This window comes from Elaeis guineensis, chromosome 2 (assembly GCF_000442705.2).
Source record: "Elaeis guineensis isolate ETL-2024a chromosome 2, EG11, whole genome shotgun sequence".
NCBI classification, from domain to species: domain Eukaryota; kingdom Viridiplantae; phylum Streptophyta; class Magnoliopsida; order Arecales; family Arecaceae; genus Elaeis; species Elaeis guineensis.
The window spans coordinates 127,837,598-127,909,686 of record NC_025994.2 but is presented as its reverse complement, the minus strand read 5'-3'; the positions used below and the strand labels follow the sequence as shown (position 1 = coordinate 127,909,686).

The 72,089-nt window shown below is 40.8% G+C and overlaps 2 protein-coding genes across 3 annotated transcripts; both read left to right on the top strand.

The window, feature by feature from the left end:
- The first annotated feature begins 25,227 nt into the window (after nt 1-25,227).
- On the top strand, nt 25,228-57,608 carry LOC105045485 (uncharacterized). 2 transcript variants are annotated; one of them, XM_010923819.4, is made up of 20 exons: nt 25,229-26,445; nt 32,952-33,441; nt 37,798-37,885; nt 37,969-38,150; nt 39,812-39,948; nt 40,757-40,823; nt 41,799-41,955; nt 42,103-42,217; nt 44,994-45,069; nt 45,187-45,369; nt 46,473-46,633; nt 47,237-47,342; nt 47,602-47,815; nt 47,904-48,187; nt 48,511-48,632; nt 50,343-50,487; nt 51,200-51,292; nt 53,725-53,798; nt 56,622-56,675; nt 56,768-57,608. In XM_010923819.4, the coding sequence occupies exons 1-20, from the start codon at nt 25,415-25,417 to the stop codon at nt 57,069-57,071; spliced, it is 4,083 nt and encodes a 1,360-aa protein (XP_010922121.1). In that variant the 5' UTR covers nt 25,229-25,414; the 3' UTR covers nt 57,072-57,608. The 2 variants fall into 2 exon arrangements, 1 of the variants encoding a protein (XP_010922121.1); XR_832082.4 differs by lacking the exon at nt 56,768-57,608 and having other exon boundaries at nt 25,228-26,445; nt 51,200-51,310.
- Nucleotides 57,609-62,397: 4,789 nt separating this feature from the next.
- Nucleotides 62,398-68,697, top strand: LOC105045406 (peptide deformylase 1A, chloroplastic). Its single transcript, XM_010923711.4, has 4 exons — nt 62,398-62,971; nt 63,823-63,912; nt 63,989-64,056; nt 68,110-68,697. Exons 1-4 carry the CDS (start codon nt 62,585-62,587, stop codon nt 68,348-68,350), a joined length of 786 nt encoding a protein of 261 aa, XP_010922013.1. The 5' UTR covers nt 62,398-62,584; the 3' UTR covers nt 68,351-68,697.
- The last annotated feature ends 3,392 nt before the right edge of the window (nt 68,698-72,089 follow it).

The following is a 72,089-nucleotide window of genomic DNA, read 5'->3' as shown; positions in this document are numbered from 1 at the left end:
CCTTCCCTTCTACTCCTGGCTCTTGGAACCCAGGTGGCTGCTCCATGTAGATGCTCTCCTCTAGATGCCCATAAAGGAATGCCATCTTGATATCCATCTGTTCCAGCTCCAAGTCCTAAGCTGCAATGATGGTCAGCAGCACCTTGATGAAAGTATGCCTGATGATGGGGGAGAAAACCTCATTGAAGTCGATACTTTCTTTTTAAGAGTATCCTTTGGCCACTAGCCTCATCTTGTACCTGATACCTCCCTGCTCTGAAGACCTCTCCTTGCATTGGTAAACCCACTTGCAACTAATGGGATTTTTTCCTTGTGGCAACTGCACCAATCGCCACATCTCGTTCTTATGGAGAGATTGCATCTCCTTGGACATTGCTTGGACCTATCTCTCTCTGTCCTAGCTCTCTATAGCCTCTTCATAGGTGTAGGGGTCTCCATTCACTGTTACCAGGGCATATGACACTATCTCTTCGAAGCCATATCGTTCTGATTGCCTGACATTTCTTTTGGACTTGTGCAATACAACCCCGATATCCATCTTAGGTCCAGTTTGCTCCTGTCGGACCTCCTGGCTTCTTTCATCTATTCGAGCTCTCTCCACCTGTGGAGACACCTTTGGAGAGTGCTCCACCTGAATACCAAATCCTTCCAATGCACCTGCAAGTGGCAAAATAGAATAGAATGTTAGTTGTCCAGCGCTGCCCTGCTGGACCTCCTGCTGCTCCTGCTGCTCCTCCATGCCATCTCATCTTTGGAGAACTGAATTTTCATCAAAGATGACATCCCTACTGATGATAACCTTCTTCTCCAAGGGATCTCATGACCGATATCCCTTAACTCCTCGAGGATATCCCAAGAACACCATCTTCCGTGACCTGGCGTCCAATTTACTCTTCTCACTAGCACCAATGTGCACAAATACCGTGCACCCAAACACCCTTAAATGGCTCAGCCCAATCTTCCTTCTAGACCATTTTTCCTCTGAAATACCACCATCTAACTTAGTATGAGATGACCGATTCATCAAATAACAGGCTGCATCTACTGTATCAACCCAAAATACCTTAAGAAGTCCTGCCTGTAGCCTCATGCACTGTGCCTTTTCCATAAGGATTCTGTTCATCCTCTCGACCACTCCATTTTGCTGAGGAGTCCCTCTCATCGAAAAGTATCTTTTGATGCCACACTCCTCACAAAAAATTTGAAACTCCTTGCTGGTGTACTCCCTGCTATTGTCGGACTGTAGACACTTCAAGCTCCGACCTATCTCCTTCTCCACCTCAGCTTTCCATACCTTGAATTTGGTGAAGACTCCTGATTTCTCCTTCATGAAGTAGACCCATACCTTCCTTGAGAAATCATCTATAAAGGTCAAAAAATATCTTACCCCATTTCAAGCTGAAATCGAGGCCGATCCCCACACATCAGTGTGAACTAGTTCCAGTGGAGCTGCACTGCCGGCTGAATTGCTGGCAAACTGCACTCTCCTATGCTTTTTCATTTGGCATGGCTCACATACCTCTGAAATACCTCCATCCAGATCTGAAATCAGACCATGCTTGCTCAGCTCCTTCATCCCACGATCTCTCATGTGGCCTAGACGGTAGTGTCACAATCGGTGAGTCTCCTGTTGATCCTGTGCTGTTGCTGCTGCATCAGATTCTTCAATCACTACAGATCCTTCCAACCTGTAGAGATTATTCTCCATCCTCCTACCTCTCATCACTACCATGGCTCTATTTGAGATGTTCAACACCCCACTCCTGATATGACTGCTGAAGTTGTAGTTGCTCCGCTCTAGGTAACTAAGTGACACGAGATTTTCTTCAGATCAGGAACGTGCTTCGCATTAGTGAGCATTTGCACCATCCCATCAAACATCCTCACCCAAGCGCTTCCAATACCAACAACTCGACATGGGTGATCATCTCCAAGTATCATGCTCTCGTCACCCATCTTGGTGTATGGAGCGAACCAAGACCGGTTTGAGGTGTAGTAATGCGAACAGACTGAATCCAGGGTCCATACATCTGTGTTTTGCCTGTGACCATCTGATACTACTAAGAGATCATCCTCCACCTCACTATCAACTACTGTACTCAGTGCATCAGATCCTTCCTTATCTCCCTTTTTATTTTTTCACTGCGGGTAATCTCATTTGAAGTGCCCGATCTCATTGCACTTGTAGCACCTAGCTTCCTTCCTGCTCCTGTTCTTTCGAGACTTTGACCGTTCCCTTGACTTGCCTTTTTCCCTTCCTCTTCCTGATCTCTCCCCTATGACAAGCCTTCCTGGAGAGCACCTTCTTTGGTCAACTTCTCCCGTTGTTCATTGGACCGCTGCACCGAGACCATGTCTTCATACTCCAGGATCTTCTTACTGTAGAGCAGCGTCGTCACTAATGGATCATAAGAAGGGGGCAGCGAGCATAGCAGTAGCAACAACTTGTCTTCCTCCTCCATTTTCATCCTGATGTTCCGCAACTTATTGCACACTTGGTCAAATTTCTAGATGTGATCCAAGTGTTGGGTGGATGTCTGGCCAGGACACCACCTCCCAAGATCTTTTTAGTACCACGCGATGCAGCAGGAAGAAAGAAGAAACAAAATAAAAAGAAAAATAATCAAAATACGTGGATCAGCCACAAAAGGGCTCGCCTCCACGGGGCATACAAACTTCACTATGAAAAAAAAAATTTATAAGAGGAGACCTCACCCTCAACCCTTGTACACCCAATTCTCTATCTCTAGAAGTTCCCCTCACAAAAGCTCTCTCTCTCTTGGAAGACCCCCTGAACCCCTGAAGTGCCTGGCGACCGCTGTCCAGGAGCCTCCTGCTCCTCTCTCAGTGCTTCCGCCTCTCTCTCTTCTCGGGTTCGTACGGTGCGAGAAAACCAACCATGCCTTCTGTTCTCTGTGTACAGGACTTTTTATAGATCTTAATCATGACTTAGATCATGATTAGGACTCCTTAATCAACCCAAATCACGTCCCAGACCGTCGGATCAAGATCGGGAGCCACCTGGACCCTCCGATCGTGCTACGGTCCATGAAATAGTATCGTGGACCGCGAGAAACGTGTGGGAAACGCCCATGCGGTCCATAGGCCCAGCCGTGGATCGCCCGATCCACGGTGGACCAGTGCAAAGAGCCAGCAGGGCCGGCTGGGCCGGCCCGCTCCCGCGTGCGGGCCTGCGCGCGCCTGGGCCGCACGCCCGCTTGGGCCGCCCGCTCGCCTGGGCCGCAGGCCTGGATCGCGAGTCCCACGTGGGCCTGGGTTGCACGTCCCGCGCGCCGCCGCCTGCGACCGTGCCGTTGCCGCCCGCCGCCGGTCGCCGGTGGTCCTCCACCACCTCGAATCTCGTGCCAACTTCAAAAGCTCGTATGTCCTCCATCCGAGCTCCGTTTCAGGTGATCTTGATCTCGTTGGATTCTATTTTTCATCACGAACCTTGTTGTGGGCTTAATATAGACTGAATCTTGAGGCATCAAATCATAACAATCTCCATCTCGACTCGATATTCGGTCTCTTCCAAACTCTGAGAGCTTCTGGATCTCCTCGCCCCCATGCCCTAGGGCAATCGCTTGCTGATCATGGATGGGCAAACATGGGAGTCGAGCCAGGCTGCTCGATCCCATCTCCGTCATATGCTGTGCTCCTCCTGACCTGAGACCTACTCGGGGCATCGTCTTGCGGCAATAGGAATCTCACCTTGCGACGTCGTCTCTCGTCCTCCCGAGTCTCCTGTCTCGTGCCCGATCTGCCTCCTGGAGCTCCACCTCACTCTGGACTCCACCTGGCTCCTGAGGCTCCACCTCACACTGGGCTCCCTGTCAGGTAATAATGTCCTCTGCTCCCCTTCTTCCCCTCCAGCACAAACCTATTGCCGCGTAGCACCCTCAGGATTCTTCCACCAGCTACCATCCTGTAGCCTCTCGAATCTAGTCTGCTAAGTGAGATAAGATTCTGCCTGAAATCAGGTATGTATCGGATCTCCCACAATCTCCTCACCGCACCATCATGTGTCCTCTAGCTGACCATCCCAATACCTCTGATGGCACAGCTCGATCCATCCGATAGATATACAGTGCCCTCACTGTTCTCCAGGGAGTCAAACTGCTCCTCTCTGCAACACACATGATAGGGGCAAGCAGAATCTAATATCCACTGCTGGGAAGAAGTAGATACCTTGTCAGATATCTCCAGGACATCTCCATCTGAATCGCTGCTGGCCATCGCTACAGCAGCCACCGTCCGATTTTTAAGTTGAGAGCAATCTCTGGCTAGATGTCCCAACTCCTCACATCGGTAACACCTGATTTTGCTCAAGTCCCTCCTGGACTTGGACCGCCCTCGTTGCGATCTCCTATCGCTCCGTCTACCGCCTTCTGCTCTTCCAGAAGCCACCAAAGCTGAGCTACTGCCACCTGAGCTTGAAGCTGGGTTCTCTCTCCTGAGAACCTCGTTCTGGAGTATCGCCGCGGTGACCTCGTCCATCTTGATAGTGCTCTTTCCTACTAAAAGAGCAGTCACCAAGGACTCATACGAAGGAGAAAGCGACGCCAGCAAAACCAGCACCCTGGTCTTCTCCTCAACATTCTCACCAATGCTGAGGAGGTCGGTGAGGATCTTCTGGAAGTGGCTTAGATACTCCTGCATGTTCTGTCCCTCCGTCATCCATAGTTGGTAAAACTGCCTCCAGAGAAAAAGAGTGTTGGTGAGAGACTTCGCCATGTACAACTCCTCGAGCTTCGACCACAGCACTGTCGGAGAAGTCTCGCTCAGCACATGGATCACCACCTCATCCGTCAGGTACATGCGGATGGTACTCACCGTCTGCATCTGTAGCCGTTTCCAATCCCGCACCTCCATGGTGGTCGGCTTCTCATCGCACAAGAGAGCATCGATCAACCCCTGTTGGATGAGCACGTCCTTCACCCTTGCCTGCCACAAGGAGAAATTGCTCTTACCATCGAACTTGTTGATCTCCATCTTGATTGTTCCTGTCTTCTCCATCTTCAGTCTTGCTCACCACCACTGCAATCTGCGTCCTTGTACAGCCTTGCTCTGATACCACTTGTTGGGTGGATGTCTGGCCAGGACACCACCTCCCAAGATCTTTTCAGTACCATGCGATGCAGCAGGAAGAAAGAAGAAACAAAACAAAAAAAAAATAATCAAAATACGTGGATCAGCCACAAAAGGGCTCGCCTCCACGGGGCATGCAAACTTCACTATGAAAAAGAAATTTTACAAGAGGAGACCTCACCTTCAACCCTTGTACACCCAATTCTCTCTCTAGAAGTTTCCCTCACAAAAGCTCTCTCTCTCTTGGAAGACCCCCTGAACCCCTGAAGTGCCTGGCGATCGCTGTCCAGGAGCCTCCTGCTCCTCTCTCAGTGCTTCTACCTCTCTCTCTCTTCTCGAGTTCGTACGGCGCGAGAAAACCAACCACGCCCTCTGTTCTCTGTGTACAGGGCTTTTTATAGATCTTAATCATGACTTAGATCATGATTAGGACTCCTTAATCAACCCAAATCACGTCCCAGACCGTCGGATCAAGATCGGGAGCCACCTGGACCCTTCGATCGCGCTACGATCCACGGAATAGTGCCGTGGACTGCGAGAAATGCGTAGGAAATGCCCACGCAGTCCACAGGCCCAGCCGTGGACTGCCCGATCCACGGTAGACCGGTGCAAAGAGCCAGCAGGGCCAGCTGGGCCGTCCCGCTCCCGCGCGCGGGCCTGCGCGCACCCACCTGGGCCGCGCGCCCGGCTGGGCCACCCGCCCGGCTGGGCCGCCCGCCTGGGCCGCGAGCCTAGGTCGCACGTCCCGCGCGGGCCTGGGTCGCGCGTCCCGTGCGCCGCCGCCTGTGGCCGCGCCGCTGCCGCCCGCCGCCGGTCGCCGGCGGTCCTCCGCCGCCTCGAATCTCGTGCCAATTTCAAAAGCTCGTATCTCCTCCATCCGAGCTCCGTTTTAGGTGATCTTGATCTCGTTGGACTCCATTTTTTGCCGCGAACCTCGCTGTGGGCTCAATGTGGACTGAACTCTAGGTGTCAAATCATAACACCAAGACATCTCCACCTTCCTGCTCCGAAGGCTATATAGTCTCTTCTTTAACATCAGCTTGTTACACATATTTTTCTCCATATACATGGTGTGCAACTTCGATCACAAATTTTTTAGGATCCTCTCCTCTAATATCGAATAGAGTGCCACATTCGTCAAACATCTTCTAATCACAGAACAAGCCTTCTTCTCTAGGGACATCCACTGATGATTCGCCATCCCTTCAGGCTTCTCCTTCGATGCCTGATCTAGATCTGCTTGAACCAAAAGATCTTCTACCCAAACTTTTCACATGAAAAAAATTTTTTTTCCATCAAACTTCTCAAAATCAACCTTCATGTTGCTTCTCATGGCTGGATCCAAATCAAAAACACAACGAAACTCCAAGGGATTTGAGAAATACCTTGACAGGTCCTTACTAAAATTTCAGCCTTTGAAGATCTTCAACTTCTGGAGTCTCCTTCTTTCTTCACACAATCCGTGCTTTGATACCAAGTGTTGGAGCAGCTTCCTCAGATTGTGGACATCAGGAAATAGCAAGTATCTGATCGTGGAGGTTCTTGAAGGCCAGCAACCAAGCAAAACAAAAACAGCCTTCAGGATTTCAGCAGTCTTATAAATCCTATCGGTAGGATTTCTTTTTGTGATTTAAACCCCTTCTCCATCAGATCTGAAATCTACTTTTTGAGATCTGGAAGTACTCTTGATGAAACCTTCAAAAAATAAAAGATGAGACCTGAAACTCCTTTTGGGCGGCCAAGAGGGGGTGCACAAACAGGGGGGCATGCACAAAAGGGGAGCGCTGGTTTCTAGCACCTCCTTTCTTTCCTTTTTGGGGTGGCAGCCAAGAAACCCTAGATTTCTTGCTTCTAGGATGTGGAGAGGATTAGAGAGAGAGGAAGAAAGAGAGAGAAAGTTAAGAAAAAAATAATTTTGTATTCCTTTCGATTCATCGAGTCCAAATATAATGTATATTTATATACAGGGTCAATGTGATCCAACCCAAAAAACTCTCTTGGCTAACTCAATACAAGATTGTGCTCACCCAAGTCCATATACACCCATGACTTGATCTAATCTCATAATCTTAAACTCAATCTTAGTTCAAATATAAGTTAGCCCCTCAAGGCCCAAAATTTCTAGACCTCAAGACCCGAAAGGCTGACAGCCTTTCATCCTAGGGCCCAAACTAGCCTTAAAAACTTCATGACCACCTTATGAACTTTGGACCTTGACCTTAGCATGGGTTCCTTGAGCCTTGGGAGCATCACATAAGGTCCAACAAAATAAGTCAACTCACCAAGTACTCGAGTCGACCCAACTGAGAATCGAGTCGACTCCACAGGTATGCTAGTCACAGTTTCCTGATTTCATGCAAACAGAACCTAGGATTTTGGTTCTAAGATTTTGCAAAAATTAAGTATTAGATCGTGTGTCAAAATAATATATCATATATAATATTTAGCAATCTGAAACATATAAAAATATATGCAAAATCTAATTTAAATCTAAAATATGTAACATATATAATTTTTTATTCGATATTCATCTTCATAGAAAATATCATAGTCGGCACCCCTACACGTCATAAGAGAAAATCCATCAAATGGATAAGAGAGGGACTTTAATCTCTTCATCTTCTTATGATCAAACGGCCATGGTGATTATCCCAATTCGATTACTAAGTTACTAAGAGATTAATCTAACATATCATATATATAATCAATTAAAAATCAGATCTAACTATCTTTCACATGTCAAATATATGAATAGTAATTTTGAATCTATGCATGTAGAAAAAAATTTCAGCAATCATACTAGATCCAAATTAAATCTTAATTAATATATTCAGATCTAAAACTAATTTCAGATCTGAATAACTCATGATTTATTTTAGATCTAAAATAATTTTAGATCTGAAACAATTCTATAATCATATTACATTATAAAGAAAATTCAGATCTAACATTAATTGATATTTTACATCATTTTAGGACAATCATTCAACATAACAGGTTTATGCAAGGGCAATCTTATTTCAGAACGATGTTGATCATCTTACTAACCTTCAGATCTGATTTTTACAAATCAGATATCAGATCTGAGGGGTTTTCATGTTCGTATCAAAAATCTGACTCTGATACTACTGTTAGAAAGTGCTATGATTTCATACGTGTAGTTTAAAAAAAAAAATTAAATCTTATGCAGTAAAAATAAATAAATAAAAATATTTTTAACTTAAAATATGTTTCAGATCTAATATGAAAATCATGAGTAGGATCTTGACACGAACATGCTACCATGATCTGAAATCTGAAAAGAAAAATAATCATCAAAAAATTAAAATTGAAGATCAGATCTCCATACTTTTAGATCCTGTGGATGTCCGGAGTTTTGATCGTAGCTGTGCATGCGCTCGATCTCTACTGGTATCCACATGAAGATGTCTAATCAGAGCACCGAGATCACTGGTATGCTAGCATCTTGCGAATCTCACTCCTCAGTCTTGGATCTACATCTCTTTTTCTAAATATAGAAGAAGAAGATCGCTGTGCGAACTCTTTCATGCAGATCCGATGGGATTTGAACCAGATCACCAAAAAGGGAAGAAGAATCTTTCTTCTTCTTTTTTTTCTCTCTCTTTTTCTCTTTTAGATCTGATCATCATCAGATCTTGGGCATTGGGGATGAAGGGAAGAAAGAAGAGGAGGCGTTGGGAAGGAGTTGCAGCAAGAAAGAAAACCATCTTACAAATAGCGCATGCCACCCCACACTTTCTTAATTTTTTATCACACAAAAAGAAATCCATCATGCCCCAAAAGGAATAAGATTAAATCTTATCAAAATAAGGAAAGTATGGCATAAAAAAATGGAAGAAAAATAGTTGTGTGCCAAAGAAAAATCGCATGAGATCTCTCACGCAATTCTTTAGTGCATGCCCAACCTTTTCTTATGTTTTTGTCACACAAGAAAAATATTCCATGCTCCATTCTAATTAGATTAAAATATTTTCTTAATAAGACATCTATTCAAATCAAATTTGGATAGATGTCTTAAGGTGAAAGAGTCCCAGAAGGATGGGGCGCCAACTATTAGCATTCCTCTACTCTTCACGCGTGCAAGAAAGAAAAAGGGATGCGTCTCAACGTGTGCCCTCCCCTTCTTTGCATGAAATCTAGAGAGAGTCTCAAGAACCTAGACTCTATGAGTCATAGTTCATCTGATTTAAATTTGATCTCAATCAAATTTAAATCGAGTCCGAATCGAGTCGAATTCGAAAGACTGTCAAGTCTGATCTAATCAAGCTTGAAATCTAAATTCAATTTGGATAATTAAATATAATTAATATTAAATTAAATTAAATCTAGTTAAATTAAATTTAATTTAAATTAATTAAGATTTAATTTATAATTTAATCAGTTTCAATAAAATTATAACTGTTGGGTATAAAGTACCCCCTGGCCGAAGTGTATAAAAGACCGATCCCTCCAGGGCTCTTCCGGCTCCCGACCTTATGTGTGGCGTCTCTCTGAATCCTCTCAACCGTCCAGACTTCTTCGACAATGAACTTCTGCATTCATCCATCGGGCCACCCCAAAGGCCCTCAGGGCCCCACTGTTAACCGACCTTCTACAGCAACTGACTACCCCCGAACATCTTTCGGACTTCATCAGCATCCGAGCTTCCCCGATAATGAGATTTCTACAGTAACCAGACTCCTTCCAAGTTTCTACGATGATCGACCACCTTTTGGATCTCGATCGGACTTCTGCGAGAGCCAAACTTTTACTACGAACGGTCTACTCCGAACTCCTGCAGCGAGCTGTCTGTCCCAGACATCTACTGTAAGCAAATTCTGACTCAAGCCTCTACTATAAATAAATTTCTGTCGAACTTCTACTACAGGTAGACTTCAACTGAGCTACCCCGTAGCGAGTGGGTTCCAAACGAGCTTCTATGACGGACGAGCTCCAGCAACTGGGTCCCTGCGATAGCCGATCACCTCCGCTGTTTGCCGAGCCTCCCCAGCGCTATCCGAAGTCCATCGCCGGCCAACCTCCTACTAGGCTCCCCATAAAATCGGACTTCTCCGATGGACGATCTTCGGATGAGCTTCCGCATCAGATAAATCTCAGACGGACTTCTCCCAACTTCGTCAACAAAAAATCTCCGTCCGAGCTCCTACAGCAGGTGACTCCCGCCTGAAACATCAGCATCCGAAGTGCTCGACAATAGTAGATTCGTCAGCGATCTCGAAACATCCGAGCCTCTCCTAGAATGACGATGTAAAGAGCCATTCTGCTCCATCAGACATCCCAACCGAGCTTCAGCCGACGGATCCAAACTCTCTGGCAAGCCACAACAAGGGCCACTACCTTACTCTACTCACTGCAACAGATTCCATGCGGTTCCACCACTCTCTGACAAGCCACGATAAGAGCCGCCATCCTGCTCCACTCGTTGCAACGGATTCCATGCAGCTCCACCTCTCTCTGGCAAGTCCTGACAATGGACACAACTCCACTCTCCGCAACAAGCTCCACGTGGCCCTGAACGACCCCTGACGCCACTACTCTCCATAACAAACTCCATGTGGCTCTGAGCGATCCACTACCAGACGGTTACAAACGTCGCTGTCGATCAGTTACACCCTCCATCTATAAATAAGGACCCCAGATACGTTCTTCTGGAAGCTGGTAACTCTATCTCGAAACTCTGCCAAAATTTTTGCTCGAGCACTCCATTTCTATTGAAGCTGAGTACTGACTTGAGCGTCGGAGGGTCTTGTCGGAGCACCCCCAACTCCGATTTAGACTTTCTTTGCAGGTCCCGATGGCTGCCACAGTCATTCCAGCTCCAGCTTCTCCGACTTCGATGGAATTCTGCACCAACAGAATTGATGCTAGAGGAAGGGGCTGTATCTTTGCAGTACCCTTGTTCTTAAAGGAGTGCTCAACGGGACTGATTTCGATCATCTTCTCTGACATCCTCTTCTCCTTCTTCTACTAGATCTTCACCCGATGCCTCTCCGCAGAGCATCGACTAGGCGATCCACGGCCTCCGCGGCCAGATCTCAGGCTCTGGCCTCACCTCCGGTTTCACAGGCCCCTCCTCCTTCTCCGGCAACAGTGGTCGACAAATTCATCCAACACCGGCCTGAAGGTAGGGAGAATCGATCGAGGGCCCTGCCATGACCAGAGCCACCGAGGAGAGAAGAACAACCTGAAAATCGGCCTCCAATCGAGATCATCTACACCATCTCTGGAGAGCCCCAGAAGGGAGCGGCCAGCGGATCGATCAGACCGCCCAAGCGGCAAAGAACTGAAGGACCCGTAACCTTTACTGAAGAAGACACCCGAGAGATCTGGTTCCCCCATAATGATGCGGTTGTAGTTTCTTTAAATATTGCTGATTATGATGTACGTCGCATTCTTGTTGATAGTGGGAGCTCGGCTGATATTTTATTTTACGACGTCTTCTCAAAAATATCCATCCCTGACGGTCGTTTGGGGCCGATTAGCTCTCCTTTAGTAGGGTTTACCGACGATGCTATCCCGATGGAGGGAGTAATAACCTTGACTGTAGTTGCAGGTCGATATCCAAAACAATCCAGGGCTCTGGTGGATTTCCTGGTGGTGAAGGCGCCGTCAGCCTACAACGCAATTCTTGGCCGATCTGGCCTCAACGCCCTCCGGGCTGTAGTATCGACCTACCATCTGAAATTGAAATTTCCTACTAACCAGGGGGTCGGAGAAGTCAAGGGAGATCAAGCCCTGGCAAGGCATTGCTATAATATAGCCCTGTAAAGAAGCGATCAGCCTGACCCCTGTCCGGTTGATGGATTGGACACCCGCGATGACCTGACAGAAGAACGGGGCGGGCCAATGGAAGATCTTGTCCCAATTCCTTTGAATGATGGGAATGAGGAACACATGGTAAAGATCAGCTCCAACTTGGGGAAAGAGGTGCGGACGCAGCTTATCAATTTTCTGCAAAAGAATGCGGACGTTTTTGCTTGGGCTCCGACGGACATGCCAGGGATCGACGCTGAAGTTATGCAATACCATCTGGCCGTCGATCCCAAACACCGACCGACGAAGGAGAAAGTTCGAAGTCATGCGCCGGAGAGATAGGTGGCAATAGCCGAGGAGGTTGATAAACTCCTGAAAGTCGAGTTCATCAGAGAGGTCAACTATCCGAGCTGGGTTTTCAATGTGGTCTTGGTTAAGAAGGCGAACGACAAATGGAGGATGTGTATAGACTTCAAAAAATTGAATAAAGCTTGCCCGAAGGACAGTTATCCTCTACCCAGAATCGACCAACTAGTAGATGCAACCTCGGGCCACGAGCTTCTCACCTTCATGGATGCATTCTCTGACTACAATCAGATCAGGATGGCACCTGAGGATGAAGAAAAAACTACTTTTATAACTAACCGTGGCCTTTATTGTTACAGGATCATGCCTTTTGGCCTAAAAAATACAGAGGCGACATATCAGCGGCTAGTGAATAAGATTTTCAAAGAGCAGATCGGCCGCAACATAAAGGTTTACGTGGACGACATGTTCGTAAAGAGCAGATCCTCGGTGAACCACGTCGCCGACCTTGAGGAGACCTTCAGCATCCTTCGAAAATATAAGATGAAGCTGAACCCAGCCAAATACGCTTTTGGAGTAACCTCAAAAAAATTCCTGGGCTTCATGGTATCGGGGTGCGGGATCGAGGCAAATCCGGAAAAGATTCACGTCATCCAGGAGATGACCACTCCGAGGTCAACAAAGGAGGTTCAGTGCCTCACCGGGAAAGTAGCGGCTCTAAATCGCTTCATCTCGAGATCGGTCGAGTGATGCCTACCTTTCTTTCGGACCCTCAAGCAGCCCAAGACTTCTGTTGGACCGTTGGATGTCAGCAGATATTCGAAGAGCTGAAGAACTACCTCGGCTCATCACCATTATTGGCAAAGCCCAAGCCTAGAGAGGAATTGTTCCTATACCTGGCGGTTTCCCCTGTGGCCCTCGCTGCGGTTCTGATTAAGGAAGAAGCGAAAATTCAACGGCCGATCTACTACATAAGCCGAGTATTGAGAGATGCTGAAACCAGGTATACTAAGTTAGAGAAATCAACTTACGCCTTATTGATTGCAGCTCGAAGGCTCCGACCTTACTTTCAAGGACACACCATAACGCTGCTCACCGACCAGCCGATCAAGGCGGTTCTGCATCGAGCGGATGCCTCTGGGAGAATCGCGAAATGGGCAGTCGAGCTCACGAAGTTCGACATCAACTATTGACCTCGGCCAGCGATCAAAGCCCAGATATTAGCAAACTTCATGGTGGAATGCACTATCCCAGAGGAGGTCGAACTTAGACAAGATGAAGCCGATAATTCAGGACTCCGATCGAACTTCCCCGAAGAAAGAACCGATCTCCCTGATGGTTCTTGGACCCTCTACGTGGATGGTTCCTCCAACATGTCAGGTGCAGGTGTAGGCCTGATCTTGGTCAATCCAGATGGAATTGTCGCGGAGTATGCACTGCGCTTTGAGTTCCCCGCAACAAATAACGGAGTAGAATATGAAGCTCTGATTGCAGGACTGAAGGTCGCCAAAGAATTAGAAGTAGATCGGCTTCAAGCCTACAGTGATTCTCAATTAGTAGTGGGACAGGTCAGTGAAAATTATGAAGCTCGGAAGGACAGTATGGCTAGATATCTCGAAAGGGTAAGGGAGATCATCCCTACCTTCGACAGCTTCGACATCAGGCAGATCTCGAGATCGAAAAATGCAAGGGCCAACCTTCTCTCCAAGTTGGCTACACTGGCTCTGGCCGAACTGCCTAAGGAAGTCTTCTTCGAGGTTCTGAAGCGCCCAAGCACAGAAGAATCACAGTCTGTGATGGAGATCAGCTATGAACCCAGTTGGATCGACCCACTAGTTACATACCTCAAGGATGGGGTTCTTACTCCTGATGCAAAAGAGGCTTGGAAGCTTAAGAACCAGGCCTCCCGATATATCCTCTACGAAGGCAAGCTATACAAGAGGTCGTACTCCTTGCCCCTCTTGAAATGTCTCCGGCCTTCCGAAGCCGACTTCGCCTTGAGGGAGGTACATGAGGGAGTATGTGGAAATCACATGGGGGCCAGGTCTTTATCCCATAAGCTGCTCCGACAAGGTTATTATTGGCCTACCATGTACCATGACTCCATCAAATATGTCCGAAGATGTGATCGGTGTCAGAGATATGCCAATATACAAAGGCAACCTGTCTCCAAACTGACACCATTGAGTGCCCCGTGGCCGTTCGCGCAATGGAGAATGAATATCCTCTGACCTTTTTCCATGGCATCAGGGCAGCGAAAGTTCCTCTTGGTGGCAATAGACTATTTCACCAAGTGGGTCGAAGCTGAACCTTTGGCAAAAATCATGGAAGCTAAAGTGCAGGACTTCGTCTGGAAGTCGATTGTCTGTAAGTTCGGCTTACCCAGAACCCTCATCACTGATAATGGGTGACAATTTGCTGGAGCAAAGTTTGCTTAATTTTGTGAGGATCTAAACATCTCCCACAACTTCACTTCAGTGGCCCATCCTCAGGCAAATGGCAAGGCCGAGGTGACCAACAGGACTCTATTGCAGGACATCAAAGCGAGACTTGAAAAGGCAAAAGGAACTTGGGCTGACGAGCTCTATCATGTGTTGTGGGCGTACCGGACTACTCAGAGATTGCCCACGGGGGAGACCCCCTTTGCCTTAGCTTTCGGGACAGAGGCCGTGATCCCAATAGAACTCAAGCTTTCGTCAGCACGAGTCGTGGCGTTCGACGAACGACGCAACCCACAGGATCTCAAGGCCAACCTCGACTTGTTAGAAGAAAAGTGGGAGACGGCTCAAGTTCGGATGGCGGCCTACAAACAGAAAGTAGTCCGCTACTACAACTCCCAGGTCAAAAGCAAAATCTTCCGAGTGGGGGACCTGGTGTTACGGCGAGCCGCTGCCTCACAACCTTAAAATCAAGGAAAACTTGCCCCAAACTGGGAAGGCTCGTATGAAGTCAAGGAGGTAGTCCATCCCGGAACATACTATTTAAAAGAGCTTGGAGGAGCAGAGCTTCCGCGACCATGGAACTCGAAAAATCTACGAATGTATTACCAATAGCTTCGCCTTAAATAAAAGTTTCATATTTGCATAATTTTCTTTTAGCATGAGTTTATAACAACAGGAAATAACTCTCTCATGCAATTGAAATTAAGCATGTTAGGAACAGGAGGAGAACCTCGTCCTAACATGAGCAAAGTCGAAGGCTCAGTTTCCTAAAGATCGGATGGAGGGAGAGGCCCTCACAACAGCCCTTATGTGTCCCCACAGCCTTGTTAGGAACAGAAGGAGAACCTCGTCCTAATATGAGCAAAGTCGAAGGTCCGATTTCCTAAAGATCAGATGGGAGGAGAGGCCCTCACAACGGCCCTTATGTGCCCCCACAGTCTTATTAGGAACAGGAGGAGAACCTCGTCCTAACATGAGCAAAGTCAAAAGCCTGATTTCTTAAAGACCGGATGGGGGGAGAGGCCCTCACAACGGCCCTTATGTGCCCCCACAGCTTTGTTAGGAACAGGAGGAGAATCTCGTCTTAACATGAGCAAAGTCGAAGGTCCGATTTTCTGAAGATCGGATGGGGAGAGAGACCCTTACAACGGCCCTTATGTGCCCCCACAGCCTTGTTAGGAACAGGAGGAGAACCTCGTCCTAACATGAGCAAAGTCGAATGTCCGATTTTTTAAAAGATCGGATGGGGAGAGAGGCCCTCACAACAGCCCTGATGTGCCCCCACAGCTTTGTTAGGAACAGGAGGAGAACCTCGTCCTAACACGAGCTGAATTCGACTGTCGAGAACAAGGGGAACAAAGACTCGGTTGATCGACAAGGAGGAAAGCTTCCTCAACGATACCTCTACGCTTTCACGACTCCGTTAAGAGCAGGGGGAAAACCCTCACTCAAACACGAAAGAGAAACTGGAAGACGAAAAAGAAAAGCCGACGAACTACTTCTACGATAAACAAAAACAAACTACATCTTCATCTCAGTCGCTAAGAGGGAACCTGACATGGGTCGAGGATAAATCGACCTCTTCAAGGTAACGAGAAGTTCGGATCACCAAGCTCGAGCACCGGAAGAAAGCGTCAAACTCAAATGGCCTCGAAAGAACCTACGGTCATAAACCAAAGGGCAAATCGACACTGCAACGATCGAGAATCTCCAAACAGCGTCGACATCGAACACGACGAAAGGCAAAAGGAGTCCAATAAATAACTGGTTAATACCAGAATGGGCGAGGTAATAAACAATTTCATTCTCATTTCATTGGTGAAGTATACATTACAAAGCCTTGAAGGCCCAAAAAAGAGAGGGGGGGACGAGGTAACGAAAAATTTTCTTCTCATTTCATTGACAAAGTGCACGTTACAAAGTCTTAAAAAAAAAACAAAACAAACAGCTCTAAGGAAGCTTGGCTTCATCAGACTTCGAACTCTCAGTTCCAACCATCGTCGAGAATTACTTCAAGTACTTGGCTTCTTCTTCCAGTCCCCCTTTCGAATCAGCAATTACTCCAGCATTATCTTCGAAGTACATGTAGACGCCATCTTCACCGCGCCATGGTTTCCACTGCCTCACGATGACGGCGGGCATGATCAGCAATTACTCCAGCATTATCTTTGAAGTACATGTAGACACCATCTTGGCCGCGCCATGGTTTCCGCTGCCTCACGATGACGGCGAGCATGACCTTCTTTCTGAGGTCAGGTTCTCCCTCACAGTGACGGCGGGCATGACCTTCTTCCTGAGGTCAGATTTTTCTTCACGATGACGCGCATCGGGAAGCCCTCGCAGTCGAAGATGTGACATAAGCGCGGGCTCTGGGCCATCAAGGCGAAACACGACCAGATCTGTCTCTTCTACCCTCACCTTCTTCGCCAATCCGGAAGTTGCAGCGTCTTCCCGCTCGTGGGCTTTCAGGCTCTGGGCTAACATCTGAGCCGCATCCGCACCTATATCTACAACGAAGGAAGACCAACACAGTCTACAAACGGAGCCGCAGAGGCAGAGAAGGTTTTGAGGCTAACCCAAGCTGGTCTGAGAGATGCGGGGGTACAGAGATGAGGGTGACTCAACGGACGCCTAAAGCCAGCAAGGTAGGACTGAAGAAGCTCCCGTACAAAGTGAGATCCCCGAAGGGGGGAGGCAGGTTTAAATAAGCGATGGGGTCCGGTGCAATAATGACTGTAAGACTTCTCTGACCAGTCTGTGACCGTCGCGTGGCCCACTCATCGTGACAAGCAACTAGAGATGGCCGACAATTAGTAAAACCATTATGGCACCATACCTAGGACTGCGCTCCGACGAAAATTCCAAAAAGAAGAAATCTTTTTCGAAAAGGCTCCAGTACCAGCGTATCGAACGTCAAAATATCTGACAACCGTTGAGTATGAAAATCGAGGAGAGCAGCTTCGACCGTGAGAATTTTTTTGTACTTCCTTCATTCGGAATCCGAACTCGAAAGTAGGAGGATTGGTGTTGGGTATAAAGTACCCCCAGACCAAAGTGTATAAAAGACCGATCCTTTCAGGGCTCTTCCGGCTTCCGACCTTATGTGTGGCGTCTCTCCAAACCCCCTCAACCGTCCGGACTTCTTCGATAATGAACTTCTGCATTCATCCACCGGGCCACCCCAAAGGCCCTCAGGGCCCCACTATTAGCCGATCTTCTACAGCAACCGACTACCTCCAAACTTCTTTTGGACTTCATCAGCATCCGAGCTTCTCCGACAATGAGATTTCTACAGTAACCAGACTCCTTCCAAGTTTCTACGACGATTGACCACCTTTTGGATCCCGATCGGACTCCTGCGAGAGCCGAACTTCTACTACGAACGGTCTACTCCGAACTCCTGCAACGGGCTGTCTGTCCCAGACATCTACTGTAAGCAAATTCTGACTCAAACTTCTACTATAAATAAATTTCTGCCGAACTTCTACTACAGGTAGACTTCAACCGAGCTACCCCGTAGCGAGTGGGTTCCGGACGAGCTTCTATGATGGACGAGCTCCAGCAACTGGATCCCTGTGATAGTCGATCGCCTCCGATGTCTGTCGAGCCTCCCCAGCGCTATCCGAAGTCCATCACCGGCCAACCTCCTACCAGGCTCCCCATAAAATCAGACTTCCCCAGTGGACAATCTTCGGATGAGCTTCTGCATCAGATAAATTCCAGACGGACTTCTCCGGACTTCGTCAACAAAAAATTTCCATCCGAGCTCCTACAGCATGTGACTCCCGCCTGAAACGTCAGCATTCGAAGCGCCCGACAATAGTAGATTCGTCAACGACCTCGGAACATCCGAGCCTCTCCTAGAACGATGATGTAAAGAGCCATTCTGCTCCATCAGGCATCCCAGCCGAGCTTCAGCTGACGGATCCAAACTCTCTGGCAAGCCACAACAAGGGCCACTACCTTACTCCACTCGCTGCAATGGATTCCATGCGGTTCCACCACTCTCTGACAAGCCACGACAAGAGCTGCCATCCTGCTCCACTCGCTGCAACGGATTTCATGCAGCTCCACCTCTCTCTGGTAAGTTCCGACAACGGACACCACTCCACTCTCCGCAACAAGCTCCACGTGGCCCTGAACGACCCCTGACGCCACTACTCTCCATAACAAACTCCACGCGGCTCTGAGCAGTCCACTACCAGACGGTTACAGACGTCACTGTCGGTCAGTTACACCCTCCGTCTATAAATAAGGATCCCCAGATACGTTCTTCTGGAAACTGGTAACTCTATCTCGAAACTCTGCCAAAATTTTCGCTCGAGCACTCCATTTCTGTTGAAGCAGAGTACTGACTTGAGCGTCAGAGGATCTTGTCGGAGCACCTCCAACTCCGGTTTAGACTTTCTTTGCAGGTTCCGACGGTGGCTGCGATCATCCCAGCTCCAGCTTCTCCGACTTCGATGGAATTCTGCACCAACAATAACATTTGCAATTAAGTCCCTGCGCTAACAATTAACAGTTGCCAAAATTATAATGATTATAAATTAGTAGTTTCTAAAATTTAAACTATCAATTTGATTGATAATTTGAATATGATCTAAGCCATTGATTAGGTCATACTCTTTTTGTGTGTGACTCCTAAGGTTCTATTTTGTCTAATAATAAGACATACCGTGATCTCCATCAGAGTATCATTGAAACTCTTTTCGATGGGCTGAAATGATTCCAACTTACCTCAACAAGGATCGTTGATTCAAAAATGATCTTAGTAAGTTCTCATGATCTACCAGTGATGTCTAGCAGTATGTAGTGGCAACTCAGCAGAATAAAAAAATGAACTCCTAGGTGCAATTATCATATGATACAATTCCTCTATTGTGAGTTTTGACTAGACGAAGGTCATGAAAAATTTATCAAATCAGATCGTTGGTCATATGCTAGATTGGCTCGACTCGAGTTTATTTGTGAATCCCAAAAAGATTCTTTTTCAGTATTCACTCTTGTTCTGCCAGAGGCTTTCTGAACTCAATCTTGCGAATCGCATAAGACTACTTCTTTCTACCAAGATCGATAGATTCTATCTAAATGTATCCTACTTCAAATAACGAACTTGAACCTACAATAGCCAACATACACAACAAGAACTCGAATGATTAGGAACCAAAGGAACATGCAGTCAAACTAAGTAGCCTCACTGTGAATAGCCAATATACTGTAGGTCAAAGGATCAGTCACACCACTACAGCATCGAGAAAACCACGGATGAGTGAGTACATATTCAAGTGGTTTCTCATGTTGATCATGCTCAGTACAAGTTGTTCTCTAACAACCACCTACATTCTCATCCCAGTATCTCTACACCGCAGACTCGAGACTCATCTGTCTTAAAAGGAAGTAATCCATACATCGATCTTGAATGGATTGGTCACTATCCTCCGTGACGATCCTTTGATCGGAGGCATTTAGAAATTAATCACTAATGATGTATGTCTCAAATTCTCAACACCTTGAGAATATACAAAATCATCTTTGTTAACTTTTAGAATAAATCATTGACACAAATGATATGATTGGTTGTACAGACTGTCCATCAAGTACAAAACTGACCCTAGAGAAAAGTATGTGTCAGTCAAGATTGACTTCTAGGGCACACATCTAACACATCAATCCCTCTGTAAGTAGAGGTAAAAAGGGAACCCTCAGATATCCGCGTGTGTGCCCTCATGTGATTTTCTCTTCTTCTCATCTATTGCACCAGATTCCTAACTTGATCATCGGAGGGTCTTTATCAGAGCCAATTTTGATCGAAATTTATTTTGCAGGAACGCTGCTCTGACAGTTTCCAGTTTACTCTAGCTGTATCCATATGCAGTCGAAAATCTTTCGCAATATGACGTAAAAGGCCATTCGATCAATAGCAAAATTCTCCTTTCTGTAAATATAGGACTTGTGTTTAGTGGTTTTGTTAATGAAATTTCTTTGGTGCGGGGGCTCAGTTGAGTTTCTTATATTATAATGTGAAATGATAGTTAAGAGAATCGGTTTTTTCATCTATGCCCAAAGAGGAATAGTAATTTTTTGTACAATAGAAACAATTTTTATAACCTAACATATATATGCATATATGCCTGTAGGTGCATACTTGTATATAGAAGTTAACATTGTGTCGCTGCAAATTAAGTGAGGAGCCGTGTTTAGAGCGTGAGGTTGTGTGTCTTTTACTCTTGGAAAGGTTTGGTATGAACCGACATATTTATATTGGTAACATTATTTCATAATTTTATTGCACTTGGGTTTACTTGTGCCTCCAGGTGACGTGCCTATGTTGCCAAGTGTCAAGCTTACTCGAGAAATTATAGTCTGCATTATAACCATATTAACTGTGCATCGTGGGAAGAATTGGGGCACCAATCCAAAACTACCGTGAACGGGGTCCATAGAAAATGAGATATATGGTTTGCATGATGTACCGTCATAGTGTAGGGTATAATACTATTGAGTTTTGACACTTCAAATTTGATCCATAATAAAGAAATTCAAGATAGAAAACTCCAACAGGCCAGACCCGTAGATGCAGACGTGCAGGCCTATAGGTGTAGCCTGTAGTTCTGCAAGCTCGGCCTATAGGTGCTTAGGACCGCTGGCTCCCGCAACCCACAGGCGTATGGGGCTTGCAGCCCTTAGGCGCGTGCGGCCTGCAGCATGCGGGGCCTGCAACACATGCGGCCCAGGATGTTATGTGGTCCATTGTGCAGTCCATCGCACGGTCTAGGAGATTGCTTATGTGATTTTTGTCGCGGTCCATGCATGCAATCCAACAGTCGAGGGGCGCGATCAGAGGGTGTTTTGCGTGATCGGATGGTTCAAGATGATTGCGGGGTTGATCTAATGGTTAGAAAGATATTTTGAGTCCTAAAAGGAATTAGATTTCGATCAGACCTCGATTTTGGGCCTTTAAAAGAGGCCTAATGGCCTATGGGCAAAAGAGAGCGGCTTGGAGCAGTAGGTAGTAGCTTGAAGTGAGCCTGAGGGTCTTGGAGAGTGGCAGAAGGTCTTTCTTAAGGTTTTTGAGAGCATTGTAAGGGTTTTAGTATTTTTTATTGAGAGAGAGGTTGATGTACATGGTAGAGAGTGTTTGATCTCTTCTTGTATTTATTTTCTCTTATAGTGAAGCTTACATGCTCTGTGGAGGTAAGTCTTGGGCTGATCCACATATTTGATTATGTCCTTTTTATATTTCTTCTTTCTTCCTGTTGTGGTATCGACATCGTTACCGATGTTTGCGATCTTGAGCAGGGAATCTATATTCCGCATCCATGAGAGATCCTCCTAAAAAGTGGTATCAGAGCACGTGGTTGTCCAGATTGTGGTGGTGTTGATCGAGATTGAAGAAGAAGGAGAAGACAAGCTCAATCAAGATGGAGATCAATCAGTATGATGGGAAGAGCAATTTCTCTCTATGGCAAGTGAGAGTGAAGGATATGCTCATCCAACAAAGATTGATTGATACTCTCTTATGTGAGGAGAAGCCAACTACTATGAAGGAGAAGGATTGGAGACAACTCCAGATGCAGGCGGTGAGTACGATCTGCTTATACTTGATGGATGATGTGGTGATCCATGTGCTTAGCGAGACTTCTCCGACGGTGATGTAGATGAAGCTCGAGGAGATGTACATGGCGAAGTCACTCACTAATATTCTCTTCATCTTGAAGCAGTTCTATTAGCTTTGGATGAGCGATGGACAGAACATGCAGGAGTATCTCAGCAACTTTCAGAAGATCCTCACCGATCTCTTTAGCATTACTGAGAAGGTTGAGGAGAAGACCAGGACGTTGGTCTTGCTTTCATCGCTTCTCTCTTCTTTTGAGTTTTTGGTGACTGCTCTTCTTATGGAGAAAAGCACCATCAAGATGGATGAGGTCACTTCTACATTTCTCCAAAATGAGGTTCTCAGACGAAAGAACTGAGTTTTGAGTTCAGGTGGCGACTCGACTTTGACGATTATTGGAGGTGATGGTAGTAGAGGATGAAGGGGTAGAGGATCGCAAGGTGGGTGGTCCAGATCCAAATCAAGGGACTATAGTAAAATTTGGTGTTACAGGTGTGATGAGTTAGAGCATCGAGTCAGAGATTGTCCACAGTTCAAAGATTGGATGAAGGCTGCTGCGACGGCAGTCCAAGGTAGCAATACAAAAGCAAGTGATGATGTTCTTCTGATGTCTAATGAGATATCTACTTCTTCTTCACAGTGAATTTTAGATTCTATATTTTTATATCATGTTTGTTGTAGAAATGAGTTGTTTGACTCCCTAGAGAGTAATGAGGGCACTGCTCATCTGCCGAATGGATTGAGCTGTGTGATCAAGGGTGTTGAGACTGTCAGCTTACGGACTCATGACGGAGCAATGAAGAAATTGGGCAAGGTTCGATATATATTCAATTTCAGGACTAATCTAATTTCACTAAGCAAATTGAATTCAAGCAGCTATAGATAGAAAGCTGAGGATGGAATCCTGAAGGTTTTGCACATTAGTAGGATTGTGATGAAGGGCAAGAGGTATGGAGGCTATTAACTCTTGGCAGAAAGCTCAGAGCAAGATAGAGCTTCAAGAGCCGGTGGGAGCTTAGAGCGAGGTGGAGCTCCAGGTATAAGTGGATTGGACACAAAAAAGAAGACTTGGGAGGATGACAGGTGACGTCATAGGATGAAGTTCCTATTACCATAGGAGGCTACCCCGAGTAGGTCTCAAGTCAGAAAGATCACAGCATATGACGGAGATGGGATCGAATAGCCTGGCTCGACTCCCATATTTGTTCATCCATGAGCAGTCAGGTATATGCCCCAGAGCATGAGGACGAGATTATCCAGAAGCTCTCAAAGTTAGATGGAGACCAAATGTCAAGTCAAGATAGAGATTATTGGGTTTTGGCACATCGAATGCAATCCACAGTAGAAAAGCCTAAGATGGAGAAGCCCAACAGACCAGATCCGTATATGCAGGCGTGCAGGCCTGTAGGTGTGGCCTGTAGGCTCGATCTGTGGGCATCTAGGCCCGCTAGCTCCTACAGTCCGCAGGTGCATGGGGCATGCAGCTCGCAGCCGCATGGGGTTTGCAATGCGTGCGGCCCAGTGCCTGCAGCCTAGGATGTTGCGCGGTCCACCGTGTGGTCTAGGAAACTGCTTATGTGGTTTTTATCATGGTCCATCGTAGTCCATGTGTGCAATTGTGCGATCCAACGATCGAGGGGCACAATCAAAGTGTGTTTTGCGTGATCAGATGGTTTAGGATGCATGCGGGGTTGATCTAACAGCCAGGAGGGTATTTTTGAGTCCTAACAGGAGTCAGATTTCGATTAGGACTCGGTTTTGGGCCTTTAAAAGAAGCTTGATGGCCTGTGGGTAGAAAAGAGCGGCTTAGAGTAGCAGGTAGCAGCTTGAAGCGAGCATGAGGGTCTTGGAGAGCGACAGAAGGTCTTTCCTGAGATTTTTGAGAGTATTATAAGGGTTTTAGTGCTTCTTTTTGAGAGAGACGTTGATGTACAGGGTAGAAAGTTTTTGATCTTCTTTTGTATTTATTTTCTCTCATAGTGAAGCTTGCATGCTTCATGGAGGTAAGCTTTGGACTAATCCACATATTTGATTGTATTCTTTTTATATCTCTTCTTTCTTCCTATTATGGTATCGACATCGTTACCGACATTTGCGATCTTAAGTGAGGGATCCATATTCCGCACTCTTGAGAGATCCTCCTGACAAATACCTCATTCTTGTCTGTCTGTTTGGTGAGAAATTATTACATAAACTAGGTGCAAAGTGAACCAAGACAAATCCTGGAGCATATGCATGTTGGAGTGCGCACAATCGGGAATCAATGAAATACAAGGGGTGATGTGGCATGTTATCCACCATGGGATTTGCAAGGTCTAATTGCATTTCGTGCATGCAATTAGACTTGGCAATTACATTCGACCCAGATAGGTCCCAACCCAACTCGATCTTAATAGGTCAGATTGGTCAATGTGTTGACCGGATTTTGACCCGACCGAATTCGAACTCAATAAATTTATATCTCGGATCGGATCGGATTCGGATAATGGCCGTCTCGACCTATTATCTAATTCAAACATGATCCGATCTCATGTATATATATTATTCAAATATGGGTCGGTTATATAAAATGTGAGCCTTATGGCCTTTAGACTTGATTAAGACCTCAAAAACTGAAGAGTGGTAGTAGATTATTGTTTAATATTTCTATTTTCATCTAGAAAATCTTATTTAGATGGGACGAATATTTGATTGGATAACTTGATACATAATCGGATAAAGTATGAGTAAAGAAAATATTGACTCGCTAGATCATGAGTTAGGTTCAGATCAAAATATTGAGATATCGGATCGAATTTGAGTCGATCCAAATTCATATCCAATTCGGTCCATTGTGAAGCCTATATATAATATGCCTATTTGGCACTGTACTGACTGATTACGAGCGAATGAGGCCCTAGGCCTCAAATTTGCTGGGACACGTGCCAAGGGCTCATTCGTGAATACCGCTGCGAATTCTATAAAACCGAGGAGGCGGCTGCCAGGGCTCCTTGAATCTTGATTTTGTTTCTAGAAAATTTTTTTGCTTCTTTTTTTTTTTTCGAAGTTGTTTGTGTTCTTTATTGTTGTGATCCCGATCTCCTCCGCTTGCCCCCTCCCCTCTCCCTGGTTCCAACTAACCTGTAGACTAAGGGCAAGCAAGAAATAGGCAGCGGTGTACGAAGAAAAGGCGGTGAGAGGGAGTGGCACGATGGCGTCGGCGCGATCCCAGGAGACGTGGGATTGCATGCTCCCCGGCCCTCCCAGCCGTAGCAACGGTGGCTCCGCCGACTGCAGCCCCAGCGGCCTCCTGGCCTACGGCGCCGGCAGCAGCGTCGTCGTCGCCGACCCCCGATCCATGCAGCTCGTCTCCGTCCTCCCCATGCCCCCCCCTCACCACCATCACTCCTCCTCCGGCGGTGGCGCCGCCTCCTACTCCTGCACCTCCCCGCACGCCCTCGCCCCCTTCGTCACCTCCGTTCGCTGGTCTCCTCAGCCCCTCTCGCGCGACCTATCCGCCCTCGACGACGTCTCCAACTCCCACCTCCGCCTCGCGGTCGGCGACCGCCAGGGCCGCATCGCCCTCTGGGACTTCCGATCCCGCCAGGTCCTCCTCTGGCTCGAGCTGGACTCTTCTGCCGACCGCTCCAGGCTCGGGATCCAGGACCTCTGCTGGGTCCGCTCTGACTCCTGGCTCCTCGCCTCCATCCACGGGCCCTCCCTCCTCGCCCTCTGGAACGCCGCCTCGGGCCGCTGCCTCTGGAAGTACGACGCCGCCCCCGAGTACCTCTCTTGCATCCGCCGCGATCCTTTCGACTCCCGGCACTTCTGCACCCTCGGTCTCCGGGGCTTCCTGCTCTCTACGATCGCTCTGGGCGGGGGCGCCGGCGGCGGGGATGGCGACGTCTCCATTCAGGAGCACCAGGTCTCCGGGATCGGAGATCTCTCTGATCTTCAGAAGATTGAGAGGGAGGCCGGCGGAGCCTCCCCGTCCTCCCCTGCTCTTGCACTCTTCCCTCTATTCTTTGCGCGGCTTTGCTTCTCCCCGCGGTGGAGGCACATCCTCCTCATCACCTTCCCCAAGGAGTTCATCGTGTTCGACCTCCAGTACGGTACCTCCCTCTCTTCCACGCCCCTGCCCCGTGGTTGCGGCAAGTTCTTGGATTTGGTGCCCGATCCTGATCTCGATCTGCTCTACTGTGCTCATCTTGATGGGAAGCTTGGTGTCTGGAAGCGGAAAGAGTAAGGCCCTCAAGTCATCCTCGCATTCAATGATTTTTGTTTTTTTGTCTGTCTTCTGTGGATTCCTATGTATGCTCTTCTGCAAGAAAAGGTTAGGAAATGTTTTGCATTGTGTTTAAGAGATTATGATGAAAAGGGGAATTTCGATCCTAAGAAAAACATAAATAAGATTTTGTGAGAACAGATTAGAACAAAAGCTCATGTTTCCACTTTTCAGAGAAGATGATCTTTGGACAAAAATAAATTGACATTAATTATAATATTGATGCTCTAAGGATTGTAACATGTTGCGACTCTTGGCTTCAATGACATAATGACCATTGGCAAGACCAGTTAATAGATGGATCTGGACGGTAGCTATACAAGATTTGTTAATTGTTTGAGCCGTTGAGATTGCAAACTTGTCAGATTAGAATGTGGAAAAATTTCACTCTTTTGGGAATTTCATGGATGCCAAATATATGCTATATACATAACTATATTATGCAAGATCTGATACCATGTTTGCAAGAAGATAGATGAGGATGTGCACAATTGACTAACCACTCTAAGGGTGTATTTCCAAATTAATGCAGAACAGCGCACAGTTTTAAAACACGCGGGAAAAGATTATAAGAGATGAGACTCTGATCATCATGTTGTACTATCTAGGGTTTAGGCAGAAGGTGAGCTTAGCATGGGTATGAAGTCAAGGAAGAGCATTAAGAAGCATAGGCCCCTTTTTTTTTGATAAAGGACTACATTAGGGAGGGGCCCATTGCTTGGTGCAATGGTAAAAGGCTTGGGCTAGCAAATGCAATAACACAGGTTCAAATCCCAGGGCAGTATTGTGCAAAAAGAAGAAAAATGTCAAAGATTAGGTCTGTCCTTAATCCACCTCTCCCACGACCTTGGATTGATGGGACCGTAACTGATCAATAGCTGAAAGGACTATATTAGTGCAACTATTGGTGGCAGCAAATGCTTGTGATGGTGTGATTAATTTGGTAGATGGTGTGATTAATTTGGTAGAGTAGTTGGATGGTTATACTAACAAACATGTAAATTGTCTCAGAGTGGCATTCCCTTGGTAGGTGGAAAAACCTGAGAAAATGATATCTTGTCAGGAAAATATTATTATGTGATCCTAAACTTGGATTTTTAACTTGTATTCTAACCTTGTATGAGAAATTTCATATTTTTAACAATCATAATTACTACAAGAGGAAGAAGTCATAACTCACAAGTCAAGGAGCTGATAGTTTGTAATATTGTTTGATCATTCTCATTTTGGATGTTAGATGTTTGGCAGAAAGGAAAAAGTGGGTTTTGGGGATCGGAACATAGAACTGGACTGAGAAATCAAATCTAAGATCATATATTGGATTCTATATCTTGAAAACGGAAATGATGCAAAAGGAAGTTATAAATTGATAATAGAGAAGGAAGTACAGAATGCATCCTGCTAATTTGGTTCAATAATGGAGTGGCCTGCACAAAACATTGCTCCTTGTCTTTTATCTTTAAGTTTGGATTGATTTGGATTGAATTAGGACTCGTAATATTCCAACATGAACAGAGAAAGAATAGAAATACAAGGACAAGTAACTGCCAGATGTCACATATTAGTACATAACCATAATGATATTCACAATATAACAAACAACACTTATTCCATTTATACAGAGTTATGTTTGAAACAAAATTGTCTACCACTTATTCCTCTAAGCGGCTTCTCTATCAGGGCAAACTTTTTGAGATGCTTGCTAACAACTTTCATTTAGACTATCATAAGGTCTTCCTCTCAACCTCTTCATGACTCTTCTACATAAAATATGAGCTACATTTCCTTCTTATGGCTCAAGGGCAGGTATTTTTCTTGCTTAGGTTTCTTCTCCTTGATCCATACTATTTTTCTCTTATGCCTTTCTAATATTTGTCCTCTATAATTTCACCACACATCATCCCCTTCAACTATCTCCACTTTGTAACATACCTCTCATATGATCTCGAATATATGTACAGAATAATTGAATTTTCATGGTGCATTTTTGACAATAAGCCCTTCAAGTTTATAATCAGAAGTTTGTAAGGTAATATATTTTTTTGACTTCAACTAAGCCTAACACTAGAAAAGGATGGAAAGATTAATTGAGGTATTTTCAATATGATCAGAGGGTATATATTATTTAAGGATATATTTGAGTGGTTTGTCGTGCAAGAATTGTTAGTACCAAAGTGAAAATTTTGGCTAAATCTTTTATTGTACGAGTTGTGAACAGTAAGGAAGTTATATTAGCAACTATGTGATCATAGAGGAACCGGGAATGTGGAGTGAATGTATGCTTAAGGTAGTGAGGACAAATTAAGATATGTGTATGGAACCTCCTAATAAAAATGGAGTGACTGCAAGATAGTAGTAGCATGATTTTTAAAGACTTGGATGGCTTTGGTGATAGACGATATGATGATTTTCATTAAGCTTCTGACAAGATAGAAATGGATGGTTGAACATGTCTTGGAAGCATATAGGTGGTGTAAGCCTTGCTGGTTTTGGATCTCAGCTGTTAGCGATGTAAAATACTGAATGTGATAGTTGTATTTGTACCTTATGGTATCCTTTTTCATCTCACTAGGACAGTCAAGCTTACTGAAAATCTTAGACTGTGCTATGGGCATCTAAAAGTAATAAGAAGAAAAGCAAATGCAACATCTTATTCATTTCTTATAGGTTTCATTGACCATAGTCTTCTCTCATAGGAAGGAAAAATAAGCAAAAACTAATTGTTACAGTATATATATGTGTTTGCTTGCATATTAATCAATGAGAGCATAGAATCTGCTTACATGCATATATATACCTCATATTAACATATGAGGTGGACTATAATCTGGTTGATCGGATTTTAAGTCAGATTTTGTTAGTCTTGACCATACGATGAAAGCTTGACATGGATGATTTGAGTCGTTGGATGTGATTAGCTATCTCTTTATTGCTTAGATGCAAAAAAGCACATGATTTGCAGATCCTTAGGCTTAACCTATACATTAAGTGGTCACAAAACATGCATTGTTTTTTTATGATTTAAATTGGCCTGTTTGAGCACTTGATGGATAGGCTCGTTGTCTGCAAATAACATGAATTTTGGTGTATAACCAATTTAGAGGTAGTAGTTCACATCCAAGTGGACCTCAAACCCGGTTGACTGGATTCTATCCATCTCTCTCTCTCTCTCTCTCTCTATATGCTAAACAGTATGTAAATGTGCCAATATGCTATTCGAAGACTTACCCATTCTAAAAATACTCTTTTCCCAAGTACCCCTATTTTTTTCCCAAGTGCGTATTGTTTCAAAATGTCCATGATTTAAACCTTTTGTTGACTCATATCCTACTTCCATTATCCAATATAGGGAGCATTATTAACTGAGTGAACTCTCATTTTTAATTGGGACTGTACTCTATTCCCTCCCTCTTAATCGAGTTGATCATATTTTGAGAGAGATGAGATCAACTCATTTATCGAGATGACACCAAGTTTGCCCAAGGAGGTTGATGTGAATTCTTTATCCAAAACCTACTTAAGCCTCAAGCTCACCATATTGGCTAGGATCAAGATTCTTCCAGGTCTCCTTTTTCTCCAGTGAATTAGGCATCTTGTTTCTCACTAACTTATCTCACCTCAGTGCCTCACACAATGGCCTTCTATGTATATGCATAAATACTCACATACTCCATTAAGAAATATATAATTTGCACATCTTTTGTGATTTTCACATTTTGACTAATATTTTCCTTATTATTCCAAAATATAAATTCCAAAGAAACCAACCTGTTCATATGTAATCTCAAATCAGGGAGAGATGGGGATGGGCTCATTTATGGGCTTGTACATAGTAAAGACATAAAATTTTATTTATACATTAGGAATGCAATGTAACAAATAAATCATGAATTACTTTATGGGTAAGATACATCAACATCTCATTCATACTTTAATCATTTTAGAATTTATCCTCTATATAATTTCTTGAATAGCCATGTGCATTACCATATGCACTATACATACATACATATAGATATATTTGTGTATCCATGTGTGTTTATGCATTGTTTTCAAGTGATGTATTAATGGTGTCGAGAAGAAATTAGTCTTGGACTTTTCACAGGGGATGATCTGTTTTCATGGCTTGAGTAGTTTTATCAGTCCGAGAAAGGTAGAAAGCATTAATGTATCTATTAAATGACATGAACTCTGGTGTTCACATGCGTGAGGTGCTCGTGATGTTAGCATCTCCATGTTTCCTGAGCCCCACAATGTTTCCCCCTTTCTTCCAATTTTATTACCTTAATACCTTAATGTAAACATCTAAAATTCATTATAATTGTGAACTCAGCTTAAAAATGTCTAGAATCCTTTTCCAATGGAACTCATCTTGAAAACTTACGAATATGCCCCTTTCTATTTTGTTGACATGTATTCCATTTAGACTTGCTCATTAGGAGGGGCCTGGCTCAGCCCAAGGTATAACGAAAATTGGCTAGGTCTGAGCCTAGCTCGACCCTAGTACTTCGGCTTCCAAGCTTCAAGATAGGCTTGTTGATACTTCATAGGATTGGATTCAAGTTGGAATCTTGCCATAGAATTAATAGCTCAACAAAAACATATATGATTGATAAATAAGTAGCTAATGAGCTTAGAATCAAAGAAAAGAAACCAACTAATGGAGCAAAGCCTTGGCTCTATCCTACCTTTATGTTGTGTGACATTTGCTTCTTTGAACGGACGGCGACAACACTCTTGGCTTCATTCTTGAGCTTATTCATGTTGGCAAGCGGGGTGTCTCTGCTCCGCTCCATCTCTTCCAAGAGCTGCTCCACTGTGGTATTGTATGTCTTCCCTTCTCCGAACTCGGCTGTCTTGTTCTCTAGCCACCACGCCATCTCCTTCAAAGATATCAGCGGCTCATCCCCGTCATCATTATTGGAGACACTGGCTGGGTCCCTCTGCCTCCCTGACTAGCACCTCAAGGTGGTGGCGGAGAGGCCATGTCCATTTCCCCAGCTCCCATATGAGAGCAGAGAAGCCCACGTGGGTCTCCTTCTTGAGGCCGAAGCTGAACTTCTTATCCCAGTTGTAGGTCTTGATCAAGGAGCTTAACTCCTTTGCCTTGCACCCCCAAAGCTCCATGCTCTATCATCGGCTGACACTTCTTCTCATTCTTCCTTGTCATTTGACGGAGTTTTTTCTATCAGGGGAATTCAGAGGGAGAGGGTTCAGGATCGGGATTGGAGGCGAAGATGGATATAAAGAAATCCATGGCGAGAATTAGGGTTAGGGCTCGGAGAGGAGGAAGGGAGAAAGGGAAGTAGGGAAGAGAGAGATTGAGGGTCTTCCCATTCTTCCTTGTTGTTCAACGAGGATTTTTGCTGATGAGGGAGTTGGACGAAGAGGGATCGGGATTGGCGGCAATGATGAATTTAAAGAAATACATGCCGAGAATTAGGGTTAGGGCTTGGAGAGGAGGAAGAGAGAAAGGGAAGTGGAGAAGATTGAGATCAAATTCGAAGGTTGGTGGTGGGCCTGGTGGCGATAGAAGTGGGGAAGAGAGGTTTGGTCTACTGGACTTGGGTTTTTGGGTTATATATTATATTTTATAGATATCGAGCTCGGGTCAGGTTGTTGCAAACCCAAGCCCTACCCATTTAATGTGCGGGCTTAAATTTCAGGCCCAGTCCAATCCTGCGGGCTTAAAAACTAAGCCCAAGCCCATCCAAAATGGTTCGGGCTGGCGGCGTGGTATTTGAGCTAGTCTAATCCTATTGTCTGTGTTTTCCAGGTCATGTGCATTGCATATCCTAACTGAATGTATCACTCTCTTGCTAGGGCATGTTTGGTATTCCTTCTGCTTTAGAACTTCTTACAAAAGAAGAAGCTATAAGCGAGGTTATATATATGTATATATATACATGTATCTCTCTCTCTCTCTCTCTCTCTATATATATATATATATATATATATTTTTTTTTTTATTTTTTATTTATTTATGTATGTATGTGTGTGTGTGTGTACATTGTTTGCAAGTGATATGTTAATACTGTCAAGAAGAATTTAATATTGACTTTTCTTAGTGTGTGCTTGCTATTGATCTCTGTGTGTGTGTGTGTGTGTGTGTGTGTGTGGCTTTTTTAGAAGTTATTACAATAGAAGAAGCCAGAAGTCTATCTTCTTCTTAAAATAGCTTTTTGACTTTTTATTCTTGTTGAAGCACTTCTCAGACTATGTAACCAAGTACTTGTGCTTTTTTAGAAAGGACTTGTGTGCTTTAAAAGCTACAGAACTACTTCTTTAAAGCAACGCTAAACATGTCCTTGCTGTGGCATGTTGTATATGCTGCTGGAAAGCCTTTTCCTTTATGACTTGCCAATTTTGCTTGTCAGATGTTTAGCTTATCAGGTTGAGAATTAAGTTACACAACATTATGCCTCTTTAACTTGCCAACGTACTTATTACCTTTTGTCTGCAGAGGAGAACAGGTGCATGTGCTGTGTACAATGGAGGAGTTAATGCCTTCAGTTGGTACCGCTGTTCCATCTCCAGCTGTTCTTGCCATTACTCTTTGCCAATCAGAATCTGCTATTCAAAATGTTATCAGGCTATGCTCAGAGTCATCATATACACAATCTTCACTTGATCTTGACTATGCTTCACATAAAAGTTTATATAAAGAAATGGATTTTGGTTCCAAGTCACATCTGATCTCCATTTCTGATGATGGAAAAATTTGGAACTGGCTTCTGACTTCTGATAAGGCTAGAGATGCTCAGAAAGCTGCATTGACTATAAACGGGTCTAATATGGCTGGTGAAGAAATGGTTTCAAAAACATGCACTAAATCAACTGATAATTTGTTATATAGAGCTGTACCAGATGCAGATAAAGAACCAGAGCCTGTCAGCAGTAGCTGTGCTCGCCTAACAAACTCTAGTTTTACTGCATCAGAATTTTCAGTGAAGGTTTGTCGATGAACAACTTATGACTGTTTTACTTCTTTAAATTGTGGAGCTTATGCAATTTTGCTTGTGTGGTTTGCTTGTTTTATTTTTTTTGGTTAATGTGTGGCACTTTAATGTTTTTTTCACTTCCTTTTCATTTGTTAGCTTTTTACCTTAGACCATGATATACATAATTTCAATGCATTTTGATTTGAAACCATCATAAATGAGGTGAATGTGCTTCAAGAACAAAGACCTTCAATGATATCTATTGACCCAAATAATGCTAAACTTTGATCAAATTTGGATTCATTTCATAGTTTGACTTGTTTTTGTGACTTGTCAACCAAATGCCAACCTCTACCTTTAATTGGGGACCAATTGTAGCGGTGTTTGAGAAAAATGAAAATCTCAGAAAATTAATTTCGATTAATACATGAAAGATCGATAATGGAAGCTATCTTCTTACTTAAACAATTGACAGACAAGTAGGGAAATAAAAAAGGTTTCAAAATTGACCTTTACTGACCTTTAAAAAGCTTATGATAGGATACCAAGAAACAAAACTTGATGGTTTTTATAAAGAAATGGTGTGCATGACAATATATTGAAATCATTATGGATATGTGTGTTGGAACCTTGACAAGCATTAAGCCTGGTATGTTGAACCGGTACCGCCGGCCGTATCCGCCGGCCGACGGTATGGTTCGGTACGGTTTCGTACCATACTATACCGAACCGACGAAGGCAAGCGCATCCGAATCGGAAGAAAAAAGAGAGAAAGAGAAATAGAGAGAGAAAGAGGAAGAAAGAAAAAGAGGGAGGGGAAGGAGTCGGCGGGGCCATCGGATGGCCTCCGGCTGGCCGCTGTGGTCGTCGGAGGGCGCAGTCTATGCGCGCGGCGCCGCTGACGTGAAACAAGAGCGTCGCTCCTGTTTCGCAAATTTTTTTAAAAAACCTAGTTTTAAGTGAAGCCGGCATATAGTTTGCCGGCTTCACGATTTTTGTGTTTTTTTTTTTAAATTCCTTAAGTCGGCAACTAGGTTGTCGACTTCATAAGTTTAAAACAAAAAAATAAAATAAAAAATCGAAACAAACGGTCGTCTGTTTCGAAAAAGAAGAAGGGGGTGGAGCTGCGGAAGGGCTTTGCCCGCAGCTCCGCCCGCTCGACCGCCCTCAGGTCGTCGGCGTCGGCTTGCCGGCCATCGGAGGCCTCGCGACGGAGGCGCCGTCCGTTCGGTAGGTCCCTCGCCCCCCTCCAAGCGCTCTCTCTCTCTTTCTCGCTCTCTTGAAAGCCCTATCTTGCTCTCTTGAAAGCCCTATCGGGCGATATGGGGCTCGAAAGCCCTCTGGCGGCCGCAGCCAGCCACCGCCAGCCTCCGGCGGCTCCCACCTCCTTCCCTCTCCTCTCTCTCTCTCTCTTTCTCACTTTTCCTCTTTTTTTCTTCCATACCGCCCGTGTACCGAATTTATCGGTCTAATCGTGCCAGTTCCCCGTCGGTCCGGTATGATACAGGGTGTACCGACCGATTCGGCACGGTATGGAAAATCTTGCTTGTGCTGTAACAATAGAACTTAACTTTTTAAGCCAATAAGGATGATGCTTCATAGTGTTTATTAAATAGAATGTATTGAATAAGACTTCTAGCATAAGGGCTTAGAAATTAGCTGAACAAAGACAATATATAACATTCAAGTTTAATGAAATGGAAATTTATATGAGGTCCTAATTAAGACTAATGTACAAGAGATATCATATAGTGTTCGGTTATGTTATTTGAGATTTGTTATTAAAAAAATGATGAAGGGATGCATGAAGATGAGTGTACTAAAATTAAAGCTGGTTGGATGAAGTGTAGAGGTGCTTCTAGGGTAATATGTGGTTGATGCATATAAAGAAAATTAAATAGAACAACAATAAGGCTTGCAATGTTGTATGACTTAGAATGTTGAGCAATTAAAATGGTTCAGAAAAAAGGATAGCGGAAATGAGAATGTTAAGATGTGCATAGTAAAAAGGATAATTAAGAAATGAGTATATTAGTGGAGTCGTGAAAGTGTACAAATTAAGGAAGAAGGGATGAAAAACTGATTGAGATGATTCTCAGGGGGCTCTCTTGAGCAGAGATGCTTCAATTTATGTTGAAGGATGGAGTTTTCTTCTTCTTCTTCTTCTTCTTTTTTTTGTGGGGGGTGTGTTTAGATATGCTCCATCCCATATTTTGTGATGACACTTGCTAATTAATAGATTTAGAGTTGGTTTTGTAAGACTCTTCTTTGACTTTGTTTGCTGATTAAGGGTGCATTTGGTTACACTTGTTGATTTTTGATTTTTAAAAAGTATTTTTTATTTTTTTTGATTTTTGCTATTGAGTAAAAGCAAAAAAGTAAAAAGTATGTTTGGTAACTACGTTGCTATAAAGCAAAAAGCAATGTTTGGGGACGGTAGGTGAAGAGCTCGACGAGGGAGAAGGATTTAGGAAGGAAGGGAGAAGGAGTGGGGAGGTAAAGAGCTCGACAAGGGAGAAGGATTCAGGTTCTTTACTTTTTGATTTGACGTTTTAGATGTGTGGAAGCAAAAAAGCAGAAAGGCAAGTTTTGGAAAGCAAAAAATTTTTGCTTTGCATATAAAGCAATTATTTTGATTTTTTCTTTTTGCTTTTCATGGTGTTACCAAACATTACTTTTTGATTTTTGCTTTTTAAAAATCAAAAAGCAAAAAAAGTATTTTTTTAATGGCTAACCAAATGCACCCTAACTTTTTGGCTTTTAGTATTCAAAATTAAGTTCTCCAATAACATTTTGACGAAAATCAATTTGACCTCTAAGATTTTATGCAAGTTTAACTTTCTTATTGGAAACTTGAGGAACAAGTGTTGGAGCTAACTTGTTACCATTGTAGCAAAGATTAAAGTCTTGGTACCGGTACCTATTTCAATGCCATAGTAATGCATCTTGGTATTGGTACCTATTTCAGTACCATAGTAATGCATAATACATTTGTTGGTGTAGGCACATCAATAGTATGAAATGTACTATTGTGTATCGATACAGTATGATATTGAGGGGTGCATAGTTTGGTATGGCCAGTGGAGAGTGGTGTAGCATGACATTGATCCATGTGTGTACTACATTATTGAGCTAGATATATACGTTAAGATGAGCTCCATCCTAATAGTGAAAAACTTAGTTCAGTATATGCATTGAACATCTGTAAGTCAGGTTTGTCTTACCAAATCAGTTGCGGCTTCATTGTGAACCGGTGCAAAAAAATAAAGGATTGCAATTTTGCGATTGAAATGGGTGTCTTACCCTTGTTTCAACTGGACGGAGTGAGAGGGCTTTTCGGGGGTCTCCCTGGCCCTCCGATAGCCACCGTTGGCTCTCCCTCTCCTTCCTCCCTCCTTTTCCCTCCCCCCCTCTCTGCCTCTCTCCCATTCACCCCGTCCTATTCACCACAGTCATCCGTGGCCCTCTGGCGGCCATCTCCGTGGTTGGCCGGCCTCTTCCTTTCCTCCTCCCTCCCTCCCCCCTCTCTCTCTCTCTCTCTTTCTTCCTGGTTCTCCCTCTCTGCTTTCTTTGTCATATCAGTTTAGACTCAGTACGGCCTGGAATGGGGGCGTATCGAACTGCATCACCGGCTGGCTGGCACGAGGTCAGGTTCTGGTTGGGTGAACCTTGCTGCAAGTTGTTAACAAACTAGTGAACCCAAAAAGCTAAAGTTGCTAGGGGAATGAGTCAACGATGTGTATCACGTGCAACACAAGCTAGCCTGAATTTAAACAATGAAAGGATGTAATGGTTAACATGCAAAGTGTTAGAGCTGACAAGCATACAGATTAATGGATTTAATTAGTGACTTTAATGGAAATTGTGAAATATCGGTGCTGATTGCTAAATAGGAAAGGGGCTTGGAAGTTGTGAGTGAAAAGAGTTAGACTGATCTCTTTGGAGATGAATGAAAATCTGTCGTGTCACTAGTTATGCACCAGCACTTTGCAGAGTGTATCATTGGATCTCTGGTGTGGTGGGGGGTGGGGGAAAGGGAGGGGGCATGTGTGTGTGTGTGTGTGTGAGAGAGAGAGAGAGAGAGAGTGCAGGGTCTTTAAAACTAGCCCTTGTAAGCATTATGAGTGTGGGGACACTGTTTTAGCAATGTGATCCAACAACAGGTGTACAAAAAGATACTGGCCCAACTTTATGAACATGTGCACAAACGTATGCATGCATGAGAACTCAAGGTTATTTGCTGGGACACTGTTTGACACTCTTAATGGAACTATATGTCGTTTAGACAAACTATTTCTAATGCTTATTTGATCTCGCTGTCTAGGTATTGCAATATTGTTGCATCTTATTTAGTCCTCTCTCATGCAGATCAGCTTAACTGGCCAGCTTCATCTTCTTTCTTCTACAGTGACCACTCTAGCTGTACCATCTCCATCTTTAATTGCCACTTTGGCCCGTAATTCCAGTGACCCGATCTGTTTATGCTTTTTTTACTCAAATTAGTTGTACATGATTTAGCTAAATTTTTTCTATCTGAAGGTGGGGGTAACAATCCTGCACCAGCAGTTCCACTTGTTGCTTTAGGAACTCAGAGTGGGATGATCGATGTCATTGATGTTTCTGCCAATGTAGTTGCAGTGAGCTTTTCTGTTCACAGTGGCATTATAAGGGGATTAAAATGGCTTGGGAATTCTCGGCTCGTTTCATTCTCATACAGTCAGGTATTTGTGGTTATATGGAACTATCACTGCAGTTTTTAACAATATCACAATCTGGTAGAACATAACCAATACTTTTCATCCATATTTTCCATAATATATCTGTACTTCTATGTCCATATTGTGATATAAGGATGAGCTTACTTTTGTGCTTATTGTTTTAAGCAGTGGCTGCAATGTACATTTGTTTTATTCCATTTGATGAATTGCATTTGCTGCTTTTTAAATATAGATGCTATTTGAATTACTATGTTCTGAAGCAAAGCTACTTTCATAGGCTGCTCAATCTGCATCATTGGTTGAACATGAAATATTGTAGCATGGAGCCTCTTTCCATTTGATGGTTTGTTGAAAGAAATCCAATTATACGAATATCATCTGAAATAAGGCTCAAACATATCAGATGCAAGTATATTTATATCTGTATTCATTTTTATGGATTCTAAATATTAGTCAAATGCTAAAATTTATACCCCTGTTCATTTAAATGGATATTGGTACAAATTGTAGATTAACATAGAGATGCGAGTGCATATATAAATTGGATAATATAAAGTTTGTGGTTAGAATATTATTCCACTTTAAGTTTTATTAACTACTTTGGTATACAAGCCTCCCAACTTTTTGTTGTTATTTTTCATAAACAAAATAAATGATTGTACAAAGAACAAAAAGAAATAACAACATCTAATACGTCATGATTTTTTTTAGTGAGTTTTCACTATTTGCTAGTTAGATGCTTTGAATTAAAAAGCTGACGGTTAAGGATGCAATTCACAAATTTAAAGATGTCATATTGATGTTGTCACTTATCCCCCTTTGGAACTTCTGAAAGGCACAGGAGACTAGATAGAGCTGAAAATGAATATCAATATTATTTTTAGCCATAATTATATCTGCTTTTTTTATGGGTACAAATATGAATTCAGATAGCAATCAAATGCTAAAATTTGTGCCTTTAGCCAAATAGACTCAAATCAGAAACAAGTCTGGATGGATATTATCTGATCCATTTTCAACATTAATTCGAAAATTTGATTTTATTAATGTTTAACTATTTCTTTAGCCAAGGACAGAAAATTTTTTTGGGTGTTCTGAAATCAGTAAGGGATGCCATTCCAAGAAACCTAGATTTATTGTCGACTTTTTGATTTTAATATTCTTATATAATTGGAGAAATATTGCTATTGAAAGTTAAAAAAAATTAATGTAATATAAGTTGCAAAATAGCTAACTGTTAGCAATTTACCTTTAATTATCTGAAACATCTTTTGATTGTTGGGAATAAAACTTATGTACTGGCACGGGTTGATATACCAACTGATTTTATGTAATTTGGCCTCTTTGAGGCCCTATTTATGGCGTTATTCTATTTCGTCCTTGGTTGCTAGTATACCCAACATGCATGTAGAACTATTTCTATTGCAACTGTCTTTTTTGTTTATAAGTTCATTTTTTCATCTTATTTTTATTTTAATATTATATTTGGTTGATTTGAACAACAATGGTCTTGGAAGTCTGAAATTATCATAACTTTACATACATACATACATACGTACGTACATATATATATCCTTATTATTTGCCCATCATTGTTTGCAATATAACTTTTTAGTAGTTACAATTCAGTGTCTTATTGTTGATGCATAGCTTGATGAATTTAGGTAAACGATAAGGGAGGTGGCTATAATAATAGACTTGTTATAACCTGCCTTAGAAGTGGGCTAAATCGTACATTCCGAGTACTTCAAAAGCCAGAACGTGCTCCAATAAGAGCTCTGCGGGCATCTTCATCTGGCAGGTTGGCCTTGAACTTAACTTTTCCTGAGGACTACTATGAAGATACATTTTCCTCTATATTTGTGCTTTTCAGAAATATTAAGGATTTGGTAGCTTCTATATTTTATTTTAATTTGTAACTACTAGCATTTGACATATTTGATGCACATGACTGATTTCATGGATGGACATGGTCCATCCCATACGATTTTTCTAAAAGGAATATTTGATGGATGCTTGTGATCTGGTGATTTAATATCATTATTTTGTCCTATGGATGACTGTGATCCATCACATGCAATGCAGCTAATGTGTTAATTTAGAGATTAATTACTGAAAGCAAGAGCTCATGCTTAAGTGGATTCAGGTGCAGGTAGGTAGTTATCCTTGAAAATCTATCATGATTCAATTATATAGGCAAGAGAGAGAGGTAAAGGAGGGAAGAAAGAGAAAAATGAAAAAGATGAGTGTATTTGTGACTCTCTATCCTTTAAGGAAATGGTAAAATTGGCATACAAAAGGAAAGATGGGGATAAGTCTGGAGGAAGAAAAAGGAGAGTTGGACAAGCTAGGAGATGCAATCATATTCCTTCTTTAAACTATCCAAAATTTGTTGTAAACTACTATAACATTAGATGACTAGTTAAATTTGAAAGAACTGCTTAATTATGCTTTGCCTAGAGCCTGTATGATAGTTCATGTTTAATTGTCTTTATCCCTTCTATTTTGTTGTCTGTTCTTTCTTATTTTGATTATTTATCAACCTTTCAAGTTAAAATGCGTTTGTTTTTGGCATCTTATTTCATAAGCTGACTTGGCCTCATCTGCAGGTATATTCTCATTTTGTTTCGCGATGCTCCTGTGGAGGTGTGGGCTATGACAAAGAATCCCATAATGGTATGCACTTTTATCTACTTTTGCAGAATCTATTCTCCACAAATTGATAATGCATGAACTTGCTTAATGTACTGATTTATATATTAAGATGATGCTAGCATTGCATCATAATTGTCGGGTAAGGTAAATCCTCATTCCTCTACCCTTTGTCTAGGACAATAAATCACATCTGTGTAGGTTCCAGTAGGCACCATTTTCTATGCAGATGACATTCTCAACATAACCACGTACAATTTTTTTTTTTCTCTTGAATAAGCCTAAGGACAGACCAACCTGCTGTTTTGGAGTAGAACAAGAAAATGTTCCGGATCTGTAGGGACTGGGAATTTCGGTGCATCAATTTCTCAAAGTATGTTTGTGAGATGGGATATGTTACACCGGTCTCTTGAATGGATGATGATGCCATTCAACATCTCAGAAGGGACAAGTCCTCTTTTGAGCGTAGATTTGATTTTCAACTCTTTTAGATGCACTCTAACTTATCATAAGAGCAGTTGATTAGATGGCTTTATGCATTATGCTATCTAGTAGACACACTAATAACTGTAAGGATTTTTTTTATATCCATTACAATATGAATGATAAAAGAAAAGCCTTTTAATAAGTAAAATTTAGCATGTGATTGTCGCTGTCCATATGTTTGTTCGGAACATTGATATATGTAGCTTTTTTCAGATAATTATTAGGAAACCGAATTGTTTGAGAGTTGGAATTACATCATCAATCTATTTTTTGACCTTTTCTTTTAAGCCTAAATTTTTGAACAAATTGTGTTGAAATGTTGTGTTGGAGTTCGTGGAAAATAAGGTGCAATAACATCTTTCCTTTCATGATACTGGCCATCTTCTTCTTTTTTTTAATATTTTTTTTGAATCTTTTCTGTACATTATTCTCATTGGCATTTGACTGATTCTTACATGGATATTCAAGGGCAGTACAAATATGATTCTCAATATGCTTTATTTACTCATGTAGCTTAGATCATTAGCTCTTCCATTTACGGTACTGGAATGGACACTTCCAAGTGCACCTCGACCAATTCAAAGTGCACCTTCTAGACAATCATCATTAACATCCAAGGACTGGTCATACAGTGCAACTGCAACTGCAACTGCAACTTCTATGGAATCTAGTAAGTAAATGTGTTCTCAGAAATAGTATTTGCTGCTGCAGCTGATATGAAATTATAATTTGTTATTTGTTATCTTAAACAGTTGCATATCTGCTTTTGTCATTCCATAAGAATTGCTAAATTATAGATCCTACTATTAATTTCTAGAAGCGGCAAGCTCGGAAAGTTCTGGTGATGACACATCTGAAAGTTTTGCATTTGCATTAGTGAATGGTGCCCTTGGCGTATTTGAAGTTCACGGACGAAGAATACGAGATTTTAGGTATCTTTCTTTTAACTCAAACCATTAATTGAAGGGTTGATTTTGATTTTAAAAATATCCTATGTTCATGATGTGATGGAAACATGCCAAACTGAAGAAGGATGCAGCTCTGCTTCTTGCTTGAAATTCATGCACAAGTAGTTCAAGGTTGAATAAGAGACGTTTTAAATCCAAGTTCCAACAGACTAAAAATTATAAATAGCATGAAACCTTTTATTGCTTGAGGACCGGCCACAGGCCCTGTGAAGCTTATGATTAAAAAATAATAAAAAAAATACTTTCAAGTCTCCAAACTTATGATGGGGACCTATCTCTGCCAAGTACCCTTTGGAGCATTTGCTGGTTCTTGATTCTTTAAGGAATGCCAACTTGCTGTGGTTGCTTGAGGCTGGAAACATATCTCTGCTTTTGATTTTACTTATCTATCAACAGGTTTCAAGGAATAAAACATACTGGACAATGCTTACATATGGCTTTGCAATTGTAAATCTATGATGTAGTTGTAATTGAAGAATGATCTTTTCACTTTGGTTATTAGACAACATCAAAAAAGACTTTCAAGAAGAAAACAGAGGTTGACGATCATTCTTTTAACACAAGCTAGATATGTTTGGGCCATACTGTTGTAATTGTAATTGTAATTGAAGAATGATCTTGTCAGTAAAGTTATTAGACAGCATCGAAAAGAATTTCAATAAGAAAACACAAGTGGATGATCATTCTTTTAACACAAGCTAGAAATGTTTGGGCTATACTATTCTCATTCTTATGTCATTGTAGTTGGATGATCATTATTTTAACACAAGCTAGGTATGTTTGGGCCATACTGTTCTCATTCTATGTCATTGTAGCCTTAGTTTTTGGAATTTTACCTTTCAAAGCACCTGTATATATATGTCTAAGTTTTGTTATTAAGAACTTTGCTGCTAACATCCTATTTCTTGCAATAAATTTTAGAAAAAATTACAGGAACATCTCCTCAATTTTAGCTCAATTTTATTGACACTCCTATATTTTAAAAAATGTCAAACTGACCCTTCCAGTTATCTATTTGTTCCAATATGGTCCAATCGTTCATTTTACTAACAAACGGTGTTTACTTTTTCTCTCAATGGATGGAAATGCCCCTCGCTTATGGAGGGAGTTTGGAGGAGGAAGAGGATGAGAAGGAGAAGAGTGGATGAGGAGGAAGGGAAGGGAAGAAGGGTGGCCGGCAAGGAATGGATTGAAGGAGGAGGATAAGGAGGAGAAAATGGAGAGGAAGGGGAGGGGGAAGATGAGTTGTCAGCGAAAAAGAGCGGAGATGGAGGGGGATGGCATGAAGGGATGGATTTATGGGTGGCTTAAAGGAGGAGGATGAGGAGAAGGGAAAGAGGTAGAGGGATGGGTGGAGATAGAGGGAGCCATCATGGAGGAAAAATGGATAAGAAGGAAGGGAAGGGAGAAAGATGGGTTGTCGGTGAGAAGGGGCAGATGTGCAGAGGGCCGTTGTAGAGGGGTAAGGCTCATGGGTGGGTTTGGAGGAGAAAGAGAATGAGGTGAAAGAGGATGAGGAGGAGAAGTGGTGAGGAGGAAGGGGAGGAGGGGAGAGGAGCCATCGGCAAGAAATAAGTTGGAGGAGGACAAGGAGAAGAGGATGGGGAGGAAGAAGAGCGAGAAGAATGGGTTGGTGGCAAGAAGGGGTGGAGGTGGAGGATGGTTTATGGGCGGTTTAGAGGAAAGGATGAGGAGGAGAAGTGGATGAGGTGGAAGAAGAGGAGATGAAGGAATGGGTGGAGACGAAAGAAGCCGCTATGGAGGAGGAGAAATGGGTGAGAAGGAAGGAGAGGAGGGAGAGAGAGAGGGATGCTGGCGATGGAGGAGAGGATCAATCGGAGAGGAGGAAGGAAGGGGAGGAGGGAGATGGAGATTAGGGTATTTTCATGATTTTATAAAATTCTGTTAATGGAGATAGACAGTTGGACCATATTAGAACATATCGATAATTAGAAGAACTAATTTAATACGTTTTAAAGTACATGAGTGGTAAGTAAGATTGGACTAAAATTGAGGTATTCTTATAATTTTTTTTAAATTTTAATTATTTATTTTTTAAGACATGTGGTTCTTCATTTTTGATGATAAACACAGAGGCATGCATTGGTGCTACATAATAGTTTGCAAGTGCATTTCAGTTAACTAACAGAAAAATTTCTGAGTATTGATTACTAGACCGCATAAATAATTCCAATTAGCTTAGTAGCAAGCCTTTTTCTATTAAGCTGATCCATTGAGTTGATTTCCATTTAACCAGTGGGCCCAGTTCCTTTTCTGGATGCTGGTGAAAGCATCATGTCTCTACTATACCGCATAGTGGATGTGAAAGCTGGCATGTTAATGCTTTATTGTGTTCTTACTTTATTGTTTCTTGACTTCTAACAGTCATGTGGACAGGGGTTTGGGTTGTATTGTTCATGCGAAGGAATGATTGATCTTCTTTCACAACGCTAACCAATGGATTGTGCATTGCACAGATTGCAAAGCACTTCGACCTCTTCCATCTGCTTGTACAGATCTCGAAGCGGTCATTGCACGATCCAACGGTGGGTGCTGCGAAAGAAGGTGAATCATTCTTACGTGTGAAAGATACAACCCAAACCCTGTGGATAGAGGTTATTGAACTGCAGTTTCAATTTTATATCAGTTTCAGTTTCAATTTAAATTTTCTATTCTTTTGTTTGCCACATCAATGATTTGACTTTCCGTTAACTAAAGATGTTTGGGTCCTGTTTCTCAGACCAAAATGGCCTTCATCTTCATTTGTTTCTTCAGATGGATTAATTACTGCTATGGCATATCGCCTTCCCCACGTAGTATGTATTTTGTGCTTTCAAGTGGTTTTCACACGTTAAAGTTCTTGCTTTCCTATTCTATTTGGATATTTTTCTTACCAAGGAAACTTTTGGATGACTGTTATTATTCATCTTTAGGTTATGGGGGACAGATTAGGCAACATACGCTGGTGGGATGTAACATCTGGTCTTTCTTCATCATTTAATACTCATAGAGAAGGAATTAGGAGGATAAAATTCTCCCCTGTTGTTTCTGGAGACCGTAGCAGAGGGCGTATTGCTGTACTCTTTTATGACAACACATTCTCAATATTTGATCTTGTAAGTAAAAAGTGAAGCTATATTATCATTTTTTTAATCTCTACAATGATTAAGAACCATCTACTTTATTGGTCCAAGTCAATGCAGACAGAAAGGTGAAATCTGGATTTTGATAAGTGACATGCAATTTGGTAGTGAAAGTTAATCTTTCATGACAATGGGACATCCTCAACATGCATTCCTTGAACATTCCAATAGTTGTGCTTTGCTATTTATTGCCTGGTTAAACAAGTTATCTAGTTGTTTTTTGTTTTTCAATTTGCTTGAGATTATCTCTTTGCATTGATTTCCCTTGTCTCCAACCCTGTTGTTACATGTTCTTCTCTTGCCCTCTACATGTGAGCATTACTTTTCTCGATTCAATAATGTTTTTTATCTTCTTGATTGTGCTGTGTGTGCAGTCTCTTGGCAACATATGTGAGGCTGGTGTTTGTACATAGATTGTAACTTCAAGATCAAATTTAAAGCTGTCTTTTCTTGATGTCATGTGGGATACTTGAAGTTTTAATTGTCAAATTCATTAGCTTGATACATGAAATGTATCTTGTTGGAACAGAGGCAGTAGGAACAATTAACTGTTTGCGATGTTATCGCCATACTTTAGAGTCACAGTGAAAATCTCAGATTACTTATCTAAACAAAAGGTGTACGTGAATATGTTAGAAAACAGAACTGCCTCCAGAAGAAGACTACCTACTAACTAGTGATAACAGGTGTTTTAAAATGTGCAATAAATACACATGCGCAAACCTGAAGACCCAATACATAACAATGAATTTTCAGATTTAGTCATAATATGAAAAGGAACCAACTAAAATGACATTATCAGAGAGACAGGTATCTTCTTGTTCTTTGAAAGAGGCTATAAATCCTGTCTTTTCATCTGAATGGCTATCAAAATTTTGAATAGCTATTGATGTCGTGACCCATCAATATATTCAAAGGGAAAAAGAGGCCTAGTACAAAGAATTCCTCCATATCTCACTGATCCAGAAAACTCATCTGATTATGAGAATGTGGAGTAATTGTCCATCCTTTAGAGTTTATGTCTGAGTTGTTATTTTTTATGTTCGTACTAAGTTTCAGATGTTACCAATTTTTAGGATACATCAGATCCATTGGCAAATGCCCTTCTCCAGCCACAGTCTCCTGGAACCCTTGTATTGGAACTCGATTGGTTGCCAACGCGGACAAACAAAAATGAACCACTCGTGTTATGCATTGCTGGAGCTGACAGTAGTTTCCGCCTTATTGAGGTTAACATGTACGTTGCTTCCAATTATAACGGTTACAATCATCATCATCATTTCATTTTCTTTCTATATTTATTTTTTGCACGCGTATCCTTATAAATATCCGAATTTGTATGTATAACCTCACAAATTTACTATTTGTATATATTCTTATAATTATTTATTTTTCATGTATACCCTCATAAGTATATACAATTGCATGTATACCCTTGCAAATTTACTATTTGCATGTGTACCACCATAAATTATTTCTTTTTGCATATCTTTCATTATTGAGTTAAGCATATACACATTTATAAGGGTATGCATGCAAAAAGAAATAATTATAAAGGTATTCACAAATAATAAATTTGCAAGGCTGTACATGGAATTTCAGATATTTATAAGGGTATACACACAAAAAGCCCTTTTGTCTATGCTATGTTCTCCATTATATAGATCTTGAAAGTTTTGTACTAAATAACCAACAACGTATAATATAGCTTTTCTTTATTGCATTGTCTGCTAGTAGTTTTGCTTTCACTTCTTTTCTGATGCTTTTTCTCTTACTTAAACATGGTGCTTCAAGATTTGCATGACATTTATTTATGCATTTTTGTCATTATGATATTCAGCAATGATGCCAAGAACAATTCAAGCTTGAAGGCAAGCGTTTTGAAAGAGAGGTTCCGGCCAATGCCATTGTGCTTACCCATACTACTACCCACAGCACATGCCCTGGTAAGGAATATGCAACATTTGCAAACAGTATACTGTATGGTATTTGATCTACTTATTCTGGATGAGATGGTTGGACTGCACCAATTCTATCCATTAGTAACAGGTTAGATGCAATTGAAATTTTACTAGTCTCTGTTAAGTTCAGGTATTGTGCCTTCATTGATGACCACAATTCATGTCAGGATACACGTGTATTTACACATTTTCTGATTTATATTTGAAAGATATACAGCACTTACATCATAGGCGCTCTCTACAGGCACTGCGAATGATCTTGCAGTTAGGTGTAAAATCCTCTTGGTTCAGTAAGAGCAGTACGGCTGCTGATATGTTACCTTGTCAGACTCCTGAAACCTGTCCAGCATCAGTTCAAGACCTTCGCAACTACATGATCAATTCAACCCTTCCTGCAGTCGGGGATTCTGTGGTGCCTGAACTACTTCTAAAGGTTTTAGAACCATATCGGAAAGAGGGTATGCTATTTTTCTTTCTTGATATGGTTTTCCTAAAATTATAATTTCAACCTGGATTGAGCTTTCACCTTTTCTTTTGGGGAGGAAGGATGCATACTTGATGATGAAAGGGCTAGACTGTATGCTTCTGTTTCAAATAAAGGTTCTGCAGCAAGATTTGCCTTTGCTGCTGCGGTATTTGGTGAATTTTCAGAAGCCCTTTTCTGGTTACAGCTGCCTCAAGCTCTTTGTCATTCGTTGGATAAATCAGAAAACAGATCTCTGCAGGAGGTTTCTAAATCGTCAGTATCAGAAGCTGAAAGTCTCACTATACTAAACAGGATAGCATCTCGAGAAAGATCTGTTCCAGGAAGGGCAACAAAGGATATGGCGGTAACACAAATTACATAATAATTTAGGAGCTCCTTGTTTGTTAATCTTTGTTATAATTTATTTATCATGCCACACTCATTGCTACTGTTTCTACTTAAGTTTCCCATAAGTTTCTAAATGCTTATTCATCTGATAATTGCAATGATTAGAAAGGGCAGAGGGGGTAGTGCAGTTGAAAAGGCTAATTACATACATTCATAGATTGCATGCATCCATGCATATATACATGCATATGCACACTTGCATGCATGTGTGCGCACATATATGCATGTGCTTCCAATTTTTACTCCTTGAAACAAAAAAAAAAATCATATGGGTTGCAGAACTGTGGGCAACTTAATTTCATGGCCTTCAAGCAAGAGGAATTGTGGGAGAACGCAAATGAGCGAATTCCTTGGCATGAAAAATTGGATGGAGAAGAAGCAATTCAGAAGCGTGTACATGAGTAAGTAGCTTTTGGATCTTTCACAAAATCACTGTTTGTGTGGTGCATTCCTTATCATAAATCCTCCCCCAGTCTTTCTATACGTGTAGAGAATATTTCGTCCTTCACTGCAATCATGTAGATATATATATAAATTGAATCACAGCATTATGAAAGTTGCAGCAAATAGTACAATCAAACAACATCTTAGGACCTCTCTTATCTAATTAATTGTTTGTTTACCTCTATATTGAGGGTATATAAAATTTTGGAAGTCAAAAATTGATTGCCCTCTCCACTTCCCAACCCAAATTCCTGCAAAAGAAAAAAAAAAGGCCAGGTAACATGGGAATAGTATAACCAACTTATTGCATGGTGTGATCACATGCTTTATGTTCTAACTTTTGTCAACTCAGGTGTTTGCTTTTGCTGCCTGGTGATCATGCAAACAAATAGGATTTTTGCTTGTATACCCTCCTAAATATTAAAATTTGCATGAATATGCTTTCAAAATTGATATTTGTATATATACCTTCATAAAATATTTGTTTTGCATGCATATCCTTCTTTTTTCTTATTTTTTTGCATATGTACTCACATCATTTAATGCCATTAAAAAATTAATGGTTTTAAATTTAAATGACTAAAATATCCTTACTGGTAGATGGGCAAAAAAAAAATTTATAAAGGTATATACACAGCAATTTCATGAGGGTATTCATGCAAATTTGAATATTTAGAAAGATATACATGCAAAAAAATTTAATTTAATTTTTTTTTATTTCATCTAGATGGATTCAGATCCTCTTACTTTACAATGTTGTAACATATTACATAATATAACAACGCGATGACGATATTATATAATATTTTATATATTACAATACTATATTATATTTTATTTTTATGTAAGATGGGATGATTATGTCCATCCTATAACAACATGATATATCTTATGCACTTCACAAAGATATTTTTGATAAAATTTTTTAAAATAAAATAGAATAAGATTATAAATTATTGTTACATAATGCCCAAATCCACAACTATGTCCACTTTATGCAAATGTACCAACTATTCATTTAATATCAGATTTAGATACTTTTCTTAGAAGCATATTATTATACATTAGAGGAAATATGGATGGTTATGATCTGTTTATTTTCTAGATAAAATAATTTTGATCTATCATTTGATGAAAAGATCATTTTATCTATGTAAATTAATAAATTAAGTAAATTTATTATTTTAGTTGTATATGTTAATTTTTCTCTATTAGAATAAGGAAAGAATTAACAAATCAAGAGAGGTGTATTCATGTTAAGGATTTTTTGCGTGTATATCCTTCCAAATATTCATGTTTGCGTGAATACTCAAATAAAATTGTTATTTGCATATATATCCTTATAATTTTTTCTTTTTGTAGATTTATCAATAAGGATATTTTAGTCATTTTAATGTTAAACTGTTAATTTTTAATGGTGTTAGATGATATGGATACATATGTAAAAAAAGATATTTTATGAGGGTATACATGCAGATATCGATTTTGAAAGGATATTTATGCAAATTTGAATGTTTGGGAGGGTATACATGTAAAAAATCTAAACAAATATATGTATTATATTGATAATTCTTGTTTGTGTTGAGAATAGGGTTGTGGGCACCTTTTCAATTGGATGTGGTTTTACAAGTTGACTAGACATTTTGGTTATTTAATCTGTAAATCAGGCATGTCTCTGTTGGAGACTTAGAAGCTGCAGTGTCTTTGCTACTCTCCACCCCTCCAGAAGGATCTCAGTTTTATCCCAATGCCTTACGAGCAGTGGCACTGTCATCTGCTGTGTCGAGGTCGTTGCATGAACTTGCTGTGAAGGTGAATAATCTACCTTCCATTTTAGAACTGCTGCTTTTAGTACATTGCCCTTTCCACTATTATTACTATTCCTCTCATTATTCACATCTTGGTTACAATAACCTCAAGAAAGAAACCTTTTCACATCTAATTGGGGTCTGTGTTATAACACCTTTAGATTAATTAGACCAGTTCGGGTCTTTTGAGTGATGCTGGCAAATGAGCAGGCTATTCATGAGCTAACTTATGTTTGGCTCGCAAAGGTTAGCAAGTGAGACAAGCTTAGCTCACTCAAGCTCAGCTTGATTTAGCCTAAAATTTAAATATGTACATAATTTAATTGACATATTAGCTGTGTCTATAACTATTATTAATTAAAAATATTTTTATATTTATTTTATTATAAATTAATATAATTTATAAAAAATAAAATTTGAATAAATAATTAAAATAGAATAAAAATTTAGTCCAAACTATATAAATGATAGCATTGAAAGAACTGAGCTCTCACCGGATTTTTAAATGAGCCATTCAGGAATAGCTCAAATTTGGCTTGGAGTTTAAATGAGCTTGCTCAAGCTCGACTCAAATGTAAAACAAGCTGAGCTAGAGCCATGCTTGGCTGGCTCATGTTTGGCTCATTTATACCCCTATGTTTGAGGCTGTACTATCATCAAATATTTCTATGTTTACCTTGACATATCAATTTGTTTATGACCGTGTTGTTATATAGGTCATTGCAGCCAATATGGTGAGGACAGACAAGTCGCTTTCAGGGACTCATCTTCTTTGTGCTGTTGGAAGGTATCAGGAAGCCTGTTCTCAGGTTAGGTGACCTCATCAAGTATGTTTAACTTTACCTTTGCAAAGCTGCACTTTTTTGGAATGACACTTGCTTATTAATAGGAAATAGTTTTTTTATAGTTTATTAGACATAAGCACTTGCCATGCATATGAATGTATTTTGTAATACTGGGTAGCATGCAAAAAGTATTGTTCTGGGTGTTGGTGACGAACATTACCTTGAGGCATTGGATGTATCCTCAAAAGATAGGAGAAAGATAGGATTTATGGCTAAATGCATGAATTTATAAGCTATAGCATTAGGGGAAAATTTAAAAAAAAAAAAAAAAAAAAAAAAAAAAAAAAATATATATATATATATATATATATATATATATATATATATATATATATTCAAATCTATGAGTTTCGTCTTCAATGAGTTTTTAATTATCGAGAATCCTGAGTATTTTTGGAATTATTGAGTTGTTAAATTGGGCATGATGTGATAGTTAAAGAATCAGGGCAGGAGAGCTTTCTTAGGTTTGTTGCTTTAGTTGGCTGTTCATCTTTACAAAGTGTAAGTCCAGCATATCTTGTTATGTCATTTCAATTGTTGGTGAAGTTTATCATTCATGTATGCAAATTGGTGCTAACATCGGTACACCTTCTGTTCTTTGAACTTGAGGTGTTCATACATGAATTTGCGGTTCTGTTTAAAGGTTGTCCACCAAAGTTAATGTAAAACTGAATAGAGCAATGAGCCATCTCTTGTTGAAGTTAGCAGCTGCTAAGGATAATCGATTTCATGCAAACAGTCATCTATTTAAAAACTAAGGCTTCATTCATAAGCTTAAAAATTATTTTTCAGGGTGGGGGTTTGCATAGTATTATATGCCTTGATATAAAGATTATGTTGTTGCATTGAATGACAATTATGATATACCCAACCTCCTATGGTAAAAATGTTGCATTAATTTTGACATGTAGCATATTAGGCCAAATTCATCGAGTTACATAGAGGTATGCCCTTTCAGCAAGCAACCAAAGTGGTTGGTGAATTTATATACCATACATAAACAAGGGTAGAAAAAAATGTTGCATCACATGCCATCTAGAATATTAGGCCACATTCATCGAGCTACACAGACATATGCCCTCTCAGCAAGAAACCAAAGTGGTTGGTGAATTCATATTACCATACATGAATAAAGGTGGCCCAATGCATAAGGCTTCTGCCACTGCCATGTCAGGGGAGGATCAGATATATGCAGCATTACCTCATGTGAGGAGAGGTTATTTCTATTATTCGAACCGATGACAGCAAAGTCATGATGGAGCACCCTTACAGTTATGCCAAGGCTCACCCTTTCGTAAACCATGCATAAGTTCTACCGAATAAATCGCATACTAATTCATATAATGTGTATTGAACAAAACATAGACGCCATACTATATTCGAACAAATGATCATGTGTCAAACAATACATACTTCATGCTATTTTATTTTTCAAGAAGTAATTATATAGTTATGGTAGATTTGTAGTTAAGGAAATAAGGGTAGCATAGCAACAATATAGTGTAACGGGCATCTTAGCACATGAGGCTCATGCCACTATTGCGTTTGGTGAGGGTTAGATGCAAAGAAGGCTGAATCGATACTGGCCAGCATGCCGGTTGCCGGCAGGTATGGTATGATGCTGGTTGCATACCATATCGTATTGACAATAAAAAAAAATCCACCAACTGGCAGTAAAAAAAATGGTAACCATGTCGAACTGATCGGTTCGGCCCTGAACCATGCCAAATTGGGCAGTTCAGCTCGGTTCGGCGTTAATTTGAAAAATAGGGCCGAACTGGATCATTTCTGTGCCAGTTCGGCTCGATATGGGCCAAATTGGACAGTTCAGTCCGATTCAGCAAACCATGGTTAGATGTATGCAGCCTGACCTTCATATATAAAGAGGTTATTTCTGTGTTTTGAACTCGCGATACCCAGGTTATAATGGATTGACCCTATGATTGTGCTAAAGCCCACCCTCCTTAGCAACTATGTAATGTGAGCCAAAAAAATATTTCAGATATGATCCTTCATCAATTGTTTGATAAGTCTAACTAGGTAAATTTATAATTATATAGATACTTATCAAAATGAAATTTACAACTTAAATTTGCATTAAGGTGTGAACTTGGCATTAGGACTGCCCTCATTCAAGTACTATTGTAATAAATATATAAAGTTTTAGACTAATTAGATACAGTTCATCTGATTCTATAAATGATTTGGGCTTTTGAGCTCAAAGCCTTGAACCATAGTCTTAATGCCATCTGAGTGGGGAGCAGGGCCTGCTATATATAGACTCTCATGTCATTTTTCGTCACACAAGAATCTCTTAGAAAACTTAAAGTCTCTTACATCAAACTGTTTTAACTTTTTTCTAGAACTTCAATGAAACTGAACTCCTAATGTTGCAGCTACAAGATGCTGGGTGCTGGACAGATGCTGCTACTTTAGCTGCAACTCATTTGCATGGATCTGATTATGCAAGGTGCCATAAATTCTCATATCTTATCTGGAGTAATAATCTAATTCTCATATCTTATCTGGAGTAATAATTTAGTTTCTGTATATTCTTGGAACTTTATTTTCTTACAAAAAATCTGTTTACAGTTCAATATCCTGTATATCAGTTGGCTTATTATATGATGTTGCAGGAGTTAGTAGTTGAATTAAGAACAAACTTTGGTATAGGCTAGGTTGAAGCAAATTTGAGAAAGTTTTAAAGTAAGAGTATTGTACTTGCTCACTTAGGTTCTGCATTGATATGCATATTGTGTTACAACTCGGTATATGGCTGAAGAAGACAACCATGCCTTGGATATCCTAAAGATTAAATTTACACATAGGAAAGTATTTTTCAGGCATAGATTGGTCTACTGTTTAAAGATGGTGGATATACTTTATAAATTTAGAGAGATGTAGCTCTTGTAAACACATTGAGACCAAGTTCTCAAGGTTATTTAAGATCACTCTTCCAACATGTGATGTCATGATTGTCCTTCAGCCTATGTCAATCTGTTCTACACATGAGAAGTGATTAACATGAGGAAAAAGGCAGATATGGGATCACAGCATGAACCCTTATAGCCTCCATGGCTCCAACAAATAATTTTCTCCTCTGAGAACTCCTGGTGATAAATTCTTCCTATCCCAGAATTGCTCCAAGCACCTATTTCATTATTCAGTGATACATTAGCTTATCCCATCTGTCATCTTTCTTGCCTAAACATTTATGTCATATTATTGTTTGTCATGCTGTGTTGTCTTGGCTTCAAATGTAATACTTCCTGCTATTCTCTGTCAACATCTGGCATGCGCTAACACATACTGGAACACAGATCAGAAATTTAGTTAAACAAAACTTGCAAAGACCATATCCAATTGAGACCATTTTCAGGAATGGACATACGATGAGCATTGAATCATGTTTTGTTTAAATGGATCTTAGACCTTGTATCATTTCAATGATGAATGTTGAAGTTGATACACATACTATTGGTTGTCATGCTTAAAATATTGCTGAAAGATATGGGTGCTCAACATCATATGCAGCTAATATTAGGAACTTCACATGGGAGATCCAATCTCCGAGATTTATAGATAATGCACTCGCTTTTAACAAAATAAGGCCATGCCTGTAAGCTGCAGTATGGGAGGGATGAAAAAAATAGTAGTGATGTTATTTAGTTCTTTTACCCAATCTAGAACAAAATGCCATGGTTTCTATGTTTCTTAAATGGATCAGAATATGCTCTCACCTTTCAATCTTTTGAAACATTCTCAAATTCATGGTACCTGTCCAATTGCTTGTCATCATAAATCTTGAATAAGAAGCACTCGTGGTCATCTTGGTTGCAGAAGGGAGTGAAGAACAGTGAAGTTTTGATGACCCAAGTCCTGAAAATTCCATCATTTGGTGGCAACATGAGTCGGTAAATCTTAGCTTAATTTAAGTATAATCATGCATGGCCGTCCAAGTGATTGTCCAAAAGATTAAAAAAAAAATTTAAATTGTCAAATTAATGTACTAAATAACATCTTACTGTTCAAACAACACCTTTTTGTTTATAGGCTTATTTAACAGGCTTTTGAAATTGAGTCAGTTCACTTTGGTAATTTATAATCAAATCATGAAAAGTAAGAACCAAACAATTAAAAACATTTAACTGGATGTACTAAATAGTATCTTCTTATCAAAATGCTACATTGTTTACTAATTACTAGCTTTCTGAAATAATTTAGTTATTTTTACCGAAAACTAAAGAGGTATATGAATCATACAACCCTGTATAAAAAAACTAAAATCTTGTTTACCACTAAATTCAAAAAACATTGTTTCATGTATAAGAAAATTCTATGAGAAAAAAATAAATTCTACTAAATTTTTAATCACAATAAATAGCTTATGGAATTGGCGAATCATCTTTGAGAAGTGTAATTCCATATGATTTTATTTTTAACATATCTTTAGAATATGCCTCTTCATATCATAGAAGTCTAAATCTGTACCTTAAGTAATTAGAGTGTTGAGTTGACTCATGCACCTCATATAATGGGAACACATCAATATGCCTAAATGCTGATTTGCCAGGAATGTTTAAGATATTATAATTTGAGCTTGCTGACAAAAGGAAAAGCAACACCAGGTTGAGTGTTGCATATATTGTTTTTATGTGATATTATTTTTTTAAATATTATGGTCACCAATATAGATTTTTTTAAGGGGAAAAAAAAGAAAGTCTTATCTCAGTTATCTGAACTTTAAATGTTAATGTAACTTTAGTGGCTAATCCAGCAAAACTGACATGTCCCTTATCTTGATTGTTCACTAACAATGAAGTTATCAAATAATTCTATTATATATTCGCTATAAGTTAGACCTTTATATTTAGATTTTTTCTGGCGTCATCTTTCCTGCACATGTTTGTTGTTTATTTTAGCATTTATTTAGATAAAGGGTGCCAGCTAGTTCAGTTGGTAAGGTCACTGGATGTCGGATACTAGTAACCTGGGTAAGAAGCCACCCTCACTCTATCTCACTTGGGCTTTTTCCTGTCCTAGTTATCCTTTTTTTAATAAAAAAAATGAGGGTTGCACTTTCTCACAGCTGAAAAATGAGCATTGGGTGATTATCATTTTGCCCGAGGTTTATCTTTACAGCATAGTGTTGTTTTACATTTTTCTTTTAAAAAAATTATAAATGATGGATATGTCTGGGGTTGCTTATTCAAATTGGAAGGTATTTATTTGGAAATGACCTCCCTCTTATGTTTTGAATGTTTTTTTCCTTCTTTGATGCATTACTTTGCAGGGTTCTGCAAAGATGGGCTGACTATGTTCTTTATAATGAACATAACATCTGGAGGTAACTTGATTCTGTAGATTATATTTTACAAAGATTTCATTTACCCTTCTGCTGCTATCAACTGACAATTTGTTCGGCCCCATTCTTAACAGAGCTCTGATTTTGTATGTTGCTGCTGGAGCACTCCCTGAGGCTTTATCAGCTCTTAGAAGTGCGCAGCAGCCTGACACAGCTGCCATGTTTTTGCTTGCCTGCCATGAGATAAATGCACAGATTGCCTCAAAATCTGGACCATTAGATGAACAATTGGAATCCACACTTGAGATGAAACAAAAATTTCACTTGCCTAGCAGGAATTTGGAGGATGAAGACCTAATTGCTGTTAGCGAGTACTACGGACAGTACCAACGGAAATTGGTGCATCTTTGCATGGATGCAGCACCACTATTTGACTGAGCAATCACAAAATGTTTAGAAGCTGCTATTATCCAAGCTTAAGTTGCACCTATCTACTCAGTTTTCAGAATAGCTTGATCGACTTGCATTCCACTGCTCAAGCTCTCGTGCATTTAGCAATTTTCATCTAAACAATGTGATGAGATGTTCGGATGGATTCTTTCGGCGGCATCTTCAACAAAACAATGCAAGAGATTACTGTAAAATGCCTTTTGCATTTGCTTTTCTGAAAGGGGAAACCGGTGATGAAATCAGTATGAAAAAGGAGAAATGGGTTTTCACGTGACCATGATGACACGCATTTGGTAATTGTCCACACGATGCCATAGGTGTAGGTTCTTAAGGAAATATTTTTATAGGTAGTTGATGAATTATGCATTTAATTTACCAAAAAATACAATATGCATTTTCACATGAAATGGAATTGAGGAGATTGGAATTATAGCATTGATTTTTATGAATATGATGTAAAATTGATCTAAAAAAATTGGTAATAATGGCAAATTCTATTTTTTGGTGATGCATGTATCAATTTAATTGGATTGAAATTATCTTGTTTGATATGAAATGACATGTTACACGAATGCTAATGTATGAATTTCTTCTCGAAAATATAGGAAGGTTTGAGGTAGCGTATGATTATTTGCTTGTTCATGTCAAGCTTCTAGATTTTTTGTGTCAAGTTCACATAATGATTTACATTCGTACCACGCTTTGCAAAATTTATGGTATGCACATTATCAATGGCCAAAACATAAATCGGTGAATGCTTGTGCAGTGCTGGAGGTGAAAATTTGGAGATGATAGAATTATATTAGTTATATGCCCTTTATTTAGAGGGTGTTTCATTCGCAACGGAAATTAGAATGGGAATAGAAATTGGAATGGTTTGGAATCAGAATCGGAATAGTTAAATCTCTTGAAGTGTAATCTCCTGAAGTGTTTAGTTTGTGATCGGAATCAGAATTGTAATGGAAAATTGAATCCATAGAGGAGAGTGGGAATTGAATTTTATATAGATTGAGTTATTTTTATTCTATTTCGGAATCGGAATGGGACTCTTTCTGATCTAACAGTTGGAATAGAAGTCTCCTATTTCGATTCCAGACTCCTACTCCCTCCAACCAAACATTCTCTTAATGTAGGGAGTGTTTGGGTGGGGCGAGTGGATATGGAATCGAAATGGGAATGGATGTTCTTCATTTCAACTGTTTGGTTGGAGTTTTATTTCGATTTCAATTATAGGGTAGAATGAGAATGACTCAATCTATATAGAATTCAATCCCTATTCTCATTTATAGATTTAAATTTTTATTTCAATTTTGATTTCGATTTTTATTCTGATCATGAACCAAGCGCTTGGAAAAATTTGATAATTTTGATTTCGATTCCAAGCGATTTTGATTTTAATTCTGATTTCGATTTCGATTGCAAATCAGATACCCCTTAATTTTTTTGAACGGCAGCATCTGTGATACAAATCTATCCTTAATTGTCTCCAATCTTAGGTCTAAGCTATATGAGGCAAAAACTCATCTCTATGGTTTAGAGGCTGAGCCACACTCCAATAGTAATGGTGTGGTTTAGGCCAATAGCCAACTAATACAAATAAGATAGAGTTTGCTCAATGATTGCCTTTGGGCCCTGTAGCTGTCTACGATCTTGATTTTTCATATAGTTTGAGTTAGTCTATACTGTATAGTGATATGGAGTTGCTGTAATAACTTCATTATTTATAATATTTAGAAACTCTCTCTCTAAATATTTAAAAATATCAATAATTGAATATATTACTATAATCTTTCTATAAAATATTTTAAAAGTTAAATTTTAAATATATTGCTATATTTAATTTGGAGATAATTTTTTAAAAAAGTTTTTAAAAAAAGAATAATTTGTGATTCTTTTCATTCATGTACAAGTAAAAATAATAGTGGTATTTAATATAGAAAATATTAATACTTTATATTATGTTTTATTTAAGTAGTCTAAGTTTTGATGCATTTTTAATAAAAATTAGGTTGGATCAATGATCCAAACACCTTGGTTAAATTAATCTATATATAAGTTTAATAATTGTGTCTTAACTATGACCTAGTTATGATGTGCCGTATGTAATTTTGATAGTGAATTTCATAAAACAGATTTTATGATTATGCTATTTTTTTAGTTTTTTATTATTAAATTCACTTGGATATCCAATTTATATCCGAATAATATCAGACTTATATACGTATTTGGATAGAAAAAAATATAGATATAACTAACATCTGACCTATATGTATTTTCATTTAAAACTAATTTGGATATGCTTAATATTTGATTCATATTCATATTTGTATAGTTGGTAAGTAATGACGCGAACAATCAACCCGATTTGTATCTAATCTGCTGCAAATGGGTTTATGTTTGGGCTAAATATATTCAGGTCATAAAGAAAATCATCCATCTTGGTCCATTTATTAGGTTGGATTTGAATTCCAGGATCATAACTTGTTTAGCCTATTCAATATTAAGCAAGTTGGGTCCAGTTAAATACGTTAGGGATGGCAATAGGTAGGGTTTGAGTCGGGTAGTGTATTATCCATCCTTAAATCTGAATTTAATACCTTATACCCAAATCCTATCTGATACCCGATCGGATAAGAAAAGAGATATTCATCCCCATATCCAATGGGTTTGAAGATACCCATGGATAATCCATTTTTTCATACTCAACCTATACCCATCCCATGCTTATCCCATACCCAAAAAAAATAAACAACCAAAATAATTTTATGCATATTATCAATCAAAATAAAATTATCAATTCAACATAAAACATAATTTATAAGTCTAAATTTATAGAAATCAAACATAAAAATAAAATTACAATTCAACATAAAACATATAAATAATCAAAATAATTTTATACATATTATTAACTAAAATAGAATTACTAAAACAGAATTATAGACACATACATTCAGATATGGGTTTGGATGTTACCCATACCCGTAGGTTCGGATCGAGTTCGGATTCGAATTTAGATAGAACATAGCACTACCCATACCCTACCCATACCCATGCTATAGTTTTCGGATTTTATCCAAATCCGAACCCAAATCCGGTCAAATCCTATTTTTCAGATTTGATCGGATTTGGGTAGAATGCATACCCATCCGATCGGATCGATTTTGCCATCTCTAAAACACGTTTAATCGAACGCCTTATATATAATAGACCACCAATGGTTGTGCTCGAAGTTGATTACCCTTGACTCAAACCCATTTATACTTCAATTGAATCCAAGCTTCCAAGAGATTTCCCAGATTCCGTCTTTGACTATTTGACTTCAACAGTTAGGGTTAGGAAGAGCATTTTCCAGCCATCCCCATTGCTATGTGGCTTCGAGCTCTGGTCACCCTTTCTATGAGGCTCTGATCAAGAAGAGAAGTGTCCCTCCTTGATCTCCAATTTCATCCGCTCAAGTTAAATCTCTTTGGAGGAGATTGGTTCGGTGGTGGTTTGGTTGGTCACCATCATTAGTAGTGTGGCCTGATCATTCCTTCCTCTTTCCTTTTTATAGTTGTTTTCATCTTTGACTCTTATAGTGGTTAGGGTTAGAATTTCTTAGAGAAGTGGAAGACCACCATCCTCATTGCTCTTTGGCTCGGATCAACCCTTTCTGTACCCTAAAATCAAGGTTTTGTGGAGAATAGAGATCAATCTACCTCGACTCTTCGAGTAGTCAAGGTTAAGACTTTTTGGAGAAAAGGAAGAAAGCCTCCATCGTTCTATTACTCCAGTTGCCCTTTTTTTTGAGGCTCTGATCGAAAGTGGGAGGAGCCCCTTCTCAATCTCCAATCTCCTACTGTTAAATTGAATATCTATGAAGAATTAGTCTTCTCTTTTCACCGCTCTCTTTCTCTATATAACTCCATCCTCAAACCCTCTCTCTCCCTCGCGTGCGCGCGCGTGCGCAATATGGTTTGTCCTCTGCAAACTCTACTCTCTCTTTTTGTGTGGTTCCATTCTCTGCAAACCTTGGCCTCCAGATAGATGGGAAGCTTCTAGTGACCTTATCGAATTCCACCTAGAAAGTTGCTTTTAGGATTGTATGAAAAGGTCGGAATGATTCTTGGAGTGACAACCAATATTCAATGCACTATTTTTCATTTAGCAAATAATCGATTGTAGCTATTTTTATTTAGTTACTGATTAAACGATGAATCCGAGCCTCCTCTTCCTCTTCCCTTCTTCACTTTTCTAATTCTTTTTTTCAAGATTTTGTTTTCTAAGGTTTCTTTAATTTATTTAAGAATTTATTTTAAATATTACAGGTTTTGTATGCTAGTTTTTTTTTCCTCTTTCTTTAAAATTTTTTTTTCTTTTCCTTTTTTTTTCTTTTCTATTATCTTTTCTCTTTTTTTTAAAAAAAATCTTTCTAATCGAGGACCTCATAAAATCTTTTTTTTTAATTTTTTCTTTCCTTTCCTTTCTTTTCTTTTCTTTTTTTTTTTTATTTTTAAATTTTTTTTTCTTCCTTTTCTTTTTTTTTTTCTTCTCTTTTCTCTTTTTTTTTTTCTTTCATTTTTTTTCTTCCTCCTCCTTCACGAGAATCCACTTCTCCTCCTCATCGCGCCACCCGCCCCGACAGCCACCGCAACGACCGCCATGGCGGCGGTCGCTATTACCCCACCTGGAGTCACAGTTGAACCCGTCCGACTCCTTTTTTTCTTTCTTCTTCGTGCGACTCCCTTTTTTTTTTTTTTCTTCTTCTTTACGGGCATCCACTTCTCCTCCTCATCATGCCATCCTCTCCAACGACCACCGCAACAGTCGCCGCGGCCACGGTCACCGCTGCCTTAGCTAAAGCTGCGACCGAATCCACCTCTGTCTCCATCTTTCTCTACCATGAATGAAGATGTCCACGCCCTTACCTCTCTCTCTTAGGCTTAAATCCGCGCCGCTTCCATCATTGCTAACTCGCACAAAAACCTGTATGCTCGGAAAAAATTCTAATTGGAACCTCAAAAATCTCTCTGATCTCCGTGGGTGGACGATTTTTCTTCCACAGAACTCTGGCACCTTCCTCCCAGCCACCCACCTCCGCTTCCTCCCTCTACGGCTCACGCCGTCACAATCCTTATTTTCCTCAAATTTTAGATCACCTAAGCCATGCAATTCTGATCCAGTGCCTTCGCGAGCCCTCACCCACCTTTTTTCGAGTTTTTTTTCTCTTCTACACATGTGACGGACAGAAATAAGCCCACCTGGCGGACGGACTTGCACGAACCCATTTACTCTATTTTAATATATATATATATATATATATATAGACTGCTCAACCGTGGCATCGGATGGATTGTTGTCAGATCTATTTTGATTGAATGATTGCGTGATGTACGGTGGATGTAATTTTTTTTTTTTTAATGTTGGTTGCCTGAGCGGTGTTTGCGGCATATGTTCCCACGGGGAGCCTTAACTCCCCAGTCCGTCGCTCGCCTCCTCTCGCCGGCCAGCTGGCGGCCATGGAAACCATCCACCGCCTCCTCCCGATCTCCGCCGCCGAGACCCTAATCTTCCGTTGTCCCAGGACCCTTCGCTTCCCCCCGCTCCCGCCCAAGAATCCCTCCGTGTTTCCGGCCGGAGCCCCTACCCCGGAGCTCAGACGCTGCTTCTCCAATGACCTCAGGGTCTCCGCTGGATGGTTCTCGGTCTTCGGCACCAGGAAGAGGGCGGTCCTTCCGGAGATTGTGAAGGCCGGCGACCCCGTCCTCCACGAGCCTGCTGGCGAGGTGCCTGTCGAGGACATCGGGTCGGAGAGGATCCAGAGGATCATCGACGACATGATTTCCGTCATGAGAAAGGCTCCCGGGGTCGGCCTTGCGGCTCCACAGATTGGTATCCCCTTGAAGGTCTGATCAAAATCATATCTTTACTTGGTTCTTCTCCACACATGGAGTCCTTTTGGCTGGGGATTGAGTTGAACTAGGGCTTTGCTTGCTACATGGTATGTATATGGAATTTTTAGGACCGAGCATGAATTTTTCAGGCTTCTTGGATCATAACGTAGTGATGCATGAATGTTGCTCGGACGATTAACTGCGACAGCAATCTAAGTTCTAAAGTGACTGGTCTCATTCACAATAGTTTGTTGCTCGCTGATTTTAGGGGCTTTGCCTGTTAGCCAAGTAAGAAATCGTGTGATTTGATAGTATTTCTTCATGCCATCTGAAACCAAATGAGGTGGCAGCTATTGTAGCCTTGTGGGGGTGGCCATGGATTGAAATGCTGGTGCATAATGCTGTTCTTCTCGGGAAATGTTTTATGATGTGCCAAATAGCCTTGTTTTACTTAAACTGCAAAACAGCATCTTGCTTTATTTTCTAGATGAGATCTGTATACGCATGCATGTAAGCTGACCATCATGGAAATACATGAAATCGCTAGCTCAATGTAAAGTAGAAAGATGCAAAACTTCTGTTTCAGAAGAGTGGGATCTGTCATGGAATTGTATACTTCTTATTTCTTAGTGCAAAGCAGGGCGGGAGGTCTATTCATAAAACTTTAACGATCCTTACTTTTGATTTTTGAATAACTGTTATTATATTTCCTCCATTCATTTAGTGCACACTGGTACTAGGGGAAAACAAAGCCCTCTCTTTAAGGATGAGTTGCCCTGGCGGTAATAATTTAAGCATCTGACTGGAGGTTAATTTTGTGGAATTCCAATCGTTCTAACATATCATTGCTCTTACTGTGGCAGATTATCGTTCTGGAGGACACAAAGGAATACATTAGTTATGCTCCTAAGAATGAAATTGAAGCACAAGACCGCCACCCTTTTGATCTTCTGGTAATTTAATGTCAAAGGAAGAAAGTAATTGATCTGTCTTTTGTATATGAATTATCAGTTACTTTCTTTGAGACAGGTCATAGTGAATCCAAAGATAAAGAAAAGAAGCAACAAAACTGCACTTTTCTTTGAAGGATGCTTGAGGTAAAAAGGAACCTGACTATCTAGGTGACTTCATCGACGCCATTGATTTTTTGTGCTTTTTGAAACCTCTAACTGCAGTTTCCTTTATAACATATATTTTTTTACAACTTTCATTTGTAATCCATAAATATATTTGCTTTATGTCCTTTCAGTTTTTTCCTCTAATTGTTCTTGATCAATCCTTTCATCTTGTATTGCCCTGATGAAATGTTACCTTGCAAGTCTATAACAGCATATAGAGGGTGGGGCTTTGGTGCAATGTTGAATTTGTACTCTTATGACCTAGGTGTTGCAGGTTTGAAACACGGAAATAGTCTTTTTGTATGTAAGGTAGAGTAATTCTTTGTGCACCACATGCGGTGTAGAAAAAAATGCATCGCTTCACCACATTGCACCATCTAGCGTAATTAATAAGGGGACATGTATTTAATGCAGTTTAGTTTTTTCTTTGATTTTTTTCTGATTAAAATATCATTTTCTAATGTTATGATGTTCTGTCGCTTTTTTATAGGATGCAACAGAATGTTATAGGAATCCAATAGGATGTCATAATAGTCATAATATTATTACGACGTCCTATTAGCTTTTTATGACATCTCGATAATTATCTATAGGATGCAATAGGATATCATAGGATTGCAACAGGAAGTCATAATATTATTATAACGTCCTGTTAGCTTTTTATAACATCCCGATAATTGTCTATAGGATGCAACAGGATGTCATAGGATTACAATAGGAAGTTATAATATTATTATGATGTCTTGTTAGCTTTTTATGACATCTCGATTATTGTCTATAGATTGCAATAGGATATCATAATATTATGATGGCAACAGGATACCATAGGATTGCAATAGGATGTCATAATATTATTATGACGTCCTGTTAGCTTTTTATTAATATTATGACATCCTGTTAGCTTTTTATGACATCCCGATAATTATCTATAGGATGCAATAGGATGCCATAGGATTGCAACGGGATATCATAATATTATTATGACATCCTGTTTGCATCCTATGGTATCCTGTTGCATTCTATAGAAAAGCAACAAGATGTCAATAACATAGGAAAAGATATTTTGATCAGAAAAAATCAGAGAAAAAAGTTAAACTACATTAAATGCCTGTCCCCTTATTAATTTCACTACGTGGTGCAATGTGGTGAAGCAGTGGTGGTGCACAAAGAATTTTACTCATTTAAGGTAAGGCTGCATATATCTCCCTAGACCCCATAATGGTGGGATCCTCATGCATTAGGATGCCTTTTAAGTCTGTAAAAATATATGAACTAATTGGTTTTTTTGCTGATGATGCCTTATCTAGTCTTATCTACATCAAATAATATCTCTTATATATATACATGGTTAAAGACTTGAAGGATTGATAAGACCTTCTAGCTCTTTTGCTGGACTTGAGGCCCAACTCTAGCCAACTTCAAATAACCTTTTGGGAATGCTGGAGGTTAATGATTTTATTTTGAAATCATGGCTGATTTGTATGGTAAAGGGGGTTGCGCCATGACCTATATAATGATTGGGAGTGGGAAACAAGTTTAAAGTTTCGAGCAAGGTGGTATTTAGTTTAGTCTCGTTAGGATGGGAAGTACATTGGCAGAAATTTGGCACTTGGGATTATAGTAGATCTCTATTTTTATGGAAACTTTAAGCATTTTGGCCTTTTTTTGGGTAGGAAGCATTTTGTCCTTTGAGCATACAGAGTTTTCAAGCAAGTTACGAGCTTGGAAAATGGTGTTTAAAGAAGTTTGGAACCTTGTAGCTTAACCTACTTGTAGGTTGAGCTGCAAGCATGGCCTATCCAGCTTGCTTAGATATCTGTGTCTCAATTGCATGCTGCAACTTGAGATAGAAGCCGGTGGCAACGTAAGGAAAGAAATAATTATGAGGACCCGTGCGGCAGTGTATTTAGTTCAATATTAGCTATTTGTTGGAAAGATCTTGAGTACGTATACATGATCAAAGAATTCAAATAATACCTTTCTGCATTGCGACAACTAAAATCAGAGCTAATTTGATCCATAATTTATGTGGACCAGAAGACACTGCAACATGGGTTCATTGGGACTGACTAAGAGCCGATCATGGTGTTTGTGAATGGATTTGTATGGATTTGAACCCTTATCCCGATGAGGATGCCAGGCTTAAATGGGACAAGAATGTGAGGATTCATGTAGATGTATATTTAGTCCCACATTAGTTATTTGTTGAAAAGATCTTGGATACTCATACAGGATCAAGGAACCCAAAAAATATCTTCCGACTAGTCTTTTTAAATGAGGTCCTGGGTTGTGACAATACTATAGCTCTACTTGTAATTGAAATGGGCATGAGATAAGCTATAGCGTCTCAAACTTTCCCCAAAACATGATTCCATGGTAAATCTTTCCCCTTCTGTCTCTCTCTTCCCTTCACTCATTCCTCTCCTTCAAGATATCCCACCACTACCATAGCACCCACCCCCTCTAATCTTCTACACCAATGAGCTCCCTCCAATCTTCCACTAGTGGGCCCCCTATGATCATCCCCATCTCTTTCGAGGCCCCCTTACCACCATTATCATTCTTTAGTTTGCTAGTGGAGTCATTGATGGTGTGCCTCGTGACAAATTTGACTTGATGATGGCATTGGGAGCATGGCGTTGGAAGTGTAGGGAGGGGGAGTAGAGGAGGGATGGCGAAGAAGAATAGGTGACTATCAGCAACAGCCTAGAACCTTATCCAAAAAAGCTAGTTAGAATGTATTATTTGGGTTCCTTAGCTCTCTATATGTATCCAAGATCTATCCCATGTATTATTGATTTGGGATAGAACACACACACGTATGGATCTTCACATACTCCCTTGTTTAAATCTTATCATCCTCACTAGGCTGCATATTCAAATCCAACCATAAATACCACAAATCCAATAATAGATACCACAATTAGCCTGTGTTTAACCCCAAAAGGACATGTGTTGTAGTGTCCCCTCATCTACATGAGTCATAAATCGGATCTACTCTGATACCATTTGCAACTACCCAAGATGTTATCCAAAAAGGCTAGTCAGAAGGTATTGTTTGGATTCTTTGATCTTGTATTATAAATTTAAGATTTATAATTGATGTGGGATTAAATACATGTCCGCATGGATCCTCACAATTATATTGCAAGCGTTGAGAAAGACGATGTCAGAGTAGAGGTGGGCAGTGAGGATGGCATGGTCAAAGCTAGAGAGGGAGAGGATAGAGATGAGGGCAGCAGTGTTAGAGAAGTGGAGAGTTAAGGAATGCATGCCCCTCAACATCACCCATAACCTCAAGCTAGAAGATCTTCTCCTTGACGTTGGTGACCTCAAGGTCTCTGACCTTGTCCTCTTTGCACTCCCTCACCAGAACCATGATGACATGCTTGTGCACACCCTCTCTGGCATGTTGGCTCCAGTCTACCTTATCCTCCTCCCTCTCTCTCTCCTCCAGCAGTTCCTATTTTCTAAAAAAGAGTGATGAATTTACTGTGGATAGACTGTATGCAACTCAAGTGGCATTGTAGCTTGAGCTACACTGCACCACCACCTACAGGGCTCCAAACACCCTCTTAGATCAAGTAGGGGTGCTTCAGAACACTGCAAACAACAAAGCAGGGCATGCTCTGTTGGTTTTGTTACCAAAGACATATCCCCTTAACATAATGACTTCCATGGTGAAGTGGGGCTTGACCTAATGGTGATGCCCCTCTGTTTAGCAACCTGGATTTCGAATCTTGGATGGTTCATTCCCAATTTTTTGGCTCTAAATGATTAAATTGTGGGCAGGACTTCCTCTCTCAAAAAGTATACTGATTCATGGGAATGTTCTGTATGGTCTTTGTTCACATTCATGTCAAACACTTCGACTAGAGATTTAATTTTCCTATTAGAATATCAACTACGTAGAGTTAAATAGCCTTTTTGATGCCAATCTGTCGTACTACTTTTTTCTAGTAACTGCAACTGCAAGCAGAAGGTAGGTTGGCTGCATTGAACAGTAAATCTTATTTAACTCTCTTCTATCAGTGTTGATGGATTTAGAGCAGTGGTTGAGCGCTACCTTGAGGTTGAAGTATCAGGTTTGAGCCGTGATGGGCGTCCCATCAGAGTAGATGCTATGGGCTGGCAAGCACGCATATTACAACATGAATGCGATCACCTGGATGGCACACTTTATGTGGACAAGATGGTTCCAAGAACATTCAGGACTGTTGAGAATTTGGATTTGCCTCTACCTGAAGGATGCCCACAGCTCGGCGTGCGCTAGTTGAAATCTTTATATGGCAAGAAATTTAATATTGACCAACATGATCTGTCATTGCTGTTGGGCACGTTCTGCAAACATTATTTCTAATAGTTGATGTTCAGCTAAGAAGATGTATGTGGTAGAAAAGCACCAGAAGGCTTATGGAGTGGGTTAAAATTTTTATTTTTATTCCACATTTTATGACCTTTATTATTTGCAAGACCGCCTTTATCACCTGTTCATGACATGCCAATCGAGGCTGTTTGGTCGGTCAAGCTTATTCTTTCTGTTCATCGGCATGCATCTGAATGAGATTAACCACACCGAGCTATCTGCTTCCAAATGCTTTCTGTGGTTCCTTTGTTTTACATATCGTGTTTCAGATTCTGATGTTTGGAACTGCAACTCGCAAGGAACAAACGATGAATGATTGACAAGGAGCTCTGGCAATTGCTGTATTGGGAATCTCATGCTGTAATCAAGTTCGTTCTTTATTTTATTGGGTTGTTCTGGAACTCCCTTGTTAGTTTGGATTTTCCTTTTCAATATCAAACCCCAACCGGCCCAAAAGTCACAAGAGGATTCTGTGATTAATGAATATATTACATTGCGGAACTGATTACGAAGGCGTAATTCCCATCTTTGAGCCATAGTACATTGTGGAACATATTACATATTTCTGTTCTTTAATTTGTATTTTTTTTCTCAGGCTAGATAGCTACCGGATGGTTGACTTGTTGCACCTTGTTTCGAAGATTGGATGATATTTTTCTTGTAAAAGACTGGACAGTCCTGCACGGTTGGTTCTCCAGGGACCGACCCCATTCCTTCTTTTTTGGTTTTTCTGTTGCGGGGTAAAAACCCTTTTATAATTAAAAGTTGAAGCAGTTCTGATGCTTGCTTGTTAGTCAAGGTGAAAAATGTCGCATGAGAACATAGATTTTGTTGGGATAGATCTCTGTCACTTAGCCGATTATCATGCCTTCTCATTTTTGAGCCGGCTAAAAAAATTGCACCGACTAATTATCAATTAATCTGGTTCGGATATACAAAGGTCTGTAATCGACTTAATGGTCTGTTAACAGCCGGCTACGCTAAATGAAGATAAGGCATCTAGATAATTTCATCCTGTCGATTCCGACAATATGGATCTCTACTGATTAATTGAGCACTAAATGTAGTCATTATATAATTCTAATAGACCACATCAAGGTCATGTCATTCAGACATCATATCCTGATCGGCTAGCTGCGTGCCGTGATGGGATACTACAATCTCATTAAATGTGTCTGCAAGATCATTTATTATGCTTCACACCTGGTAGTGTCCGCTGTCACGAGCGCATCGAATAGAAGGCACGCTCGCCGTCGGCATTTAAAAACACACACATGGCATCATGTGATGCCGTATGATAGGTCATGATCGTCTGTCCTTTCATCATTCATTTTGCTCCCTCTATAAATAGAGATAAGCGGAGACCTCTCCAGGTATGATAGATACACTATGTCAAAATTTTGAGACTCTGTCACTTTTTCCTCTTGAGCCATTTTACTGACTTGAGCATCGGAGGATTTTCGTCGGAGCCACCTCCAGCGGGACTTGTTTTGCAGATTTTTTTTTTGGCATTGAATGGAGCTCAGCACCATCTCACTCTAAACTTTATCATTGCCCTTCATCTTGCCTTGACTGTACGCACCTTCTCCGATGTCGACACGTCATTCTTCGGCAATCTCGCCGCCAACTGATAGGTGCAACTCCTAGTCAACTTCAAATCGACTATCGACTATCCATCGAAATAAGGCCACAGCAGTTTGGTGCGTCAGGAAGGGGGAGGCTCTCTTAAGGACCTCCATGGTCAAGATAAGGGTGTAGAATGTCTCTGCTGGTTCAGTTCGATGCTCATTGCGGTATGATGCAGCTTTGGCAACCCGTGGAGAGCCGAGTGCTTCACGACTATCGATGACGGTAGATCCTGAGTTTGCTGCGCTTGTGCAGCAGGTGAAAAGTCTAACAAAGGCTGTTTAAGATCTCCAACAATAACTACAGCTGGGAGAGATTGTAGCGTGTAATGTGCCTCCCAAGTGCAGCCACCGACTGCGATCTCTAATCCATCACTCTATGTAGCATTCCCGTCGAGCGAGTTCTTCGCTTGCTCGACGACCACCATGTTCGGAGTCTCGACACACTTCGTGTGCTGATTTCGATAATCGTCGGTCCCCATGTTTCCCTCGACGAACTCAATATAAGGGGAAGAGACCGCGATCGTCATCGAGATCTTCTTCTTCTGGGGAAGGCTCTACTCCAGGCTACTCGTGGTATCCTGATGTATCATAATAACGATTGGACGAGTACGACTGAAAACTGAAGGAGATAGATCACCGTCTGGAATGGCTCCAAACCAACCATCGTGACCCGATCAATGAATTCTGCATCAGTATGAATCTGCCTTTCTTAAGATGGATCCTTGATGAGCCTGTTTTTAATCGGTTCAAAATATTACAAATCGAGCCATACGATGGCTCCATAGATCCACTCGATCATCTTGAGAGCTACAAAGCCCTCATGCTTCTACAAGGGGTATCTAATGCCCTCCTCTGCATTGCTTTTTCGGTTACACTCCGAAAAATCATGCGGACGTGGTACTCGGGGCTACAGCTGGGAAACATCAATTTTTTTGAACAGTTCGAGCAGCTATTCGTGACACACTTTGACACAAACCGAAGAGTCTCCAAAACTACTGATAGCTTTTTTTCTGTTCACCAGCAAGATGGAGAATCTTTGTGAGAGTTTGTGGTGCATTTCAACACCACCACCCTGGAGGTCAAAGATCTCGATGAGGCGACGGCCATTGCGGTGATGAAGCAGAGACTCTGAAACTCTAAGTTCACCTACTCTCTGAACAAGATGTTTTCTCGGTCTTACGTCGAACTTTTCAAGCGTGCACAGAAGTACATCCACACTGAGGAAGCTGCGACTGACCGATGCCAGTTTGAGGAAAAAAGCTAGAAGAAGGCAAAGAAGGGAGGAGGCTCCGGGGAGCCAAGTCAGATCCGTACCGAGAATGAGGCTCCACCTCCCCGGCTAAGCCAGAAGTCCAAAAACTTGATGGGTAGGTATGACTCTTACACTCCTCTGACTGTTTCTCGATTGCAGATTCTGATGGAAATAGAAGGAAAAAGCTTCCTTCGTCAACCTCCGCCAATGAGAATGAAATCTGGTGATTGGAAGCACTACTGCCGCTTCCATCGCGACCATGGACACGACACAGAGGAGTGCCACTAGCTAAAGAACGAAATTGAGAACCTGATAAGGCAGGGATATCTTGGGAACATGCGCAGGAGCGCCCTACACAGTTACCTACTGATCTACCTCATTTGGAACCCAAAGAGCAGGCTCACGTCCCATCAACGGCAGGCATAATCAACATGATCTCGATGGGACCATGACTTCGGGGGGTAGACAACCGTGGAAGCACTTTCAAGCGCTAGTACGTCAACAACGACATCATTTTTACTGAAGTAGATTTGCTAGGAGTCCAGACTTGTCACAATGATGCTGTAGTCGTATTGATGACAATTATCAATTATGATGTAAAAAGATGTCTTATCGATAATAGAAGTTCTGCTGACGTAATTTTTTATGATTGTTTCTTCCGGATGCGATGGCTTTCTACTAAACTTCTCAAATCTGTTAATGTTCCTCTAGTCGGGTTTACAGGTGACTCGGTTAAAGTGGAGGGTGAGATCAACTCCCCATCATG

What these genes read in the sequence shown, in the direction of transcription:
- LOC105045406 (XM_010923711.4), top strand. Translation starts at nt 62,585, where the DNA reads ATGGAAACCATCCACCGCCTCCTCCCGATCTCCGCCGCCGAGACCCTA. An exon ending in GCCACCCTTTTGATCTTCTG is followed by an intron (nt 63,913 to 63,988) that starts GTAATTTAATGT and finishes TCTTTGAGACAG; the next exon opens with GTCATAGTGAATCCAAAGAT. An exon ending in TTCTTTGAAGGATGCTTGAG is followed by an intron (nt 64,057 to 68,109) that starts GTAAAAAGGAAC and finishes CTCTTCTATCAG; the next exon opens with TGTTGATGGATTTAGAGCAG.
- LOC105045485 (XM_010923819.4), top strand. Translation starts at nt 25,415, where the DNA reads ATGGCGTCGGCGCGATCCCAGGAGACGTGGGATTGCATGCTCCCCGGC. An exon ending in TTTCATTCTCATACAGTCAG is followed by an intron (nt 38,151 to 39,811) that starts GTATTTGTGGTT and finishes TGATGAATTTAG; the next exon opens with GTAAACGATAAGGGAGGTGG. An exon ending in ATTCAGAAGCGTGTACATGA is followed by an intron (nt 48,633 to 50,342) that starts GTAAGTAGCTTT and finishes TCTGTAAATCAG; the next exon opens with GCATGTCTCTGTTGGAGACT.